At 38.3% G+C, this 72,089-nt stretch overlaps 3 protein-coding genes across 3 annotated transcripts; 1 reads left to right on the forward strand and 2 right to left on the reverse strand.

The window, feature by feature from the left end:
* Window positions 1-10,349: 10,349 nt before the first annotated feature.
* On the reverse strand, window positions 10,350-11,360 carry LOC107764112 (uncharacterized). The gene is made up of 2 exons (XM_016582638.2): window positions 11,070-11,360; window positions 10,350-10,859 (listed from the first exon to the last, which is right to left on the reverse strand). Exons 1-2 carry the CDS (start codon window positions 11,358-11,360, stop codon window positions 10,350-10,352), a joined length of 801 nt encoding a protein of 266 aa, XP_016438124.2.
* Window positions 11,361-23,061: 11,701 nt separating this feature from the next.
* Window positions 23,062-26,690, forward strand: LOC107764108 (multiple C2 domain and transmembrane region protein 6-like). Its single transcript, XM_016582635.2, has one exon. It carries the CDS (start codon window positions 23,396-23,398, stop codon window positions 26,471-26,473), a length of 3,078 nt encoding a protein of 1,025 aa, XP_016438121.2. The 5' UTR covers window positions 23,062-23,395; the 3' UTR covers window positions 26,474-26,690.
* Window positions 26,691-26,763: 73 nt separating this feature from the next.
* On the reverse strand, window positions 26,764-33,656 carry LOC107764109 (uncharacterized). The gene is made up of 11 exons (XM_016582636.2): window positions 33,365-33,656; window positions 33,210-33,248; window positions 31,954-32,045; window positions 29,956-30,205; window positions 29,678-29,797; window positions 29,527-29,602; window positions 29,089-29,297; window positions 28,839-28,947; window positions 28,508-28,600; window positions 28,029-28,189; window positions 26,764-27,499 (listed from the first exon to the last, which is right to left on the reverse strand). Exons 1-11 carry the CDS (start codon window positions 33,536-33,538, stop codon window positions 26,945-26,947), a joined length of 1,878 nt encoding a protein of 625 aa, XP_016438122.1. The 5' UTR covers window positions 33,539-33,656; the 3' UTR covers window positions 26,764-26,944.
* Window positions 33,657-72,089: the final 38,433 nt, after the last annotated feature.

Here is a 72,089-nt window from a genome sequence, read left to right on the forward strand (position 1 = left end):
ATTTTTAACGAGTATTACTTTACCCTAGACAAATGAAGAGAGACAAACAAATTTAAATAGAAAAACTAATTGAGTTTGCTAATTTCTCAATCACTAGCAAATATTGCCGATTGATTTAATCATCACTTCCCTATGACAAGGGACAAATTTATGATGTCTTCTGTTGCACCCCACATAATAAAGTCATTATTATTTCTCTTTTGTGTGTCCAATGCAAAATCTCACATTTTACCACACCCTTTCCAACTCTCACCCCCATCCCACCCTCAAAGAAAATGAGAGGGGAAACTTTGCATGTCCACAAAATATTTCGTATTTGTGTGGCGTTCGGACAAAAACTACATCCTAATCGGTATGATGTAAATAATCTATCTCAATACAAGTATTAATGATTACTTTCACGTATCGAACTCGCAAAGAAAAAAAAAAGAAAAAAAAAAAGAAGAAAGTAAGAAGAAAAAATGGGGGAAAAAAAATTACTCAAGAAAGTTTCTTGTATTTCACCGAAAATTTTAAGTGTGTCAGCAATAAATGATTGTACTAGTTTTGCAACTGCCGGTTGTTGAATGAAATTCAGTATACTTAGGACAGGTACCTAATGCTATGGTCTAAGATTTTGTACCATTTAATTTTCTTTCACCCAATATGTCAGATTTCATATGACAGTGTTCGAAATTTGAATGGTGTAGGGTTTAAACATTCATACTTTGAGGATGTTTAACTTTGACCACAAACTCATCAAAACATTATTAGGTGTTTAAACCAATTCAAAAACTCCTGTTATATATATATATATATATATATATATATATATATGTGGATCTGAGCGGAGGCGGAACTATGATTTGAAGTTTGTAGGTTCTGAACGCGACGCCAAACTCATAGTATATTTTAGTTACTTGGTTCGCAAGTTGTATATTAATAAAAATTTAATAGATTTTCTAGTTCAAATATAACGTCTGCGCAAAAATTATTAAGTTCGGTCGAATCCGTAAATAATACCCTACTTTCGCCGTCGGATTTGAGCCCTCTTTTGGCTAACGTATCAACAATATAAATATACCTTATAAGTTATAAATAATCTCAAAAAATTGTGTACATAATCGTTAGAAACGTTACATAAATCCTTACTAGTAGTATCATTTTTTTCCAGAATACGTTACATAAATATGTATTTTGTGAATATATAGTAACGGATCCAGTTTCATAGCAGTCTAATAAATTAGCATAAAGTGTCGGCTAATCTTAAGGACTGTCAACTGTACGGATTTTGCTAGTTGATTACACTCTTCATGGCATTTAGTCATCTTAATTACACGAATGGCTTTCACTTTCATTATATTGTCTAAACTATTTTTTTATAATAGAAAGTTCAATTAACTTTACCCAATATTAAGCTCCGGTTTGGATATAGATTTTGACTACTTTTTTTCAAAAAAGTTTGGAAACATTGTTTATTCATGCAATTTGATCAGTTTAAAAAGAAAATAAAGAAAGATTTTTCAAGTTCCAAAAATTAATTTGGGTTGGTTTTTGCGTGAAATTATTTTTTTTCACTCATAAAATTTTAATATTTTCTCAAGTAAAATGTATAGATAAATTATAAGTTGATATCATTAAGAGCATGAAATTTTTGATGTAAATATTTTTGCCCTTTAGGTTGGTACGATGTGATCTTATGATTGTAACCTTTCACCTTCATTTTTGTGCGCATATTTATTGTGATATTTTCACCAATTGTTGCCACAATAGTATTATTATTTATTAGCCCACTAGGTTAGTGCCTCTCGGCTGTCACAAGAAAAAAATTACATAAAAAAAACAAATAAGCGCCACTCTGTCTAATGTCTTGAATATTATCATCTTATTCTGCATTATGATCAGTCTGGCCATTAGTTTTCTCGGAAATTAATTGCAAACATAATTTGAGCTTTTCATCAATAGAAGATGAAATAAATGCATTGTGTACTAATAGTACTAATTGTGTACTTATATGAGTTGAGCACTTGAGCTAAATGAAAAGAATTCAAATATCGCCTACCCGGCTTATTTGGAATTGGCGAATATTTATTATTGTTGTTGTACTGAGGCGTCGTTTGGTATGATTAATAATAGTATTGAATAGAATGTATTAGTAATATTGGATTAATAATGTAGGGATTAGTTATGCTGAAATTATTTTTTATAGACTGTATTTGGTTTAGTGTATCGAATATAACATTTATTGCATAATTTTTTTTAAATTATTTATTTACAAAAATATCATCCACATTCTTTGTAAAGGATTTGAAAAAGGTTTTGAAAGGGCAGTTCTATTTTTATACATGCTTATCCATGTATTAAAAACCATGATATTATTAATACCATGGTTTGTTATGTATAAAAATAATACGGTATATAGTGTATAACTAATACAGATACATATATTAGTTATACATAAGTTAAGAAATGTTACCAATCAAGGGATTAATTATCTCAAAATTAATACATATATTATTTTTCTTAATACATCATACCAAACGACCCCTAATAGGACATTACTATCTAAAAATAATACGTTGAGGTGTACATTGAGCTTTTGGTTCTGTAAATTTTCATGAGTTATTGAGGTCAACATCTAAAGAGAAGATCCTAATAAAAGATGCCAAAAACCAGCATGTGCTGTGCCATGTGAATGTAATGCTACAAAACAAAACATAAATGGAAGATTCCCTCCCCCAATAAATCTCATTTAATTTTACATAACAATTTATTCACCCAAAATAGTAACATATTCATTTTTATATTATCAACTTTTTCATAGTCATTGTCGTTATCATTACTATTCTTATTTGCTTATTGCATTCCACTTGCCACAATCATTCATAGCAAGACCAAAAAACAATACAAATATATGTGCGATCAAAGCAATATTAACATAAATGTGACCAAAATCAATTCTAGTATTTGTGTAAAGCAATTAAGTATTATTTCATAATATTTAATCATTATAAAGTTTTGGCACTAAAATATAACAACATTAATTCTTTTCTTGATTTTCTATCCGGTGTTCGATATAGTGAAACTCTATTAAAATCCATATTCGCGCTGGCAAGTCTTACACTAAGGGTATAACACTTCCTAACAAAGCGACTTCATAATCAAGGTTCAAACCCGAGACCTTTCACTACTAGAAATTCGGAAAAACCGAGGCATACCGACCAACGTTGGTCGGTCAACAAAAGCGACCAAAAAATCGTCCAAAGCGGACGGAAACTACCAAAAATACATTTTATTTTTTTTTTAAATTACATACCGACTGAAATCGATCGGTATATTGGTCAAACATTTGACCGCAATAGTAAGACTTGCTTAGTCAAAGCACTTCTTTGATTACCGACCAACATCGATCGGTAATGTGGACCCATATTTTTAAATTTTAATAATTATATTATTATTTAAAATATTTTATAAAATTTATAGTTGAATTTACCGACCAAAGTCGGTCGGTTATTACAGGAGAAGATTTTACCGACCAACTTTAGCCGGTAGCTGTAATTTCTGAAAAATAACTGACCAACTTCGGTCGGTCCATAGGTCAAACATGGTCAAACTTTTGAATCACATTAAAATTTACTATCTAAATAATATAAATATAATCCATTAATAATTTATTTTATAATACAAATAATGAATACACTAACATATACTATAACAAGCTATATATAATTAAAGTAGTACAACGAAGTGTGTGTGTCTATATACACACACATACACACACACACACACACACACACATACATATATATATATATATATATATATATATATATATATATATATATATATATATATATATATATAAGAGAGAGAGAGAGAGAGAGAGAGAGAGAGGTATAGCCGCATCTAAGAACGCGAAGCGCTAGGGCCACAGGGTCGGGTTCTTTTGGGGATAAACTTGTGAAGAAGCAATAATCTAATAAGTATATATAATTGATCATCATCAAATATATCTATTTGTACATTGATTTATCGACTTATAACTTATTTAGATGCATCGATGAATATTAAGAACAAAATATCTCGACCTATATAGATGAATATTAAAAACAAAATATCTCGACCTATATCGATTAATCTATGTCATGCAATATTAGTGATGAATGAATGAAATATAGAAGAATACTAAACTTCTTTGACGTGTATATATGTATCACAAATTAAATAAACGAAAGAAGTTATTAGCATTAAGTAAACGAGTTAATATGACAATCGATTAAACATATTTAAAATAGAATAATATTGGCTTACCAATTCATCAATTGATCGAATTTTCGTACGTAGTAATGTATGTGATTGATCATCAATTATAATATAGTGTGTGTGTGTGTGTGAAATGACTCGTATACTTAATTATAACTTAGAAAATTAACTTAGATAGATGAATACAAAGGGTAAAACGGCTTGGCCGATATTTATTAATCTATGTGATTTGTAATTAATTATAAAACGAATGAATATATAAGACGAAATGTAGAATTCGAATAAAATAAACGTCTCAAATATATACTTTTATTTTTTTTATTATGATTGATTAATTATATATACGTGTGTGAATAAAATATATGCTTATAATTTATTAAAAGTAATAAGTTAATATAATTATTTTTAAAAATTATGCTTATAGTTTATAATTATTTATTAGTAAATATATATGTGAATAAAATATATGCTTATAGTTTAAATTTTTTTTTAAAGTTTATAATATTTTTAAAAAATAACATAAAATAATTAATTTAGGTTTTTTTTTATTAAAAAAAATAACCAACCGACTCTGTGGTCAAACACAGTCAATGGCCACTTAAGTGTACCGACCGACTTTACCGACTGACGTGGGTCGGTACCTTTAATTCTAGATCTGCAATACGGGGTCTCCCCCTCATTTCTTTTATTCTCTTCTCAAAATTTTCTAACTCCCCACTTTCTTCTTCCTCTCACACACAACACCCTCCCCCCACTCCTTCTCTATTTCCCTCACACAAATCTCATTCCCCACCCCACGTCGCCACTGCCCCGCGTCGCCACCGCTGCCGTTGCTACTGCCGCCGCTGCCCCTCCTCCTCCACCTCCTAAAAATTTTAGGTTTCAATTTGAACTTAAATTGTTTGTATAATTTTAATATTTTATTAATTACTTATGAATTAGTTAATTATTGTTTAAATTGATTGTTTTAACTTTGAAATTTATTGAAATCTAGGATTTAGGTCATGTTAAAATTGAATTGAATTGAATTGAACTGATTACCTAGGGTATAAATTGAATGTTTACGTTTGTATATTGACTTGAGTAGTTTAGTTAGGAATTCAATGTTTAACTTTGAATTGAATTGAGTTTTTTGGATTTGTTCTTGTGAATTGAACTTTTAGGGTATGAATTGAATTTCTAGGGGTAAGTGTTGAACTTTTTGGATATAGCTTATGTTTTGTGGGGTTAATTGAATTATTTAGGGTATTAATTGAATTGTTTAGGATATGAGTTGAACTTTTAGGATATGAATTGAACTTTTAGGGTTAATGGTTGAAATATTTTGATATGAATTGAACTTTTAGGGATAAGTGTTGAACCTTTTGGGTATGAATTGAACTTATAGTTTATGTTTAAATTGAATGAATCATAATTAATTATATTTACTATAATTTAATTTTGGTGTAATTAGTAAAAAATAATTTAATTAACTAAAAATAATTTAATTAATTTATAATTGTAGAATAAATTAAGTAGTTCTAATACTTATGGAAATATCTTAATTTATTTTTATTTTATTTGTATAGATAGAACATCGTACTTGGATGTATAATAGGAATTATCCTAATCGACGGAGATTTAGGGAGGATTTTGTAGAAGGGGTTGGTGACTTTGTTAGACATGCAATGTCACTTTCATCATACCAAATTGAAGGAATAATTAGGTGCCCTTGTGTCAAGTGCAATTGTGTGAAAGTTTAAAAAATCGGAGGAAGTTAAGCTTCATCTTTATAGGAAGGGGTTTATAGAGAATTACTTTGTGTGGACTAATCATGGAGAGATCGATGGTAGCCGTGGAATATTTCATAACATGGTTGTTGGTGAAAGTAGTAGGTCGGTGTATCACAGCCACATGGATCGCATCCAGCTATGTCGCAGTCATAGGGATCGCAACCATCTTCATCATCGACTCTATCCATTTCAGGACTTCGCCTGCGAGACCATAGCTCTGAGCCCCCATCTACACCGTCTACACATGCCTCTGATACACATGTTAAGGATGATGATCCATAGGTATTGCATTATGATCGCTATGGCAGGATCATCATAGTCCCTGAGGGTAACGGGTAAGAGTTATTTGTTATTTTTGCATTTATTATTTTATAATATTTTTTTAAGCAACTATAACACTCGGCAGCACTTGCGTAGTGGCTAATATATAAATAAAATCCCAAAATGGGTCCAAAGCTTACAAGATGTCCAAACCAAAATAGAAGTTGAATGAAGCTACTAGCTATTAAAAGATAGAAACGCTAAAATCTAATGAACTAGCTATTACAACATGATAAGTTGAATGCTTCCTTCTTCTATTAGTGTATGTGAATCCAATTATCATTGGCAAATACCAAGCAGCACCTATCAAGCTCTCACCAGGCACCAGGGTATACTGTCCATAGGCTAAAATAAATTCCAAACATCTCCACCACAGAGTTGAAGCCAGCATAGTCTTCCAAGTGTAGCTACTATATGATCTCCATATGCAGTGGACTGATTTTGTCCAAGTATTAATCATGTGCTCACTCATCAAAATTAATGTATAGAAGAGGAGTCTGGCTTTAGGCAGGCTTTGCAAGGCAAAAGCCAGGGTTGAGCTGGCTTTAGGCAGGCTTTACAAGGCAAAAGCCAGGCGTGAGCTGGCTTTAGGCAGGCTTTTCAGGGCAAAAGCCAGGCTTGAGCTGGCTTTAGGCAGGCTTTTCAGGGCAAAAGCCAGGCTTGAGCTGACTTTAGGCAGGCTTTGCAAGGCAACCTGGCTTTAGGCTGGCTTTGCAAGGCAAAAGCCAGGAATGAGCTGGCTTTAAGCAGGCTTTGCAAGGCAAAGGCCAGGCTTTGAAATTGTGCCTTTTTGTGATCTTGTAAGCTCAGATCCTTCCCTACTAGAACCTTTAATGTAGACATCATTCTAAACATTGCTAAACCATCCTCAGATTGAGCATGAAAGCATGCTAATACCACTGAGAAATGATTCAACAATCTCCAAAAATACCATATGATGGGTTTAGCATTTTCCTTAGCATTTGGACATATCAGAAGTAGGAAAAATTGTACCATCCCACACCTACTTATCGCATTTACATGCAGGTTTGTGCAGAGTCCAATCCTGTGAAGCCATCAATCTGGGGTTCTTCTCTTTGCTATCCTAACCCTAAGGTTAGGTGATTGAGATTTGTCTAGATTGATCAACCTCCTCCCTGCACTAGGCAGTTCAGAGAATGAATGAAACTCAGATGCACCTGCAAAAGAGAACACAATGTTAGCTATAAAATCCGCCACTGAGTTGCCTTCTCTGAACACATGTTGAAAGATCACATTGAAGTTGTCCTTCATCTCTATAATTTTCTTCACATCCTGTGCAATTACCCAAGGAGGATCCCATTCCCCTTCTATCGCCTTCTTTATCACTAATGAATCAGTCTCCAGTATGAGAGGGTGAAGATCATGCTCCACACAATATTCCAACCCTTGAAGAATAGCCTTAGCTTCAGCTACCACATTATTTGTCACTCCCAGGTCTACTGCCCTAGCGTACACCACATCACCTTCATCATTCCTCACACAAAAGCCTATGGAGCTAGGTTCAGGTTTGCCCTTTGAAGCTCCATCAGTATTACATTTGAACCAACCATGAAAAGGAAGCTGTCATGTTACTCTTGTAGTGATTAATATAGGTTTATATTCTTCAAAGTATTGAATCATGTCTGGCCATAACAATAGAATATTAGGGATCCAAGCATACCTCACCCTTGCCAGTTGATGCAATGTCCTATTTATCTCATGAATCACCCTATTTGTGGACATTGAACCACCATGTTTACCTGCATTTCTTCTCTTCCAAAGCTCCCAAGTGATGATAGCTGGTACTGCTTGAAATAGTTGCTTTAATTTTGGACAACACTGAGCATACCACCAATGCCTTATAATCTGCTTCAATTGAATCAATTGCACAGAAATTCCAGCAGCCCCCATGAACAAGTTCTATACCTTAGAGGCAGTAGGACTTGTGACAAATATATGCTCAATGGATTCCTCTTGGGGCTGCTAAAAACACCAACACCTAGACATCACCATTTGCCCTTGCCTCCTCCACATGTCATCGGTGGCTATTTTCTGCCTCCACAATCTCCACAAGAAGAAGGATATCTTGAATGGCAAACCTTTAATCCATATTAACTTGAATTCCTAATTAGGATCAGCCCTATGCCTTAATATTTTCCAAGCACTGCTAACACTGAAATTGCCTGAAGGAGTTGGCATCCAGTATGGCCTATCCCAATATCCCTCACTACCTTCATAATGCATATTTAGCCTTATATGTTCTGCAATTTCCTCATTGAAAGTTTGATCTAGCAGTTGATCATCCCATGCTTCCCCTTGCCGCAGTTCTACCACCTCCTGAAGATCTTCATTGATTGGAAAATCTTCAGGTAATACGTGATAAAGTAAACCCAATCCAGTCTAATTTTCATGCCAAATATTAGTTGTTCCACTCTTTAATTCCCATACGATCTCATGTTCTACTTCTTCCCTAGCATTCAGCATTTGTCTCCAAACATGAGATCCTCCCCTAAAATGCACCACTGTTGGTAGCTCCTTCTTGCAATACTTATTCCACATGAAATTAGACCATAAAGATTTTGTGGTCCTAAACCTCCACCATAGTTTAGCAAACAGTGCCCTTGAGATATCATTTAAGGACCTAAAACCTAGGGCCCCTTCCTCTTTAGGAAGGCAAAGATTTTTCCATGAAGCCTAGTGTCTGCTTCTCCCTTCTTCCTTTGTGCTCCAAAAGAACCTAGCAAAAGTCTTATGTAGATGCCCCAGGATGTTGTTTGGTAGATCAAGGACTGATAACATGTGAACTGGCATACTTTGCAACACACTAGAGATGAGTGTTGCCTTTCCTCCAAATAACAGCAGCTTTCCTTTCCATGAATGCAATTTAGCCTTCACCTTCTTGATAAGATCCTCATAATAGTCCTTCCTCCTTCTAGTGTAAGAAATAGGACACCCTAGATATGTGAAGGGGAATTTACCTCTTGCAAATTCTGTAGTAGCTCCAACTGCCTGAAACAATCCATTAGCAACCTTTGAATGCATGTAGTATGAACTCGTATCTTTGTTGATCATCTGACCTGATATCTTCTCATAGTTCCCCAACATTGCCATAATCTTGCTCAAAGAGGGAGGATGAGAAGATGCAAAGATTATCGTATCATCAGCATATGCCAAGTGGTTTAAAGGATCAGACCACTTAGGCATTCCAAATCCCACAAATGACTTGTCTTCAAAGAGCTTATTCAAAGTCCTGGAAAGAACCTCAGCTGACAAAATGAACAATGCTGGAGATAGGGGATCCCCTTGTTTCACACCCCTTGTCGACTTAAAGAACCCTGAGGACTGCCCATTCACCAATACTGAATACCAGTTATTTGACATCAAGTTCCACACCATGTTGATGAAGTGTTCAGAAAATCCTATCTTCCTTAGCACATGCAATAAGTACTTCCATGAAACCTTATCATAGGCCTTAGTCATATCAAGCTTGATCACCACATTAGCTGGCTTTCCCCTTAACCTTATGTCGGTGATAATTTCTTGAGTCAATAAGATGTTCTCAAATATACTCCTACACTTTACAAATCCGGATTGATTATGAGTTATTAGAGATGGCAAAAAACTCTCCAATCTGTCATGTAACACCCTAGACAAGACCTTATTAATGAAGTTGCTCAGACTAATAGGTCTTAAGTCAGAGAAGGTCTCAACTCTAAGTTTATTGGGTAGCAACACTAGATTGGTGTGAGTGATGGATTTAGGCAATGCAGCTCCTCCATAGAAGTGTAGCACCATATTGTGTATATCATCACCAATAACATCCCAGCATGTTTGATAAAACAGGCCAGTGAATCTATCAGGACCACTAGCACCCTCCCCACTAAGCTCAAAAACTGCTGCCCTTACTTCTTCAATTGTTGGCAATCTGCTAAGTTCCAAATTCTGATCCATAATGACCATTGCAGGTACATTATTGAGTAAGAAAAATTCAGAAGCATCACCTTCATTTGTGAACTATTTTTGATAGAAGTCCACTGCAGCTGTAGCCAATTGCTCCTGGTCTTCAATCCATACCCTACTGCCACTTTTGATCCTCTTCAGTTGCAATTTCTTTCTTTTGCCATTGATATGATTGTGAAAGAAACTTGTATTCCTATCTCCTTCAGCAAACCAAGTCATCCCAGCTTTTTGTTTCCAATATTGATCCTCAATACTCAAGTATTTCTTCAATTCGGATTGAGCCTTTTGAAGCACAATCCTATTCTCAGTTATAGGCTCTTCTTCAAACAACATCTCCTTCACCCTAACAATGTCCACCAAAATAGCCAATTGCTTGAAGATATCACCAAATGTTTCCCTACTCCATTTTGAGCGTGCTGCCTTCACCCTCTTGATATTCTGCTTGAACATCAAAAACGGATCCCCTGTGAAATCAACTTTCCAATTCTGCCTCACCACATCCATAAATATAGCATCCTTTGTCCAAAAGTTCAAGAATCTGAAAGGCTTGACAAAATTGGTTATCTGCACCCCACATGTCATTAGCAATTATGCATGATCTAATCCAGTTCTGATTAGATGCTCAACTTCAATAGTTGGCAACATGTTCTGAAATGGAAAATTCACAAAAATCCTATCCAATCTCTTGAATATACACTCAGCATTGGATCTCCCATTCCACCATGTGAATGGACTTCCTTTATACCCTTGCTCAAACAAACCACAATAGTTTACACAAAATGCAAAATCCTCATATTCAGGAGGGTGTACTGGAAGTCCCCCTATTTTCTCATCTTCATGCAATATCACATTGAAATCCCCTCCTACCAACCATGGTAATTCCATATCACTTGCTAAGTAATACAAGTGATCCCACAAATCCAACCTCTTCATTGCTGAATATTTTGCATAAATAAATGTCATCATCATGTGCTGCCCCAGGTCATGGTGAAACACTCTCACAGTCACCTGTTGCTCAGTATCCTCCACTAATTCCCATTCCACACTGCATCGAAGAACAACCATATTTGCACATTAATATATGCATAATCAGTCTCCATATTCAACCTCCTTTTATATCTATCAATGAGTCCCTTCTTTTAAAAATGCTCCATCAATGCAACTACGCAAAAATTATGCTCCCTATTCATGTTGATCACCCTAGGAAAGGTCTGTTGTGTATTCACAGACCTTATGTTCCATATTAATATTTTGATCATCATCATTTAGATAGAGAAGCTGCCCTCCTAGGCATTATTCTTGAAGGTTGTGGTGGATCTTTACTCTGATTATTCTTAGTTTTTTTTACCTCCTTTAGCACTAGTTGTGGGTGATAAATCCCCTTCCCTAGCCACTTGTTTGAAGTTTTTTGTAGTTGATTCATCATCTCCTTCATCCTCCATTGGATTTTGTCTCAATAAGTCTTCATCAATTGGTGTCACATTGTGTGTAACTAAATCATGTAAATGTTGTAGAGGAGTCTTAAGTAGAACATTAAGATGTAGCTGCATAATTTGATCAGTGCCAGATTCTATAGGCACTTCCTCTATTTCCCCCGATACTCTTGGAACAATTGCCCGCTCATCAGCCTGTTCATACTCCTTGAATTGTAGCTCATAGATACTGCCTAGCCCAAGAGTTACTGTAGCAGTCTACTCTGAAAGCACTGTTCTACTGAGATCATCACCCTTCCCATTGCTTGAAATTTGGTCTGAACCCACTATATCATCCCTAATATTCACATCAACATCTCCATCAAGTTTGTTCTCTGATGCATACACCGAAACACCATCTACATAGGCCAAATTCTCTCCAGTTGCACTAAGGTTGGGGTTTACTGTAGCTGCCTCATCAGGTGAACCCGGCTTTTAGGCCTGGCATCGCCAGCCTAACGCCTGGGGAGCCTGGCTTTAGGCCTGGCGTCGCCAGCCTAACGCCTGGGGATCCTAGCTTTAGGCCTGGCGTCGCCAGCCTAACGCCTGGGGAACCTGGCTTTAGCCCTGGTGTCGCCAGCCTAACGCCTGGTGAGCCTAACGTCACCTAATATTTTCATGTATTTTTATTGTTAAATTGCAGGTTCAGGCCGGGTAAGCAGACTACAAAGATAATCACCAATACGATCAAAAAAGCTTTATGATGACCCCTATGCGACTTGGAGTGATTTTCCATACTCGCTGAAGGAGCAAATTTTCAATCAGTTTAAGGTATAAATGTTCTTTTAAGCAGTTTAATAATTTATATTTATGATGTTTCTATCTAATATTTAAATTTTGAAATGCAGAGCAAGTGTGTATGGGAAGATCGCTATAGCAAGGGAGTTGCTGCAAATTTTCATCATAAAGCCCGCAAGAGATTGGCAGATCATTTCTCGGATATTAGAAAGAAGAACAAGAGGCCTGACTGGTCTCTGCATCATTTACGGGATGATTTGTTAAGGCAATGACAGACCGGGGAGTTCTTAAATAAGGAGCGAACAAGGAAAGAAAGCTCGTTCATCCGAGAAGGGAGGCTCCTTACACACTAGGGGTGCTATCAGCATCGGGACAATAAGAAGAAGATTGGTAATTGCTTAAATTATTACGTCTTTACTTTCTAAGTATATCAATTCTATTTATTAACTAAATTAATTTATTTTCAGGAAAAGAAGTATGGGCGTCCAATGAGCCATGATGAGCTATTCAAGGAGACACATATTTTAAATAAGAAGAAAGAGGGGGATGCATATAGGTGGGTCGAGGACCGGGCAGAGACTACATATGTAAGCTTTAAATTTTCCTTAAGTGTTATAATTTATTTTTATAAGATTTTTTATATACTAATTTAATTTAAAATAACGTTGGGTCGCTACTAAAGTAACGTGGAGGACTTCATTCATAGTCAGCCAGCTGGTGAATCGGGCGAGTCAACCCAACTTTCGGACGAGGATACTGAAAGAATATGGTTGGAGGTTGTTGGCGGTCAAAAAAAGGGGAAGGTATACGGGCTTCCTAAGAAAAAATTCTATCGCTACAGGTGTGGAATGCAAGGAATAGGAACTTCCTCAAAGGGCAAGGCACTTAATAGGGAGAGCCTCTCGGCTATTCAGGAGACAGTGACAAGGCTTACATCCGAGCTAGAAGCGGCCAAGGAAAGAGAAAGGCTTAGAGATGCTTAATTCCTTAGTATGCAAGCTCATATCAGAACTCTCATTTCTATTGGAGTTTTTCCATTGCCCCGGTCTCGTGAGTCATCGCCAGAGGTTCGACCTTCACGTGATCGTTCCTCCCGTCTTTCCCGTGATCGTTCTTCCCGTCCTCCACAAGACCGTTCTCGATACCATCTTGTAGATAAAATTTTATCAGATGGTGATGATGTTGTAGAAAATACCCATTGACCAATACTTTGATATATTTTAAAATAGACTAATAGAACTAGTTTTGAATTAGATTGAACAATTTTAAACTTGTTGTAATTACTTAGTTTTTGCTTGATTTTGAATTGTGATGTTTAATTGAACTTTGTTAGTTTTAAAGTAATAATTGGATATTTGGTTGGATTTGTGGTGAATTAGGGGCTGTATGTGGTGAATTAGGGATTTTTGATGTGAATTGGGGGTATTGGTATGTTATTTTTATTTGGCAGGTGGTGTAGCTACCAAAACATGCATTTTCTGTCAAAATTAATCCTAGAAAACCGACCGACCTTGGTCGGTAACTAATAAAAAAAATTTAAATTATAAATTACCGATCAATGTTGGTCGGTTAATACACATTGAATTCCCAAAAATTCAACATTACCGACCAACTTTGGCCAGTAAGTTGGCTGCCATGTCCAGATTACCGACCAACGTCGGTCGATATTATTAAATTTTAATTATTTATAAAAAATAAAAAATTCTAATATCGACCAACGTTGGTCGATATATAAAATATTATAGTTTAATTTTTTTCATTACCGACCAAAGTTGGTCGGTAAACAAAAGTAATAAATTTAGAATACCGACCAACGTTGGTCGATAAAATTAAATTATTAAAATAACATTCCGACCAATATTGGTCGGTAATTCAATTAAATTGTCAGATGGTCGTGCAGAGCATACCGACCGAGGTTGGTCGGTAATTTCCGACCGACTTTAGTCGGTATGCTCTTCCGACCTTCAAAATACCGACCACACGTAAATGGTCGCGTTTTGGACGGTTATTGGCATTATCAATCGATTTTGATCGGTTTTTCCGACAGTTTTACGCGAATTTTTAGTGATGTTTAAGAATGAATGAGTACTTACCATTCCATCACAACTGTCGTTGGTGTGATTACGACATTTAGATAAGCCGTGGAAGAACACATATTTGACAGTTGCAAAACAGAAAGTATTGGGAATAAAGTGGGAGAATTAATTTCTGCAATATGTTGCCAATATATTCCCTCCCCCCTACAATAAAATATAATATGCGAAATCGATATTCTATATATAGCCGCCTTTTAAAATAATAACAAAAAAAATATATTTTTTGTATATTAATATATAATATGCATATTTTATACATAATAAGTATATATTTTTTATAATTATTTTCGGTCTACTGGCCAAATGTACTAAAAGCCCAATAAATATAAAGAATTCGCATAACAACTGGGTTCAGGTCATTAAGAACAAGCCACAAAGAACTTATTTTAAAATATTTTTTGAAATTTTCTCCCATTTTTAAGAAGAAAAAAAGGGAAAAAAGAAAATAAAAAGAAGGAAAACAGGCAATGAGACAATGCACATGAATGGTGAATATTTTAATGTCTCATAAAGTTCAGAGTTCAGACAGGGATCAGAACAGACATATCATTGTTGTAGAATAAAGAATAAGAGACTTGTATAAGCCAGCTGTGTATTTCCCTAATCTTTGCTGTTGTGTTGATTATTTAATCAAATGTCCATATTGTTTTCTTCCAATATAAATAAATATGTATGAATGTCATTTTCAAATAGTCCTCCTTGAACCATGTCTTAAGCACATGGGATTACGAAATTAACCCTACCAATTAATGACTTTTCATCTTCTAAAACAAATTTATGTAATTGAAGGGGGAGAAAATTCTCACCTAATTTTCATTCACAGGCAGAATCAGAATTTGAAGTTTATGGGTTACACCGAACTTATAGCTGATCATAGTTACTGGATTCGTAATTAAATATTTATATATATATTTAATAAATTTTCTAATATAAATACAAAGTCTAAACAAAAGTTACTAAATTTATCCGAATTCGTAACTGATACTCTCCCTTCAACAACAACAACAACATACCTGATGTGGCCCCCACAAATGAGGTTCGAGGAAGATAATGTGTACGCATACCTTACCTCTACCTTGTGAAGGTAAATAGACTGTTTTCGATAGACTCTCGGCTCAGGAAAGTCTGATACTCTCCCTTCCTAGTTCCTATGTGTAATCTATACTATATTAAAAGCACGAAGGCACTTAGCGTAATGTCGTTTGCCTTTTTAACCCTTTAAAAATAGAGTTCACACTAGACAAAATAGTCATTTAATTATATTTTTAGGTATTTTAAATCTACTATGTGTTGTTTACCAAACCCTTCCTTGTTTGAACTATGCACAAAATCATGATATTTAAACTTTAAAATCTATTCGGATTTTATCACTTCAATTAAATATAAACGTAGAATAAACACATAAAATCTATCACTAACATAAATATCTCAACTTTTATGCAAGTTACTTTACATATATAATCAATTGACGATGGAATAATCATTAAAAGGTAACGAATACTTACGTAGGCCTACTTATATGATTAAATAAGAAAGCATATATAAATATTCTAGCTATATATATATATAGGAGTCCAAAAATAAAAATACACTCGTGTACAAATTGAAAATAGGAACATATAGCATATGTATAGAAAAATATCATACTTCTTTAGATAGAGTTTCTTATTTTATTGAGTAATTAAATTAATAAGATCGGTAATTATTATTTCTAAAAACTTATATCTTTTTCTTTTTTTTTTCTTTTACGATAACTCGAACATAATTTTTAATATAAAATTTATGTAATTCTTTTATAATTTTCTACTCATTAACACGAAGTATACGCGTACCCTAAAGACTAATTAAAAATGATGTTCTCTCTTATTTCTTTTAAACGAAAATATTATATTTAGTGGGTCCCTTCCTTTGTGTAGGGCTGAAGTAGTTCTGTTTACTTGATCAGGCTTTGAATACAAGAGTAGAAGTGTAGAATAGGTAGGAAAGTTCTATTTCTTGTCATTTTTGCATAGAAGTTGTGCTCTACTTCAGATACTGTGACAATATTGTGTTCTTTATCAAAAAAAATTTGGGATTTTTAATAATTTAGACCACACCTGTGACCAATCTAAAGTTAAAGAAAAATGGGTATCCACTTCTCTTTAGAAAGACAGATAGCACCAATTTTAGATTCTGATTTTATTCGAATAAATTTATAGCCTTCTTGTCTTTTCTACTTTACTAATGGGAAAAAGAGAAGTGAACAAAGGGCAGCTTACGAAACATTTCACATTCAAGCAGAGTTTGGGGTAGGGTTGCATTTTAAGGGTGTTATATAACTTATACTAATACTAGTATTTGTGACTGTTTTCACGACTCGAACCCGTGACCACAAAGATAACTTTATTGTTGCTTCAATCTTCCCTTCAATGAATGAACAACCGTACTAAATGAATTACTGTTCAATTATCACTTCACTCTTGTAGAAAACAATCTAAAAATTATCAATTTAATTTTTTAGATTATGTTGATGTTTTATAGTAAAGTACTTGTCTTCATTTTTTAGTTTTTCTAAATGTTGTGCTTTCCATAGATGAAAAGTTATGATACAATTTGTATTTATTTTTTTAAATTGAACTGCCACAAGCGAGTTTTTCTTCGTTGTTTCAAGTAGAATATTCGTAATTTTTACATTTACTTATGTAATTTCAAATATGCTTTCAGCGCAAATTATTCTTTATCATTTATCCCAATCATCCTTTTACAACATGATGTGTCCATAAACTGCAAATGCCCCAATAAAGCAGTTAAATTAAACATGTTTCACATTTTAAAATAAATAAATAACAAAAAAGAAAGCAATAAAGTCACCATTCTTTCTCTTAATGATGAAATGAAAGGGAGAAATAAATCAATTAAGAGGTGTGGTGGAATAGTCGTAATCCTTTCACCTTTAATCAAAAGTCTTAGTTTCAAGTTTTGAAAATAAATAACTTCTTAATAGGGAGCGGTTTGCCTTCCCATCATGAATCTGGATTAGTCTGATCAATGAATTCTGAATAATCAATTTCGAATACCGAATGATTAAAAAAAAAAAAGAACGGAAAAGATAGAAATACAACTTAAGTGAATAAGGGGATTAATTGGGTACAAGTTAAGGTGAACATTCCGGCAGTTCGAATTTGATTACAAATTTCGATTGAATTTTCGATTTTCAAATTGAAAAAATGACAATCCAAATTCAATCCAAAAAAGTTTCTGGATCAATTTTTTGAAGTTCGATTTCAGATTAATCGGTCTGGATATTTCAGATTTATGATTTTGAGTCTCTAAGTTGAGCTTCTTCTTCTTCTTACAAAATAAATATCCAAATGATGTATGCATGTTAAATTGCTTTAATAATTTCTCATTCTTACTGCAGTCATCCAAACAAAGTATTCATCCAAATAATAAAATAATTATCAAGGAAATACAACAGAGACATCAATAAGGCAGATATGAACGAACAATAGTAAAATTAAGTTCAGATAGAAAGTATTTTAATAGTTACTTACCATCAATATTGAATATATGAGCTAATGTCTAATGGATAGTGTATTAGACTTATAGTATTGAGCATACGGATAATGGATTAATGTCTATCCAAAAATTCAAAGTACCAAATCCAACATTCAATCCAAAATCCAAAACTTTTAGAAATTAAATCAGAATTCCACTCCATAATCCGAAAATCCAAACAAAAATTTTAAAAAATTAAATATCGATTTAAATTTCGGATTTGTCGGAACTATGCCCAACCCCTAATTACAAGTACATTGAACAATAAGTGCACGCGTGATTGGGTAATTCATGTCACTACTTCATTGTCCTTTTGAATGAGAAGGACTTTAAAGAGAAGATACTCTTTTATCCACATATATTGTTCCATTAGGAGATGGAACCTTTAAAAAAGTTAGTGTGGGGGTGGGGATATATATGGATCTTTGATTATTTATTTTTTGGGTAAAAGGTTATGGATCTGCTTATAATAATGCAATCGAATATAAAGTGAATGATAAAAGGCAAGAGGTAAGAGGATCTATGATTTAATGTACAATGTACAACCCTACAACTTAAATGCAATCCGCTACACAAAATATATTCTGTATTCATGCGGGGTTAGCAAAAATAATATGCACGTAGAAGTATGATATAGACAACCTACCTTAATACAAATATAAATGATTGTTTCATTGATTTGAACCCGTAACTTATAGGCACATAACTACAGTGTACCATTATTTTATTTATTCATTCTTCTTTTTTGCAGACTCCAACTCAAAACTTCACATCAAAGGTATCTATCTCTGAAAAAGGGAAATTTTAGTTATTTTTTAGAAACGAATATGCTTCATACGTTTTATTTTTTGGCTTCAAGAATATGCTTTATACGTAATAAAGAATTTCTGATTCTTTTTGAAAATTAAGAAGTTTCAATGAGGATTCCAGTTCGTTCCCTATATATTTAACAGCTTAAAGAATCCTTGATTGATTCGACCGACTTACTTAATGGTAAGCTTTACACTCAGTTAGATACGAAGATTTAATTAGAATCCAAGCTAAGAGAAGCTCTTAAGTTTTATTGTCATTACTATTCCCTCCCTTCCACTTTAAGTGATTTTTTGACCTTTTTTTTTATGGTCTACAATATTTGATTTTTTCAAACACCAAGAAATAATTAACTTCTTCTTTCCAAAGTTGCTCTCGGAGTAAAGAGCTTAAGAATAGTAATCGTTTACCTGTAACTATTAAATATCCCTACGAAAAATTGATCACATCGGGACGTTTCCGAGGCCAAATCCACTTTGAATTTGATAAATGCATTGCTTGTGAAGTATGTGTGCGTGTATGTCCTATAGATTTACCCGGTGTTGATTGGAAGTTGGAAACTAATATTCGGAAGAAATGATTGCTTAATTACAATATTGATTTTGGAATATGTATATTTTGTGGTAATTGCATTGAGTATTGTCCGACAAATTATTTATCAATGACCAAAGGAATGGGCCAGACCGGGTCATTTCTCAAGAACAATAGTTAAGGGGTCTGATACTACCACTTGGATCTGGAACCTATATGTTGATGCTCACGATTTCGATGTTATATTTTTCAATGAGCAAATTAAGTTTAATATGGTCAATTTCATTGTTAATTAATGTTAAAAGGTGAATTTCTTAATATGTGTAAAAAGAGCCAAAAAATCACTAAAAGTGGACCAAAGGGAGTATTTATTAGTTGGAATTTCGTTTGATGGGCTATATAGTTACAACAACAACAACACACCTAGTACAATCCCATATAGCGGCATCTGGGGAGGGTAGTGTATAGGGCTATTCAAAATCGAACCAGAACCGTTAACTGAACCGAACCGATAACTTATTGGTATCGGATTATCGGGATAATGGATGGTAAACAGATTGATATTTTATAATTAACGGCTTAACGGTTTGGGGACGGATTACTCAATTTTCTTATCGGGTAAACCGTTAACCCATTAAGAATTTTTATATTTTCACTTTTACCCCTATGTATATAAAGTACTATTGAAACCCTAAATGGCTAAATCCCTAATTTCTATTTTCTAATTCTCAATTGTGTGCAGCCACTAGAGGCAGAGAAGTCGTCAGTCTCGTCTCTCTCTTGAAATAAAAACTGAGAAGTCGAAAAATCGAAATCTCAATGATTAATACATATATGTCTGTATGAGTAGTCTTGATGGTATTAAAAATTTGGTTAATACGTGTATGACAGTATGAGTAGTCTTGAAGACTCTTCAATTTAAAAAAATAACGTTTGGTTAGATCTTAGATGATATTAAAATTTTGGTATTGATTGAATGATTGTTCAAAAAATTTCTATTTGGTTTAGCCGATAAGCCGCCCGATAATTATTAATCTGATACCAATCCGCACGTTATCTTATTGGATGGCTAGCGGATTACTACATTTATAATCCGATAACCGTTAAGCCGAACCGTTAAACGTATTATCCGTCCGATCCGTCCGATAAGCACCCCTAATAGTGTATACGCAGACCTTACCCCTACCTTGTACGTCCTATATAATTATTATGTAAAAAAAATTAAAATAAAAGTGTATGTGATATATTATCCCCCATAAACTTTTATTTATTCTACCACACTCAGGGGTGGATGCACTATATAAGCAACTGATTCACGTGAATATAATAGTTTTTGGCACAGATTTTATATAGAATGTATTAAGAAACATAGTAAATATTTATAAATATTTGATTGTAAATTTAGTTATTATTGTATACGTACTAAATTAAGGTTATTAGAAACCCATAATAATGGATCTGTCGCTGATCACACTATTGTTAATATTCCACCTCTTAATCTAAATGATCTCATAATATAAAGTAGTTTAATAAGGTAACTTGAAAATTCTACATGATCACATTAAACAAACATACAAGCACTTATCCTGTTATCCACAATAGGAGAAGTAAAAAAGTCTAAGGGCTATTGAGAAAATAACACTGCTAAAGTTCATGTTTCTTAATAAAGTCTTTTTTCTTCTTTTTCTATTTTCAACCAAAGGTAGACGGTGAGTTAAAAAATCTTTATTGTATACTTGGAGAAAATATTATTTAATGGTAAATAAATTCAATATTACTGCTTTTAATAATACTTTTTATACTGAGGTGGATATTAATGATAATGCTAATAATGGTATCACTAATTGGAATTATTCGAAATTTGTCAAACGTACAAAAGTAACCATGCAATCGTCTTCTTTTACGTCACAAGTCATTAATACGGGCGGAGCTAAATGGGCGAAAGTGGTATATATAAAATTAAAGTGTACCATTTAGATGAGCGGCGAGAGTGAAAACACCAACAAATAGGGGCGGAGTTAGGTGGGCGGAAGCGTTCAGCCGAAATCCTTTTATCAAGAATTATATTGTATATATAAAATTAATTTTTTAATATCGAGAGAATTCTTTTATATATTAGTCTGTTGACTTTTGACTCCTCGTGAATTATTTTAATTCCAAAAAAGCAAAGAATAAACAGAAACCTAAAATTTTTGGTTAATCAACAACCTATGTACTGATAGCTACATTAATTATAGGAAAATGGACGCTCCTAAATAACACCTTTTGAAAGGGAAAGATAATGCTTTTTTCAGCTATAATTACAATGAATTAACCAATTGAGGTGTTCTGTCCCTTTCGCGCTTACTCGCTTGGTGATTTGAGACGTCTAAAAAACTTATTTCTCGGTATTTACGTCAAATTAATAAATAGAGTATATCATAAATATTTTATTCAGTTTACTTTAATTATTATTATTTTTAATTATTTTTATACAAATTAAGAAATTTAACTTTTAACATTCATTAATAATAAACTTGACTCTTTAATTTTTTTATTATTGAAAATATAACTGGTAATCCAAAACTCTTTGGGCAACTTTGAAAAAAAAGAAGTTAAATTACTTTTTGATATCTAAAATAATTAAATATTATGTATCACAAAAAAGGTAAAAAAATTAATTAAAATGGACCAAAGGATATATATTTTATACATAATTTGTAATTAATTATAGTAAAATAATGCATCATTTCGATTTTATTTAATCATGATAAATATTATATCTTCGAGAAAAAATAATATTAAAAACACAAAAGTAATACTTAGAAAACTTCATATAAAATAAGAGACATATAAAACTAGAAGGGTCTCAAAATTTGAGTGTCCCGTAAATCTTATCCTCCGTGGTAGTGCGTTGAGATATAGATGTCACTTTTTGGTACTAGAACATTTCAAGTTCCTTAAATCAATGAATAATCAAATACAGTGAAAAATTATGATCGAAAAAGGTTCTTCTATTTTTTCCTTTTCTTTTTTACTTGAAGTTAGAATAATTAATTTTAGCATAAAATTACTCATAAAATAATATCGTTTTTGCCTGATCTTATAAGAAAATAACAATTGTCGCATAATTAATACAGTATACGGTATTAAATAATACATATATTAAGTTATACAAGAGGTCCAATATATTTCCAATAGGTGGGACATACATTAAGTTATATGAGGATATATTTATTATTTTATATGAGATAGGATATAAAATAAGAAAATATGTATTAATAATGTGTACATTGAACTATTTATAGATAAAAATAATTTTTTCTTTTTGTTAATAAGCAAACGATATCAATAATTTATGTATTACAACCTCCTCTTCTTTAATTACTGCATAACAATTCCTTCCGTATAAATTCCAACCCTACAAAGAGAATTCAGCCTTTCAAATTCCAAATGCGTCTCAACTTCCATTGTAACCCAAAAATGACTACCAAACCAACTAATCCCCCCCCCCCTCCCTCCCCCGCACCCCAAAACCAGGAAAAAGAAATTAACCTTTGGGTGGTATTTTAGGAAACTTTTGCTTTTGTTTCTGTCACTATTTTGAATCTGAAGAGATATACCAGACTTTGACAGGCCCCTACCACTTTCAAGTTTCAACCAAAAAATACTCATCCCCTCCACCAAAATTTCACACTCCCCCCCCCCCTCCCCCAACCAACCCCTCCTCCTCTTCCCTTCTTTTCCAATATCTCTCCCACCGCCTACCATTCTTCTCCATCCCTGTTCTCCTTTTCCTTCAATTCTACTCTTTACACCCCCCTCCCCACCAACTAGGGGACTAAAAAGAACACTTTTTTTTTCCTCTACCGACCAAAATTTGTTGATTATTTTCTACTCTTTAACAAAACCAAAGAAGCAAACTTTATTGGTTTTGATGGCTAAGTTAATAGTAGAAGTTCTTGATGCAAGTGATCTGATGCCTAAAGATGGGCAAGGCTCAGCAAGTCCTTTTGTCGAAGTAGATTTTGATGAGCAACGCCAAAGAACTCAAACTAAAACTAAAGATCTCAACCCACAATGGAACGAAAATCTTGTGTTCAATATCAAGAATCCGAGAGACTTTGAAAACCAGACAATCTCTGTCTATGTTTATAATGACCAAAAACATGGTCACCACAAGAATTTCCTTGGTCGTGTCAGGATTTCTGGTTCTTCTGTTCCTTTTAATGAGTCTGAAGCTTTAGTTCAAAGATACCCTCTTGATAAAAGAGGTATCTTTTCACATATTAAAGGTGATATTGCCTTAAAAATCTTTGCTTTTCTTGGTTCTGCTGATGCTAGTGTTGGTGGTGATAATGGGATTCTGCCGCCGGAGAATTTTCAAACTGAGGAGCAGAATGTGAATACTGGTGAAAATAGAACAACCCCATTTGCTCCATTTCAAGAAATTAACACGACCACCAACAACAACTTTGAAGAACAACAGTATATGAAGGAGACTGAAATCAAGAAGATGAAGAAGAAAAAGGAACCAGAGGTAAGGACTTTTCATTCTATTCCGGCACCGGCACCGGTGTCGGCGGGTCCTCCGCCTCCTCCGGCGGAGAGACCTGTGGTGGTTGAGTCAAGGGCTGATTTTGCAAAGGGTGGTGGACCTATGGCTAGTAATGTAATGCACATGCAAATGCCTGGTGGTCCAAGGCCTGAATTTGGGTTGGTTGAAACTAGGCCACCTTTGGCTGCTAGAATGGGGTATTGGGGTAGAGATAAGACTGCTAGTACTTATGATTTGGTTGAACAAATGCATTTTTTGTATATTAATGTTGTAAAAGCTAGGGATCTTCCTGTTATGGATATATCAGGGAGTCTTGATCCTTATGTTGAGGTGAAAGTTGGGAATTATAAAGGTGTTACAAGGCATTATGAGAAGAATCAATACCCTGTTTGGAACAGTGTTTTTGCCTTCTCAAAAGAAAGATTGCAGTCTAATTTGATTGAAGTTACTGTGAAGGATAAGGATTTTGGGAAGGATGACATTGTTGGAAAAGTTGTGTTTGATATTGTTGAAGTCCCTCTGCGTGTTCCCCCCGATAGTCCTTTAGCGCCGCAGTGGTATAGGTTGGTGAATAAGAAAGGGGAGAAGGTTTCACAAGGTGAAATCATGCTTGCTGTTTGGATGGGAACTCAAGCTGATGAGGCTTTCCCCGAGGCTTGGCATTCTGATGCTCATCTGGCTAGTCAACAAAGTTTGACTAACACACGGTCCAAAGTGTATTTTTCGCCCAAATTGTATTATCTAAGGGTTCATATTATTGAAGCTCAGGATCTTCTGCCATCAGATAGAAGCCGAATGCCTGAGGCTTATGTGAAGTTACAGCTTGGGCATCAGGGTAGGACTACGAAGCCTTCACCGATGAGACACATTAATCCGGTGTGGAATGAGGAGCTTATGTTTGTTGCATCTGAGCCTTTTGAGGAGTATCTGATCATGGATGTTGTGGATAGAGTTGGACCGGGAAAAGATGAAGTGATTGGCAGGGCTATGATATCGGTTAGAAATATTCCTACCAGAGTGGATAACGCTAAGCTACCAGATGCTATATGGTTCAATCTTCTTAAGCCTTCTCATGCAGCAGATGATGATGAGAAGAAGAAAGAAGTGAAGTTCTCTAGCAAGATTCACCTCCGGATTTGGATAGATGCTGGTTACCATGTTCTTGATGAGTCCACACATTTTAGCAGTGATCTTCAACCATCATCGAAGCACTTGAGAAAGGCGAGTATTGGAATTCTTGAATTAGGTATTCTCAGCGCCAAGAATCTGCTGCCGATGAAGGGTAAAGATGGTCGAATGACAGATGCATATTGTGTAGCTAAGTATGGGAACAAATGGGTTCGAACAAGAACACTTATCGACACTCTGGCTCCTCGATGGAACGAGCAGTTCTCTTGGGAAGTGTTTGATCCGTGTACCGTGGTCACCATTGGGGTTTTCGACAATTGCCACATCAATGGTAATCATGAAGCTAGAGATCAGAGAATTGGTAAGGTGAGAGTTAGGTTATCGACTCTGGAAACTGATCGGATCTATACACATTTTTACCCATTGCTGGTTCTTACACCCTCTGGTTTAAGGAAACATGGGGAGCTTCATTTGGCAATAAGGTTCACTTGTACAGCTTGGGTGAACATGGTAGCACAATACGGGAGGCCGTTGCTGCCGAAGATGCATTATGTACAGCCCATTTCTGTTAGGCACATTGATTGGTTGCGGCACCAGGCAATGCAGATAGTGGCTGCAAGATTGGCCAGGGCAGAGCCACCTCTCAGAAGGGAGGTTGTTGAGTATATGCTGGATGTGGATTACCATATGTTCAGCCTCAGAAGAAGCAAAGCTAATTTCTTTCGTATAATGTCACTTCTTTCTGGGATATCAGCAGTTTGTCGATGGTTTGAGGGCATTTGCAATTGGAGAAACCCTTTGACAACTATCCTTGTCCATGTGCTCTTCTTGATATTGGTTTGCTACCCAGAACTCATTTTGCCAACAATTTTCCTCTACCTGTTTGTAATTGGCTTGTGGAACTACAGGTTTAGGCCTAGAGCTCCACCCCACATGGATGCTCGCCTTTCACAAGCTGAAAATGCACACCCGGATGAACTGGATGAAGAATTCGATACATTCCCAACTTCCCGACCTACGGACACGGTGAGAATGAGGTATGATCGGCTGAGGAGCGTGGCCGGGAGGGTGCAAACTGTGGTTGGAGATTTGGCAACACAAGGTGAAAGGGCTCTTGCCATACTAAGCTGGCGGGATCCAAGGGGTACTGCTATATTTATAATCCTTGCATTGATCTGGGCTGTGTTTCTGTATGTTACTCCATTCCAAGTAGTGGCGGTGCTCGCAGGCCTTTACTGGTTGCGCCATCCACGATTCAGGAGCAAGCTGCCATCTGTACCTGTCAACTTCTTCAAGAGATTACCATCCAAGTCTGATATGCTTTTGTGAGATGCTGGTAATGTTTCACCTTATCTATTTATTCAAGTGTAAAATAGAGACATGAGTTCAGTGAATAAGTAGAATAAAGCAGTTTCCTTGCATCCTGTATTATTAGATAACAAGTCATTTTCTTGCTTTTTGGCTGATATTGGAAATCATTCTATGAGGTTGTAGAATATAATTGTTTGTCTCGTTTGGATGTAAAAAAGAAATGCATATTCATAGCTGATAACAAGTGTTCCTCGTTTCCAATTCTCAAATTACTTTCATTGCTAGTCTCAATTAAACTGGTTACAGAAAAAAAAAAAAGCACAGAGAAATTACTATTATTATAGCAAAGTGTATATAGCACATAGTTTACACAAAAGCCATCACACATTAGTCGTCCCTACAACATACCACAATGTCAAACTCTTGCACGATTAAGCGCATTTTACCCTGGTCTCTCTGTATGGCAAAAATCAAGGATACAAAACTGATTTACTTAGATGACAAACTCCTAGATCCAAGATTCAAAAATAGAGCTACTATTGTGAACAAGCTCAATAATACTCCACTAAGAAGAGCTATATCAACAGAACCCCACGCGCTCTGGCGACCTAAATCCTGTATTTGCTTCTTCTCTTTGGACGCTAACCCGGCCAAGTCCATCTTTTTGGAAGAATGATTCTTACGATTCCTTAGAAACCATCCAATTAAGTTTCTGCTACCTTGATCATCTAGCTTCGGTTCATTCTTCAGCAGTGTTGTTTCCTGCATTGGACTTTGACTGCAGCAACTAGTTGTTGCATAAGAAGAACCAGGTTCTTGCTCTTTTGAACAGGCACAAGCTTCTTCTGAATTGGCGCACGGGGAGCACTTTTCATCAACTCTCTCATGTGAACCAACTTCCTTATTGTTTTGGCTGATGATCTCGATCACTTCTCCGAAGACTGACCATCTACCTACGGATGTAATCTTCACCATAGCTGAGGCACCCAGCATGCTTTCTGGACCAATCACCAGCACCTGAATGTATCCCTTAGTGTGACCCACCTAGACAAACCATTGGGGAAAAGAAGAAAGTTACAATGAAGCTATTTGCACCTAACATTACAAAATCATACTATGATGAAAGTCATTCAAGAAATGAAATGCAGCATATTTTTGGCATGGAGTATGAAATGTATATTAGATATGAGCACCCTTCTTTAATTATTCGTGGGGCAACTTACGAATAATTTGGGAATACATTATTAAACTCTCACCAAGTAGGAGTATTAACAACAACAAAAAATCCATGTGAAAGGAAAAAGATAGAGAGGTTGTTTTTGATAGTGTAAAGTGTACACGAAAAATCCTCTGGGAAGGGTTAAGTGTACGCAAATCTTACCCCTACCATGTGAAGGTAGATAGGTTGTTTTTGATAGGAATATTATACTTCAAAATAAAGAAAAAGAAATGAATTCACCAAAAATACAGGAAATATTATCATGTCTCAGCAAACAACTGCATCTAGATTGTGAAGGATTTAGAAGAGTAAAAAATTGCAGTTATCCAGATCACTGGCTTCTATGATGCTTACCAAATGAATTCCATCTGAAGCTATGTCAGTAATCCATATCCTCTCTACTTTGCCTTCCATTCCAGTATATGGAGTAAAGGACTCGAATACAGCAGTTAATTCACGGCTTCGTTGCTTCACCACATTACTAGGAACCTTCTTCATTCTTGCAGCAGGAGTGCCTGACAGAGATTTGTGATACAGACATTAATCCATTAAGCAGGTTATGAAATATCAGTCTTAAGCAATAGCGTGACACTTTGGATACATCTATATAGTTCCAAATTATTGTATATGCTGAAGCACACTTTGCAAGTATAGTTATATCCAGAATGAACTGGCTGAAGAAAAAGCTTGAACATCTCTCGCTTGTGCAATAGCTAGAGCCTTTTTTGCTGTAATTTTCTTCAAACTGGATAAAGAGAAGTAAGAAATCTTTTTCCTTTATTATGCTATATCAAGACAAATACTAACTGCTGAAAAACTGAAAAGCAACATACCAGGCCTAGGGTAGAACTGTGATATATGAACTTGAGCTAACTTGTAGTCCTTAATAAGGTCAACGGTCTGAGCAAAATCTTCATCAGTTTCACCTGCAATGCCAGGGTAAAAGGCATCAAACTGTGTGCAAGATTTTCAGGCAGCAGAATTGATCAAACATCTCCAGGTTTTAACGCTGAACTCTTGATGAAGCTGAACCATTGAAAATATCAAAAAGTTCAGTTGGACAGTCTGAAGGATGTATCATTTCCTTATTCAGAAAGAATCCTCTCTTCTAAAAATCAAGTTATTTGATTTCAAAACTCACTACAGGGATGCGCAGACACATACCAGGAAATCCACAAATAATATCCGTCGCAATCTGCATCCCAGGGACCAATTCCATTAATGTATCCACCACCTTCCTGAACTCACCCACAGTGTATTCACGATTCATTGCCTAAATTTGGTGGACAGAGAAAAAAGATGATAGTTTTATTATGAACAACTAACTCCCTTAGCAATAACATTATAAGGGCTATTTCACATAGGTTGTTCAAAACCAAACAAAGTTAATAAATATTATGTAATTCAAACTTACACTCAAGACTGAATCACTACCCGACTGAACTGGCACATGAAGAAAAGTATACACACATGGATGTCGTAAGACATCAGCTATCTCCTTCAGGTGCTCAAGAATATAAGGAGGGTTGGTCATCCCAATTCGGAGCATTGTACTTCCATCCAAAGGAAGCTCTGCAACTATAGCATTCAATAGGATAGGAAGATTAACTCCAATGTCACGACCTGCAAAATTCAGAAAGACATACCAAGTCTGTTATGCTTGTGCCCTACACTCTAAATATGTCATAACACTATCGCCAACTGCAGCTTGTCTACCGTTCACAGCTTGAGTTTATTGCCAATACTACTCTACTAACCAAATCAAGATAATAAACACTAGAGACAGTAAGCATTAAGGACAAGTTTTAGTATATTTTGGGTTACATATTTTAAGGTAAAAGGGCAAATTTACCATAAGCTCCAGTGTCTTCACTACTCAGCCAGATTTCTCTCACTCCATCAGCAATGACATTTTTGACTCGGCCCACCTAAATTTTGATTCTGAATAAAAAAGCTGGAAAATTCAAAATATACAGTTTTCTGCTCATATAAATGGTACTTACAAGGCTGTCAACTGTGTAACTTCCTAAATGACCACGGGCATGCTTCGTCTTGCAATACGTACAAGCACCTAAACAACCAACATTTATTGGAAGAATCTCAACAAACTTGTTCTTTCGGACCTGTAAGATAACTTCCAAATGGTTTAGATAGAAAATTGAGTTGAATCAATATATCGGAACTGATTGTTATGGTAATAAATCAAGCAGGTCCTACGCGCAAATAAATACAGTTTTTTTTTGGTTTGGTAAATGAATAGAAAATTATTTAGAATCTGCACCTTTGGAAGATCAAGAGCTGGTAATGTCTTCCGGGTTAGAAGCCGAACTTCATGACCTTTCAAAGTCTCTTCCACAACTTCAACCACACGGTCAATCTGCTGAACTCCTACTATACTAACTCCTTCTAGCTCCTTCAGATTACGGCTTCCTTGAGGGACGCAACCTGCTACAACCAATGGCTTTTTCGCACTTCTGCCTTTACTTATAAGAGTATCCATGGCAGATTGACTAGGAGATTTGACTGTGCAGCTGGTATTATATGAGAAGTATTAGCTGAAATTAACTAGCTTTAATACAGAAAGTTCCTTTAGAGAAGCTTGAGCTACATAAGCCAGATGTTACTAGCAGCCCAGCAATAACCTGCTGAGCTTATGCACACAAGCAAAAAACCTACTTGAAAATAATTTGTTTAACTTTTGTGTATAATGCACTAGCATCTTGATTCAAAGTGTTGGAAGCAAGCCTAGGATTCATTAAAACCACAAAACATGAACTAAAATACGTGGATAAGACGCAGTGCATTCATTTGCTTTGACATGAAAAGAATATGACAAAAATCAAACCAAAGACATGGGTAGACCCTATATCCGAGGAAAAACATCAATAACATGATCTTCTTCTTCTTCCTTTTTTTTTATATCGTCACCCTCCAAATCTCTGTCTCAAGGAGTCAACAATTGCATTCTTCTCCCACTTTGCTCCATTTGTGACTCGAACCCCCAACCTCTTGGTTGGAAGTGAATTGCTCTAGCCACTAGAGCAACTTCACTTGTCAACACCAATAACATGACTCGGGTACCAAAAAACTGAGTCAACTCCATCGTTATTAAAAGCGATGGAGCAATGCAAAGAAAGGAGTCATATCTTCTCATGGGTAACGCAAAGCAATGTCAAAGAGGCGTGCACTTCATGCAGTAAAGCACAAAACAATTCGAGCAAGAATTAACGCTTCTTCGTTTTTCTTTTTTTGATAAGGTAAGATTTTATTAGAGAAAACAGTATCAAGCTGATACTGGGAAATTTCAAAAAAAAGGAAGCTACACTTGACTACATCAAATTCCTATATATTCTAGCAAGTCTAGCACATCATGCAGATTAAAGATAGTATTCTATCCTTCCAGGAATACAAGTGATATAGGCAGTTAAATTTCAAATATTCACATACGATAGTAGATTAGGGAAAAAAGAAGAAAAGGAGGATAACAATAGAACCTTTTGTCCTACGTATTGGGAATTCAACTCTCTAATTTTCTTGTCTATTATTAAGGTTTCTATTCTCCAACTCTTTATTTATAGTCTAATTCTTTATTTCTAAGCTGATATTAGGGAAATAAAAAATACACTTGCAAGTAAAACTAATTATAGGATTTTGGAAAAGTTCCTAAAACAATTAAATACGAAAGTTATTGATGTAAATTAATTCCTTTCTATGGATTATAAAAACTAGAAATAAGTTTTTTTAAGTACACATATCTTCCTATGGGTTGATATTTAATTTGAGTTGTTGGGATTATGTTATCATTGCTGTCTATTTTTTAAAATTAGTGAAGTAATATCAACTTTGATGTTATAGAACTAAATTCCCTTTTTTTTTATAAGGTAGAACTAAATTCCCTTTTTTTGGGTAATGGTTGTACCTTTTTTTGGGGAAATTATGTGCTTTATTTCAAGTGTGTGCTTTGTTTTCACTTCTCACTTAAAGCACCGGAAGGCTTGTTGCATTTTGCACTTTTTCTTCTTAAGAGTAAGACCCTAGCCAACTCCTAAAGAAAATTTCCTGACTCTATTGATCCACCAACTTCCAAAAAGGTCGCAACTTTTTACATTTAAATGCAATATCCACATCAAATCAATTCGTTATAATGAGAAAATGCCACCCCTAATTTTAAATTGATAAAAAGATGCAATCTCCAATTAGGTGGTGAGGATGAAATAGATGCAGGGTACCAGAGAAAACAAGAATGCATACTGAAAAAAGAAAAGGAAAAAAGTCTCACGTATTTATCATCCACAGGTCTGCCTCATCAGGGTTATCACTCAGAGCATAACCAAAAGCTGAAAGCTGACCGGCCATATACTCGGAATCACTCTGCCAGAAGAAGCAGGATATAAGATAATCAAAACAAATGCAAAAGGAACTTAAATTCATTTGACAATAGCTGAGCAAAATAGATGCAGGGGTCTTGAGATTGGTGGTTCACATAATGATTGTTTTAACAATGATAGGTAAGTTAATTTAAGTCTTGGACTACTAGAGACAACTTAAGCTAGATTGCTAGCGATTTCTTCTCCATCTTTGGTAGATCAACTTGGTGGGGAAGATATAATAACGCTGAGGAAACCCATTCATTCTATGCAATTTGACCAAGCTTTAGCGGCGAATTACTTGTTCTATGACGTCAAAGACTCAAAGATTTTCTGGTTTTTAATCCAGCCAAAAGTAGAAAGAGAAAACTGACAACTCTCACCCTACTCAAAAATTATATAGAACTTATACTCCTATTTTCTGGTTCCAGCTACCTGTGCTATCTAGCATAGCCAAGATCTGTGATTTAGTACATCAAACTTTCACCAATGCTTTCTAAAACACTCTTTGACTCAACCATCAGTAACGATTTTGAATCATAAGACTATTTTCTGCTAGTTCGTCTGACATTTATTTGCTTACTACAAATACAGTCAATAATTCAGTCAAAAAGAAAAAATACTCCTAGCAGAAAAAGAGAAAGTAAAAAGAAGATCCCACTAAGCTCCTTTCAAACTACCATACTCAAGTTCTACCCTGAGGTGATAAGGTTTTACATAAAACATAAAAAGCCTAACAACAGTGCTAAGGTTCTCTTTTTTTTTTCTTTTTTTTTTTTGTCTGTATATATATTTACATATATATATATATACAACCAGGGACCTCTGGGTTGTCTTTCCTCATCCAAAAAGCAGATCGAAAGTAAATCCCAAGCCTTTCTTGCTAAGAGAATCACAACCAGCAATTTACAACTAGTCTTGCTGAAATTTCAAAGCAAATGTGGAGCTTAATGGATGAAGAGAAGTATGAAAACCATTATAAATATATTGTTAGTCTTCCTGAGCATTTTATTTCCTCACAACAAAAGTGGCCACTTAAATTTTTTTCCTAACTAACAAATCCAAACTCCACAGTAAGTGAAATTTTTGATCAATAATACTCCTAGGAAATATCAGAAAATTCATATTTTTATCAACATGGGAATAATTAAGTGAACAAGCAAATTACCTGGTTATGAGAACATCCAAATGTCTTGATGTAAATAGTCTGTAAAACATTCATATTCAAACAAATAAATTATAATCAAACAAGAATACACAGTACTAGCAACAAAAGCAACTTATGAAAAAAAAGGGGTTCTTCGAAAGGACGAAAAATGTTACCTGAGTGCCAGGTAATTTGGGTGCAGGAGAGTCTTGCACTACTGTTAGCTTATTCTTTACACCGTTCTTTTTCCTTTGCTTTGGATTGACTCCAACGGCCGCCGGAACTGGTAACCGGAAACCTGGAGGCACTCCGGCGCCGGCACCCGCAAGCAAATCTTCAATGTCTTCCATTTGATCGCACAGCAGCGCGTGTGTGTGTGGGAGAGAGATTGGTGTACAAGACGAGAAGCTCAAAGGGTTCGGACGTCACCCTTTTTGGGTTGAACCAAATGTTTTGGGCCCAAGGAAAAACTACTCATACAAAAAAATAAAAATTACCCTACACATCAAACATTTATGATGTATTATCATCGGTAGCTATATTTTTAATAAATTTATTATTCGTACCTATATTTTTAGTAAATTTATCATTCGTAACTATATTTGATGTGTATAAAAAATCATGAAATAAGAGAATAATTATTTTGAATTGAAATAAGATAGCAACAAGCTCTCGTACCTCAGTTGCTTAAAGCGTCCACTTAGTTAGTGGAGGTCTTGAGTTTGACTCTCAACAATAATATTTTATTTTTTTGTATTTATGTATTTTGCTTTAGTTATATTCGTTGCTTGAACAAATACAATCGATACATGGTGTATCCTTTGTATACACCCTTGTATTTCATGTTAGTTACAATTGATACATATTGTGTTCGTTGCAAGAATGAATACAATTATGCGAACAAATACAATTGATACACGTTGTATGCTCAACGAATGGAGTTGACACATGCTGTATTTGTTGCGCATTTGAATACAAGTGATACAAGTTAGTAACAATTAAATAGTAGCTACGAATGGTAATAAAGTAAACTATAGTTACTAGGCTCTAAACAATAGTGGTTTATGAAAATTCCTCATGAAATCCTAAAAACATTACGGAGCGCCTTATTTGGTTACCCCGATTTAGCACGTACCACCTTTTAAAAAAAAAATGGTTTAACACGCTTTTTCTTCTTCTTCGTTGCTGCTTTAGGGTTTCTTCTTCCTCTTAGTTGCAAGATGGGGTTGTTAGATTTGTTATTTTTTTGACAAATTGATAATGGGTTTGAGCTCATTTGGAGTAGATTTGGGTGTTGAAACGCGTGTTGTATTTTTAAAATTCGAAAAATAAGTTTATGTTTTTGGGCAATTTGTACCTCAGTCTAAAAAAGCGTTAAGTGCATGCAAAAATTATTGCATTTTAGGCTAAACAATCTTAACTTCAGCCACAAATTTTTTCAAGTTCAAACGTGCTAAGTTTGAAGTTGAGCCTAAAATGAATAAACTTATAAATTTTATGCAATATGGGAATAACTTCAATAATAACCCAAAACTGGGTATATATGTAAATCTTCCGTTAGAAGTGTTGTATAACTAGCCGAAGAAACAAATATTTATTCAACTGAAAGATATTGGGCTTCAGTAGTTGGGCCTATTGAGTGACTTGTAAAGGTGTAAGCACACTTGCTCTAATAGCCCAGCTCAACTAATAATAAAATCTATACCTTCTACGGGTGTGTTTGGTATGAAGGAAAATGTTTTCCTAAAAAATATTTTTATGGAAAATGAGTGGTTTTATCACTTATTTTTTCTTATTTAGTTGGTGAGTGAAAACTTTATTACGGAAAATACTTTCTTGTGTTTGGTTAGAGAATAAAAAATATTTTTTAGGAAAATAATTTTTTATGCTACTCTCCTCAACCCCTTCCCCAAAGTTCCCTATGTTTCTTGTGCTCCCCCCTCCCCCCCCCCCCAAATACTCAATATTTTTATTACTCTATTTTCTTTAAAAATTTAATTATTCTTCTAAAAATTCGCACAAACCCAAAGAAACTAATGTGTTGCTTTACTTTTTTACGCAAAAATAACGTTGAAATTTGTGCTCCATTACTAAAAAAATGCTTTTTTTTTGTTGAAAAAGAAAGTACTATTTTCTACAACATGAAAATAAAGTACTCATTTTGTTGAAATGAAAGAAAATACTTTTTCTATATCATGAAAAGAAAATACTCATTTTGTTGAAATAAAAGAAAATACTTTTTCTATGTCACGAAAAGAAAATATTCTTTTTGTTGCAATAAAAGAAAATGCTTTTTATTACATCATTTTGTTGAAATGAAAGAAAATACTTTTTACTATATTATTTTGTTGAAATGAAAGAAAATATTTTTTCTACATCATGAAAAGAAATTACTTTTTTTATTAAAATAAAAACAAACCTTTTTTATATCGTGAAAAGAAAATACTTATTTATTAACATAAAAAAAATTACTTTATCTATAACATGAAAAGAAAGTACTATTAATAACATCTCTATTTAGGGTAGGGTGGGGCGAGGGTGAGTTGGGGTTGGGGTGGGGTGGTAGGGGTTGGTGGGGATGGAAAATGGGGGAAAGTTGAAAAAGAGTTTTAAAAAATATTTTCCGGCCAATTGAAGAAAAATAAATTCCCGAAAAAAATATTTTTCAAAACATTTAAGTCAACCAAGAAAATTTGGAAATATGTGATCCTTCGTACCAAACACACTCTACGTCTATCCCGTATTTTTTCCAAATCCATTTGGTATTTTTTCCTAAATCCCTAACATAGATAGAAGAAAGAAAAGAAAACTTAGCAGCGGCGAGCAGGTATGTTCAAGATCTCGCTTTTCTTCCTGGAAAAATTCTAACCTTTTATTAACACATTGCCATCTTTATGGACTGGGATTTTTATACTCGGCCATCTTTATTTTTGGGTTTATGTTCTGGTTGTTGATTTTTATCTTCTATTGCTAATTAAACTTGTTGGTATGCAGCAAAGAGTTATTAATCATGATAAATCAACATCAAATGAGGGCTTAACTATTTACGATCTAATTCAAAAATCTCTATCTCCTATCTATCAGTTGACATATCCGGAACTAAATTAGGTGAAAGGACATTGACGGCATAAAGTGGCTTGACGTATTTTGTGGTTTATGAATTGTAACAATACTGAAACTCCTCACTATATTAATAATGACTGGAACACTTATTACAACTTTGAGATAACAATTGCAACTTTCAAACTACTGAATTATAATGGAAACCACTGAAGTAACAAGTAACTAAGGATAGAAATAAGAAGGGAGATGAGAAGCTAGACCTGGACCCCAAATTAACCTGATCATATTGCTTGTATTCGGCCCAATAGTTCTTTTCAGCCCAATAACTACTTGTGTGAGATTTGGCTAGTGCCGGTTCATAACAATACTCCCGTCCTCAATAAAAACTTTGTCCTCAAGGTTCGAGTCAAGAATAGTAATGCTCGCAAGCTCCCAACCAATTATCTCAAAACCACGGCATGCTTTATGACTTGAGGAAAATATATGATATGATACACCTGTTATGAACCGATTAAAACTTTGGTAATTGTAGCTCTTAATAGATAGTACCAGATGTATTAACTGAAGTGCCATCATAACCTGCCATGTAAATTTACATGTCTTTGCTTGCTCTCTTAGCCGTAAGCTAAATGAGAGAACCAAGGCAAACATTCCAGTAGCGAACCTCCACAAAAGCATGAACTCGATGAAATGGAAACTGACTTTTTGCGGCACTTGAAACTCTTCCACCAAGTTGTTGTAAACTTCACAATCAGTCTAAGCATTTAACAGTAATGAATTATAAGAAGAGGATAAGCATGGATTACCACCTAATGTAATGCATACATATGCAAACATCCTCAGATAGCTTATCAAAATGGTGATAATATCTGCAATGTCCCTTGTTATCCATTCTTCTTCATCATCATTTCCTGATGAAAAGGAAAGAGCAACTGTGTTAGCTTGCACTAGTGGAAAGGAGTCCGCAGTGAAATCCGTCGTGGTCGCAGTAGAGTCATTTCCTTCTTTGCCAAGAGAAATATTCACACGATACGCCACAATGTAAGGAATAGCCTCGGATAACTGGATGCCGAAAACTCCATCAAGAGTACTGCTAGGATCAAAAGGAATTTGGAAAGCTCTACAATACAGACAACACCCCTTAAAATGTTCAGACCCGACGACGCTAGAGTTATCCACCTTGAAGTTCTGATAAATAGTATTAGAAGCTCGTTCTCCACCAAATCTCTCGATTGCACCTGCTACGGGATGCGTCTTCATGTGATATTGGGTGGCGTCATAATATTCTATAGTGAAGTCTTTCACTAATCTAACCAGCACAATAGTGAAAACAACCAGTCCCACTTGAAAGTTGTAAAACTTCATTCATGACACCACATGGAACCTTCAAATCGATGTTTATGATAGTACATTCCACCTCCTTCCATGTGTCATAAAAGATTAGGATAGAAGAAACAAAAGCCAACCTGATAATAGTCCTAAAAGAGATGCTACACACATGCATATGTCCAATTTTCCTAAGAGTTCCATCACCAATAGCAACTTCTATTAGAATATTTTTGCCTACACTCTTTGCTGCTGCCCCTTCATATGCATCAACAGTATAACTCCACTGAATTGTCAAGAGTGTAATGCAGGAGGTCCCCAAGGTTGATCGCTTGAACCTATTAGGCTTTAAATTTCCCAAAGCATCACAAAATACTCAATTTCTTGAGAGTATAAGAGATGTGGTAAGCAAACTAGTTCTAGGGTCAAATGGAAAATCTATTCCAAATTGATCAAGGAAAAATTGATGCGAAGTTATAAGAAGTGCAGCATGACCAAGTGCGTTGTAGGAGTCGAATGTACTTCTGTTTATAAACTGGTCACAATTGCTAGCGGAAAGAGTACAAGGCAACTCCAAGCGTTGAGCAAGCTCGTGTCCATGTTGAGGGTATATCTTTTTGGAGTGTCCAACCAATAATTGATTCCGACAATCATCTAAAACTTTGTGAATATCAAACATGACTAGGTCACAGGGAATAGAGAATATAGAATTAATCCCTAATGAAGGCTTCTTTATAACTGCAACAACACACTATAGAGGTTCATCTCTAGTGACAACAATTTCATTAAACCATAACACCAACGTAAAAGTTAAAGCATGATATAACTCACTTAGCTCAAGAGCCCTTCCACTCAGAAAATACCTCAGCTGATCAATAAGGTATTGCTCCTCAATTTGAGTAGTATCATCATCAACAGAACATACAAATGAATTTGCTATAGGCTCTCCCCATAGCTTGTATATTGCACAAGACTTAATATCACCACCATTGTGTTCAATACCCAATTCAACTCTACCTGAAGCAACCTTAAATTCCTGCCCCGTGTCAAACCACTTGTCCACATAACCACAAATTGGTAAGCCAATATCTCTTGCATTAGTGCTATGCTCTGAATATATATATGACAACCCTTTTGTCGTTTTGCAATCAATAACAGTGAATCATGTTGTCCAGTAGCAACCCAATTGCATTTGTGTAAGTCAAAATCATAATGAAGCCACAATATCTTTTGAGTCGCCTCACCAATTGGATATGTTATTCCAGCAAATCTTCCAATAGCATTTGACATGGCAGATCCTTGACTAGCAAAAGGAATCTGATAACCTATTTTATCCCCTAGAGGAGAATTTTCAAACTCCCGAGATACATTGTTTAGTGCATTTCCCTCTTCCTTATGTTTAGATACCAATGGTGGAGTTACATGCTGATTTGTAACCAATTGAAACCACTAAGGAAGTAATGGGAACAAAGTACAAAGAAATACCGGTAACATTGTCGAATGCTGCAGCAGTCACCTCGATTTGCAAGGTCTTACAGCTAGAGTGGAGTAAGCTATCATTCTCGCAAAAATTGTCATTGATCACCTTGTCAATGGTCGTGGTTGAATTTTCTTCATCAGCGACACAAATCGGAGGATCAGGAATTCCTGGGCTAGCTGTTGTAATGAAAGAGTTGTCATCCACCGATTGACCAGTTTCAAAAGTGGACACCGACTCAGATTTGTTTATGTGAGAGCTTTTATCAGCCACTTGGACTTCCTCCGATTTTGCAATGTTTAAAGCTGATGTTGTTGTATCAGTAAGGACTTTAACATCTGATTGCTCAGTGTCAAACACCTTGGAGCAACAGCCATGTGACATTTTGTCGAATACCTGGGCTTCGGTCTCTGTGGAATATTCCTTGATTGCAGCCAAATGACCTTTCGGCGGCTCGAGACGCCGTTTACGAAAGCGAATCAACACTTTCTCAGTAAAATATTCCCAATCCGCCAATTGTTTGTTCCGGAAAAGCCATTAGTACCACTTCAAAGCTTCTCTATCGAGATAGGACGAGACGAGAAGTAACTTGTTGTTTTCTGAAATTCCATAGAATTTATAGTATCGTTCAGCCTGAGAAATCCATAATTCCGGATTCTTGCCAGAAAATCATCGGAATTCCAGCCGAGTAGGCTTACTCGTTTCAACGTTTCCCACCAACTCATGTAACAGTGAACGGATTTCAGCCATCATGACCTTAATTGGATCGTTAGTTCGACATATTTGGTCCTCCATTGAAGACCTCTCGATGAAAGCACCAATGTAACAATACCGAAACTCCTCACTATATTAATAACGACTGGAACACTGATTACAACTTTGAGATAACAATTGCAACTCTCAAACTACTGAATTATAATAGAAATTACTAATATAACAAGTAACTAAGGACAAAGATAAGAAGGGAGATGAGAAGCTAGACACAGAATTGGGGATGCGAGGACTCTGACATTTTTCTGGACAATATTCACATAACCCCAAATCACGGACCATTGTCATTTATAATTACGCCTCTTACTCAACCTGGATCTCAAATTAACCTGGCCCTATTGCTTGTACCCAATAGCTACTTGTGTGAGATTAGGCTGGTGCCGGTTCATAACATGAATGGAATTTTGAATTTTAAGCCTATTTGACTAAAAATTCCCTTTATTTTTATTGTGCAGTTGATGAAAGTTGTAACTGCTTGCTGAGGGTGACAGTTTGAAGAAATTTTTGTGATTTTGAGTTATAGACCCTGTTTTCCTTTTATTTGCACATATACTGCTTGTGCTCCTCTTGATAGTGGCGCTTCCTATCATCTCTGGACTGCCAAAACTGATGATGGTTGAGAAGAGTTCATCAGGAGAAAATTCAGTTACATCGCCTCCACCACCAGTAAACAGGGTAAAAAAGTTTATCTTTTACATTTATGTTATTTAGGTTAATTACTTTATGATGGAGCTTAATATTGTAATTGCAGTAAGATTATCGAAATCATTTTTCTAACCACAAAATCTCTCAACCTTCACTAAATATAATAGTAGGATTTTATCAATTTCCTAAAAAAATACCAATTTAGCCCTGAGCTTCAAAGTAGCTGGTATCAGTTATATGTTCAAGAGCAAAGGTTTAAGCTTTAAATACCAACAGGCAACAGGGCATACAAAAAGTTGGCAAGAATGCAAATGTTACGCAGGGTATGAGATCTTCACTTCATACATTATAACATTAGCTCCCGCGCAACTTGAGAAACTTCAACATTCACCCTATAACATTATGACTTTTTTGACTTTTGAATATGGTGTAAAACTTTTTTACTCTATGTAATAATTTAAGGAGCAATTGCAGGTAAATTGGAAAAAGCATACAAATTGTTTTCCCTGCAACTGAATTATTAATTTATCGTATTGGTCGAAGTAATAAAGAATTTTAAGTCTTTTCTTTTCTGATTGGTGTGCTTTTTCGAAGCAATGGACATAGCTTTTCCCTGATTTATGCACATATAGTGTTAGCTCAGTACGTGTATAATTAGTTCTTGGTAAGTTAATATTGTCCCGTCACCCTGAAATTTTAACCTCTCAACTTCTTAAAATTGCCGAAGATAAAGTTTACAGCTCGTTAGGGATTCATTTATAGTCAAGTTTGAGGTTTTCAACTAAGCTCTAATTGAAATTTGAAAGTCTTTCCATTAGTCTCATTATTAGGCGTGTATATAGTGTATGTATGTATTTTAGGAAATGACAGCTTGTAGTGAAGCAGTAGCGGTCAACCATGGTTAATTAGATGAAGCACTGGTGGTCCACAACTTATTTCCCTTGGCATGTGAAACCACTGGTGAACACCGTCGGGACCATCCAGGAAGCTAAGTTTTATGTGATCGAAGGAGACATGAGGTACATCGCTTTGTTCGGGAGGCTATGGATCCACAATATGAGGGCAGTACCCCCGACTCTGCACCAAGTGTTAAAATTACAAATACCAAGTGGGATTAAAGCAATCTACGGTGAACATCCAACAACAAAGGAGATGTTTGCGGTCGAAAAGGCGATTCCGATATCCGCACTTGCAATGACAAAGGGGCCGGGTTCGGTCTCAAAGCAAGAAGCTAAATAGCAATTACCGACACCAGCCCCGACTCAACCGGAGAAACAGGGGACTGATGAAGACGATGATTACGGGGTCCCCAGATCTTTCATAGCCCCCGATGACTCCGACTTGAGTGAACGCTTGCCCGAACGAAAGGTATACCCGGGCACGGGGTTAAGCCCCGAGCTTAGGAAAAAACTCATTCAATTTCTTATGGCTAATGAAGATTGTTTCGCTTGGTCCCACCTTGATATGACAAGGATCCCGCCAAAGATAACCACTCACAAAATGAGCCTGGACCCGAAGTTTCATCCGGTCAAGCAGAAGAGGAGACCCCAGTCCTAGGTCATACATTCGTTCATCAAGGACGAGGTATCTAAACTCCTTAAAATAGGGTCCATTCGGGAGGTCAAATACCCGGATTGGTTAGCAAATGTAGTGGTAGTTCCTAAAAAAGGGAATAAATTAAGAATGTGTGTAGACTATAAGGATTTGAATAAGGAATGTCCTAAGGACTCCTTCCCTTTGCCCAACATCGATCGCATGATCGATGCCATGACCGACCATGAGATCCTTAGTTTTCTCGATGCCTACTCCGGGTACAACCAAATACGGATGAACCCGGATGATCAGGAAAAAACCTCCTTCATCACTAAGTATGACACATACTGCTATAACGTGATTCCATTCGGATTAAAAAACGCCGGTGCCACTTACCAACGCCTAGTAAACCAGATGTTCGAGGAACAAATAGGAAAATCAATGGAGGTTTATATTGACGATATGTTGGTTAAGTCTCTACGAGCAGAGGACCATTTAAAATATTTGCAGGAAACCTTCAACATATTGAAGAAATACAATATGAAGCTGAACCCGGAGAAATGTGCGTTTGGAGTTGGATCAGGTAAATTTCTAGGGTTCATGGTATCCAACTGAGGAATCGAGATCAACCCCGACAAGATCAAATCCATCGAAGATATCACAGTTGTGGACAACGTGAAGGCCGTGCAAAGATTAACCAGGGCGCATAGCCGCCCTGGGGCGATTCACCTTGAGGTCCTCCGACAAGAGCCACCGGTTCTTCACACTATTGAAGAAAAAGAATAACTTCTCATGGACCCCGAAGTGCCAACGGGCCTTGGAGGAACTCAAGCGGTATCTATCGAGCTCACCGTTAATTCATACGCCGAAGACAGACGAACAACTATACTTGTACTTGGAAGTATCGGAGATAGCGGTAAGTGGAGTCCTGGTCCGGGAAGAGCAAGGTACGCAATTTCCAATTTACTATGTTAGTAGGACCCTAGGTGAGGCCGAAACTAGGTACCCTCACCTAGAAAAGCTGGCGCTCGCTTTGCTAAGCGCCTCTAGAAAGCTAAAACTATACTTCCAGTGTCACCCCATATGTGTCGTGAATACTTACCCGTTGAGGAATGTTATGCATAAGCCTGAGCTCTCGGGCCAATTGGCCAAATGGGCCGTAGAAATCAATGGGTACAATATTGAATATCGACCCCGGACTGCCGTTAAATCTCAAATTTCGGCAGACTTTGTGGCCGACTTTACACCGGCCCTAATACTTGAGGTCGAAAGAGAGTTATTAATCAACTCAGGGACCTCATCGGGGATCTGGACCTCCTTTACGGATGGCGCCTCAAATGCAAAAGGGTCCGGACTTGGCATTGTATTGAAGCCACCAACAAGCAATGTAGTTAGACAATTTATTAGGACTGTGAAATTGACTAACAATGAGGCCGAATATGAGGCCATGATTGCAGGTCTCGAACTAGCCAAAAGCTTGGGGGCAGAGGTGATTGAAGCCAAGTGCGACTCCTTCCTCGTGGTGAACCAAGTTAATGGGATGTTCGAGGTTAGAGAAGAACAAATGCAAAGGTACCTGGATAAGTTGCAGGTAACATTACATCGGTTCAAAGAATGGACTTTGCAACATGTACCTCAGGATCAAAACAGTGAGGCCGATGCCCTTGCTAACTTAGGATCATCGGTCGAGGACGACGAGTTTAACTCGGGGGCAGTCATACAACCAATGAGATCGATAGTGGAAGAAGGACATGCCGAGATTAACTCAAAGAGCCTAACTTGGGACTAGAGAAATAAATATATAGAATATCTGAAGACCGAAAAATTACCCTCGGATACAAAAGAATCGAGGGCCCAACGTACGAAGGCAGCCCGGTTTAGCTTGTCCGAAGACGGAACCCTGTTCAAAAGAACATTCGATGGCCCACTCGCGATATGTCTAGGACCATGGGATACCGAGTACGTTTTGAGGGAAATCCACGAAGGCACATGTGAAAATCATTCAGGTGCCGAATCATTGGTTCGAATAATAATCAGAGCCGACTACTACTGGATCGATATGGAAAAGGACGCGAAGGAGTTCGTACGAAAATGTGATGAATGTCAAAGACATGCTCCGATGATTCATCAGCCCGGGGAGCTGCTGCATTCGGTTTTGTCACCATGGGCGTTCATGAACTGGGGAATGGATATCGTTGGCCCCCTTCCATGGTCACCCGGTAAGGCTCAATTTATATTGTTTATGACTGGCTATTTTTCTAAGTGGGTGGAATCCCAGGCATACGAAAAGGTCAAGGAGAAAGAAGTCATCGATTTCATTTGGGACCACATTATATGCCGATTTGGAATGCCGGCCGAGATCGTATGCGACAACGGGGACCAATTCATTGGCAACAAAGTAAGCAAGTTTCTCGAAGATCATAATATCAAAAGGATCTTATCGAAATCTTACCACCCTAGCGGGAACGGGCAAGCAGAATCGACCAACAAAACCATACTTTAAAACCTCAAAAAGAAGTTGACCGACGCCAAAGAAAAATGGAAGGAAATCCTGCCCGAAGTCTTATGGGCATACCATGTGATATCGAAGTCCATTACCGGGGCCACCCTGTTCTCACTGGTTTATGACGTCGAAGCTCTGATACCGGAAGAAGTCGGAGAACCAAGTCTCAGGTTCCGATATGCAACTAAGGAATCAAATGACGAGGCTATGAGTACGAGCCTAGATCTATTAGACGAAAGGCGCGAATCAGCCCTTGTCCGGTTGGCCGCCCAAAATTAGTAGATCGAGAGATATTACAATCGAAGGGCCAACCTTCGATATTTCAATATCAGGGACTTGGTGTTAAGGAAGGTCACGCTAAATATCCCGAACCAGAACGAAGGGAAGTTGGGACCAAACAAGGAAGGCCCTTATCAAATTATCGAGATCACCGGTAAAATATCGTACAAACTCGGAACAATGAACGGTGAGCAACTACCGAACAATTGGAACATAGCTCACCTGAAGCGATACTACTATTAAGGTACGACCTCGTTCATTTCCTTTTATTTATTTGCATTACGAACTAACACTTGCAGGCAATCATCAAAGTACGATACAATCATTAGGCCTGAAAGCACGCGTTGCACTCTTCTTCTCTGGAACCGATTTTGTCCCAAATGGGTTTTCCGACAAGGTTTTTAACGAGGCAACAATAAATCATGCTAACTTAGAATTGAAGGCCGGTTACGAACCAGTATCGAAGATCACGACAATAGTATTCGAGGCCTTTCTATGATCGGCCCCGAACACTGGGGGCATTACACTCGGATAACGACTTTACCAAGGAAAGAAATTTTATGATTGTATGGTCTCAGCTCGATAGATAGGATTTACTGTAAGGGCCAAACGGTCAAATGAACCGTGCCCGCATAGACTGCTCGAGCCCTGGCACAAAATTTGTACACATGTGTAACTGTTACACACAAGAATAAAAAAAAGTTTCTACCTTGCGGATAAATATCTTGTCCCTTAAGAATTTATCTTTTTTCTTTCCTCTTAAGGAATTTCCTACATTTGATCCCCTAAAGGTATCAAGCCTAAGGGCCACCTTTATTTGGTTTCATACGATCACTCCCAATCGGGTACTGCCGTCCAGAAACAAACTCGGATGGCTCGGGCTATCGAAGCTCGGGGGCACAAGACCTATTAGGCATTGCCCGAACCTTAAAGGCTACGGCCATTCCCATTCGGGGATTGTTATCTTAGGCAAGCCCAGATTAGTCGATGTGACAAGCCCACTGGGCAACACCCAAACTAAAAAGGCTACGTCCATATTAAAATGGTTCGGAGACGTCTGTGACCCGTAATAAAAAAACAAGGCCTTGAAAAATTTCTAAACCAGTTCTAAAGGCTACCCTCGGCAAACTATAATCTAAAAAATTATAAGTACCTACGGGAAAAGTTCTGGTCATATCGAACTCCCACGTTGCCTTAGACAAAATAATGTTAAAGGCAAGGCCTGTTCGAACCTCCGAACATGACCTAACTAGTTCATGGTAAGACATTTCGATCTTTGCAAATATAAATAATAAAACAAAGTACACAACAAAACTCAGAGATTGTCGAAGGGAAAAACAAGCCTTATATTATATATACAATCTTTACAAAGGCCAAATGGCCTTAACAAAAAGTACAAAAGTACACAAGTACAAAAATACAAAAAATGTACAAGGCACTTAAACGACCTGGTCTTCACTGGAGCCCGCCTCATCGCCAGGGTCTTCAGAGTCTCCTCCACCCTCTTATCCACTCGAACCCTCAGAGTCCTCCTTGGGATAATCCAACCTCGTGGCCTCGACTTCGATCCCTTTAGCACTCTCGATTTCGGTCGACAAATCGAAACCCCGAGAATGAACCTCATCGAGGGCCTCCCTTAGGGATTGCCTTCATATACTCGACGATATCTTTCGTTCGGACCTGGGCCGCCTCAGTATTGGCCTTATATTGGGACACCATTTGTCGGCATCGGCTTTAACAACAACGCCCATCGACTTGGCCGTTTCTAGCTCCTTGGCAAGATTTCCTCGATTAGAGACGAATACACTTAGCTGAGACTGGAGCTCCTCAACCCTTTTGGCCTGCACCTCGGCCTTTTCTTTTGCCGCTCAAAGCTGGGCCTCAGCCGAAGCCAGCTGCGCCCTAGCAGTCTCCTTTTCTGAGGCCAGGCAATCCATCCTGCCCCTCCATTCGTCGGTCTCGGCCTTGACAATGTCCATCTCAGCTCGCAGTTGATCGATCCGATCAATTTTTTGTTGGACCTATGGATTTCGACTGTTAGTCACCAAGCCTAGCTCATCGTCATTAACTTCAAATATTTTTACCTGCTCGACCAAATTGGCATGCTCCTTCTGAGCCACCTCCAGCTCAGCTCGGGAGCTCTTAACCTCCCCCTCACGCTGCTCGCTGAGAAGTTGGTAAGAATATCTCTTCTCAGTGAGCCCTCAGACCTAGACCTCAAGCTGGTTTAGCTTGTCTCGATATCGGAGAAAATTCTCATGATGAAGCACCGAGGCCTGCAGACACAAAGAAAAATGTTAAGATTATCTAGAAATTAGTCTAAGTATGAATTGAAATCATCAAGAGATATTTGAAGTTACCCGGTTTAGCGCCTGTTGTACTTCATTGAACAGGCAGGGCGCGTCTACCTCATTCATCTTAGCTTGGTCCTCCTCGGTCACCAAGCGTCAAAGATAGCTGGCCACCCCTACGAGGGTGGAAATAATCCGGGCATCCTCCGGAATGTATATGACGATTGACTGCTTCCAGTGGGGATCCACACTCGGAGCTGGAAACCGGTTGACTAGCTTCGGGATTGAAGAAGGCCCGCTTGTTCCCGAAGATGGACTTTTCTTTGGCACCTCCAAGTTACCCAACCTGGTGATGTCCTCCGTGGTGGTAGAATCCACGCCATCAAAATATCGCAGAAGGGGTCGTCCGCTCCGAGGACCCCCTCGTTGGGACGTTCCTTCACCGTCTAAGCCTCGTTGTACATGGACTCGGTGAACGAAGGAGACTCGGTGATGTCAATTACACCGCGTGCTTCATTTAGGGCGTTGACCACATCCCGAGAAGCTTCGGCCACGGCCTCCTCGTCGGCCTCCCTAATTTGAGGCAGATCGGCCTCATCTCTCTCCGGTTCGGATGCCCCTTGCCTTTCAAGTCGTGACAACACTCGGGCCACCAGATTGAAGATTTCTTCTTCCTGTTCTTCTTCGGATTCATCCCTCAGCCGATAAAGAGAATCCGAAGATGGTGCTCGAGCGCTGGTGCTTTCTTTGGATTTACGCACCAGCCTTCTCCTTGGCTTCTTCTTCTTCGAGCTCGGAGAACTCGAAGCCCTTTTTCTTTTCTTCTCTTCACCCTGTCTCGAAGAAGGGGACTCGGTGGGGAAATCATCGCTACTGGATGGGGGCCTCATTTTGACATCCTTGGATAAACCTGCAAAATGAAATAAAACAAGTGAGGAATCTGTCGAGTTCTTACTCGCCTATTCAAGCTAACCTAACGCCTATATGTCTATGGAGTTAGAATCAACAAGAACGCATTTATAATTCCTGTAAATCAACCAAGCAAGGCAATTAGGTATATGTCTATCCTAACCACGAATCCGTTCCCCGATGCCCGAGTTCAAGAACTTGCCCTACTCAATCCTATATGCAATATAGAATTCCCACTTTCGAGTTCAATTCTAGATTCGTAGATAATATTCAATTGGTGATCAAGCAATTAAATAATTAAGCGCAAGATTGAATAAATAAACTAATATGATAAATCAAGAAGTCAAAATCAATATCCGAATAACAATAGTCATGAAAGAACCATAACCCTAGAACGTGAAGTTTAGCTCCACATAGACATGGTAGCCAAACAACAAATCATATAAAGAAACATAAAAATTACTAAGTTTGGTGGGAGACAGATGAAACTTGATGAATTCCGGCCTCCACAGCTTTTTCCTGGCTTTTTCCCTCTTCCCAATATGTTCGATCCCCTAAAAGAGGCGTTTTTAGCTTATATATTGCGTACAAAAGTCGTGGGCCAAAGCTCTCCCGTTCCTAGTCCAATTCGGCTTCAGGGATTGATGCTAAGGTGGATGCGACGCATCCACCTTGTCCTCCATTTCAATTTTTTTTGCCTGCGAAGGTGGATGCGACGCATCCACCTTGTCCTCTATTTCTCAGCTTCGCATGCGATGGTGGACGCGACGGCACAACTTCACTGCTAAGGTTGCATGCAGGATGATGTTTTCCTAGGTTGGATGCGACGCATCCAACCCTTCTTCCTCTAGCTAAACCACCTTTTCTTCATATTTTGCACTCCGAACACCTTAAATCGTCACACATAACTTAATTAGTCATCAAACCAATAATTACACCATGTTGGGTGTTTTAAAGATTAAATAACATCAAAAAGTGGTTAAAGCATGGCCAAAGTAACATCAACACATATCGAAATATGCCAAACATCACTACCCCACACTTAAACCTTTGTTCGTCCTCGAACAAACCATCATATAGTAGACGAAACAAAATTAAACTCTTATCATTCAAAGCACACTGCACCTATGACCGTGGTTATTTGCTACAATTAGGCTCTAGACTATGCATCAACACACTTCCCTTTTCTTATGCCCTTCTTTAACATATTCGAGCAAAGACAACATGCTCACAACAATCCTAACCTCAATAACCGACTCAATGTCACAATGCACTCATGGCTTGAACAACCAACATCATAGAGAAGTCTAATAACGTTACATATCCCTCGTGAAACCATGTGCCCTCACAACAAAAGCAAAGAGAGTAGAATCAATCCACACATTCGAATCTCATGCTCACAAAGAAAATCGCTCACTCTCACAAAAACAAGTCGCATGCATGCAGTTGGTACCATAGGCTTGCCCTTAATGTAAATCTCTACTAATGTAAGCTCACTCGATCTAAAATCAATTAGGACTTTTTTCATGGTTGTAATGTGGGCTAAGGGACGGGTAGGATATATTTTAGGAATAGTGACTCAACTTCCTAAGCACTTTAACACATCATCAAATAACTTAAGCGCAAATTCTTCAACACCACTTCAATTTCACAAATAATATCACCCCAACAATATTTCCTCTTTCTTTAAGCACTACTTTAATTCATACCCACTAGCAAGAATAAGACAACAATTTATTCATTTATATTTTTCTTTCTTTCAATTTCCGCTAGTGGTGTATTATTTTACAAAATAAGTGCACCCTTCTTTCTTTCATTGGTTCCACTCAAAAGTCACCCCACACTTAGTCCCTTCTTACTTCTTTCAGCGCTCATCTAACAATTAAAGTGCTTTAAGAGGTAAAAGGATCAAAACAATGTCAATTAAGAATAAAAAGGGTATAGTCTTGTAATGTGGGTACCAAATAAAAGGTCTACAGGCTCAAAAGGGTTAACTAGGGATAGATTTTATTTGTGATAAGCAATAAGCTCAAAAAGATCAAAGAAAGCCTAAAATCATTTTTCAAACCGAGCATCACCTAAAATTTCGCTTCAACTCACATACCGGGCAAGTTCTAGACACAAGTACATTACATGGACTACCCAAAAAACCTCACCACACATGGCACATGACTCGCTAAGGACGGTCACATTCCGACTCTCAAACAATGCAAGTATTCACGGAGCAACGAGATATTAAGCATTAAACGCAAAGTGAACACAAGTCAAGAAAAATGAGAAATAGGCTGCAACAAAACATGCTATCCGTTTTAACAAGGCATCATCAATAATTTCAGAGTGAGAAGGGAAGATATTACATATGTAAAAGCTTAAATATGCCAGTATCAACCAAGTCAAGGTCACCTAGGTTCATCATTCTTCCTCCTTTTATTCCCTATATTCCTACTCTACTCTAAAAAGAAAACAAAATTACCCTGTTCAAACTACATCCCATGGAAAAGAACCGAGGCACGAAGAAAAACCACAGGGGATTATTACTATCTACAAAGATACTTTTTTTTTTTTTTTTTTTTGATAAACTAATAGATAAACTGATAGTTACTCCATATAGATGAATTTACTGTTATTTTATGCCATTAATCCAGTGAATATATTAGTACATTCATCCATACATCAAACATAAATCACCCCCACCCCACACTTAGGGTTGTGCGTTGTCCCCAACGCATACAAACAAGGTAAAGTAGGGTGAGAAGGACTCCCTGAAGTCAAGGTGGAGGAGCATCTGCATCCATAGCATTCCTATCATCAACAATTGGTGCTGATTCTGTATCAGGTGTTACAGCAACCTCAATAGGCCTGTTGAGTGGAGCCTCGGTGACTATGGGAGGAACAGGAGTGGATGGTCCGGCAGTGGATGATGCAATCAGCTGGGAGATGTCTGTACCTGCACATTGAACCAGAGCTCTGAGGAGTAATGATATCTCCTTCATCATCGTGGCCTGCTCGGTCTGAACTCGGCTTAGATCCGCACGAGTCTATCTCAACTCATCCCTGGTGGCACTCAACTCGACACGAGTCGCTATCAGCTCAGCCCTGTTCTCTTGCATATCTGCTTGCATATGCTCAAATAATTGTTGGACGGTGAGCTTAGAAGACCTTCCCTTGTTCGGCTCTAGAACATGAGTGACATCATATGGTCCTGGAGCTTTAGCCTCAATGTCATCATTCTCCTTGTCCCATAGTACTCCCCTCTCTGTTAAAAAAACCGTTAGGGTATTAGCAAAGAACAGCCTCCACTTGTAATTCATCCTGGTTCGCTGCATTTGATCATGCATGATGGCTCCGAAGTTGAGTGGTATCCCCTCTAATAAAGCATATAATACGAGTGCGCGGTAACGAGGGACATCAGTTTTATGTTGGCATGGCAGCAGTCGGTTACAAATGAAATTTAGAGCCACACGTGCTAACGCACTCATGAATTCCTTTGCTATAGAGTGGTACTCCATACTCCCATGCTTCCATTCTGCATCCTTCCTGGTAGGGCATAGGACAGACTTAATGTGTGCATAATCTGGTGTTTTGCATATGGCGTCAAACCTGTCAGTGAGTGTGCGTGGCACCCTTAAGAAGTTATTCAGAGCTTCAGCTGACACATTAATATCTATCCCTCTCACTCGCACAATGTTTCCCCGTGCGTGACGCCAATTGGCGTAGAGCTCTCTAACAATGGTGAGGTTGGCTTTGCCATGACCTTTCAGAATGGGTCCCCATTTTTGCACCTCTCGAATTGACTGGAGAAACTCTGAGTACTTTGTCTTAAGTGGTCCGATGTTTATCGGCTTTTCCGGAATGTACTTCTTTGAAACCAATATCTTCTTATAGGCTCGGAATGCCTTCTCATTAACAAAGTATTTCTCCCAATCAACTCGGTCTATGGGTTCACCTTCGTCTTCATCACTCATGTTGATCTGTAGGTGGTCATTGTCCGAATCGGAATCGGATTCAGATTCTGTAGTAATCTTCTCCTTCCCTTTATCAGTTGGAGCACTCATTCTCGAAGCTTTTCTTTGGTATGTCACAGGCTCTCGTATCTCTATTCCTTTGCTCGGTGTAATACCCTTCTTCACTATCCTCCGGACCAATGTTTCCTCCTCCTCTTGCTCTGAATCATCACTTAACTGCCTAGGCAGCAGTTCCATTTCCTTCTCCGTCCGCTTCCTCTTTTTCTGTGGATTTGGACCGCCCGCTGCCCTTCCGGTAGGCTTTTTGGGCGGTTGTTTGTTACCATCTTTGTCTTGTTTCTTGGATGGTTTACTCGCTGCTGTCATTTTACGAATCTAAGTACCTGCAATGCAAAGAATTCAACAATTAGCAGATGAAACAGCGAAGTTCAGCCTGAAAGCAATTGCGACAGCTTGCAGACTTCAATTTATTTGTAAAGTCATGCCATTCACTCTTCATGGAATTGTAGCTCATGACTGTCAGCAAGTATGTGATAACTTTCTTCAAAAACTCAATTTCACATAGCCCCTCACTCGACCCCACACTTATTCTCAAGCATACACCAATGTTGCTCGGTTACTCAGACTTCACCGACGCCTAAATTTTTCTCAGGGACAATTCGTCGAACATGTGGTATGCAACAAGTGTGCCTAGTTCATTCTATCAGTTGAGCAGTGCCACTACCCTCCCAAAGTTGGACGAGATGAAGGGAATTATAGTTTATCATCTCTCAACCATTACAACTACCAAGAACGACAGCCCTAAAAATCTTGAAATTGCAAAACCTACTTGTTGCTACCACTGAAGGAGGGAGGAGAGACGAATTTGGAGAGAAGCCAACGGAAGAACGAAGAGGATGATGCGTACCTGTCGCGTTTGATCTTATTGCGATACAATTTCGATGAGAGAATTCTGTTCTGCGTTCGTAGGCGTCGCCAAAACGAGACGAGTGGATGCGTCGCAAGAAACGTTTTTGTTCGAATAGGTTATCTTAAGATGTGTTAAAATATATATTATTTACCTGTGCGTGCGAGCTTTGACGCGACGCATCCCCTTGTCTTCCTTCAAAAATTTTGGGACGCGATACGGGCGCGATAGGCAGACTTCACTGCCTTGTCTGCCTTAAAAAATATTTTTTTTTTTTTTTTGCTGAGGGGGACGCGACGCATCCGCCTCGTTTTCTTGAATAAAATCTATGTCCTACGAAAAAAAACTAACTAACTTGGGTGGCCTCCCAAGAAGCGCCTGATTTAACGTCGCGGCACGACGCAACATGTTCTTCATGCCTCCACTAAGTCCATTGTGGTCTTGTGACGTGCAATGTCACCACCCCAATAGTGTTTTACTCGTTGGCCATTTACCAAGAATGTCGTATTGGACCCCTTTTCACACAATTCTATCGCACCATGAGGTTTCACACTAACCACTTCAAACGGACCCGACCATCGAGATTTAAGCTTTCCTGGAAAAAGCTTTAGCCTTGAATTAAACAGTAGAATTTGTTGACCTGGTTCAAACTCACGATGTTGGATATGCTTATCATGCCATCTTTTTGTCTTCTCTTTATACAATTTGACATTTTCATACGCATGCAATCGAAACTCATCAAGCTCGTCGAGTTGTAGCAATCTCTTTTCACCGGCCAAGTCCATCTCCATATTTAGCTTTTTAATCGCCCAATAAGCTTTGTGTTCAAGCTCGACGGGCAGATGGCAGGCCTTCCCATAAACCAACCTGTACGGAGAAGTGCCTATTGGGGTCTTGTACGCAGTGCGATATGCCCATAATGCGTCATCCAGCTTCCCGGCCCAGTCCTTTCTATTCATACTTACTGTCTTTTCCAAAATCTGCTTGACCTCTCTGTTGGAAACTTCTACTTGACCACTCGTTTGGGGATGATAGGCAGTAGAAACTTTGTGCTTGACTCCGTATTTTGCAAGAATATTATTCAGCAGTTTGTTACAAAAGTGAGTTCCCCCGTCGCTTATCAACACTCTTGGGGTCCCAAAACGTGTGAAGATGTGCTTCTTTACAAAGCCTACCACAACTTTTGCGTCGTTAGTAGGAAGAGCTATGGCCTCTACCCACTTAGAAACATAGTCGACCGCCACCAAGATGTATCTGTGTCCGTTAGAATATGGGAATGGTCCCATAAAATCAATCCCCCAAACATCAAAAAGTTCTACCGCCAGTATATTTTGCAAGGGCATCTCGTGCTTCCTCGTGATAGTTCCAGTTCTTTGGCATCTATCACAATTTTTAACGAAGGCATGTGCATCCTTAAACAATTTTGGCCAATAAAAACCTGATTGTAGCACTTTTTGGGCGGTTCTATCCCCGCCGTGATGACCTCCATATGGTGACGCATGGCAGTCATGTAGTATAGCCTTCATCTCTTCCTCAGGAACACACCTTCTCACCAACTGATCTGCACACTGCCTATATAGGAATGGCTCATCCCACACGTAGAACCTTACATCATGTAGGAATCTTCTTCTATTGTCAGCTGTCCACTCTAGTGGCGTTACCCCACTTGCGATAAAATTCACATAATCTGCATACCATGGGGCTTCACCTGAGGTGATTGCCAATATTTGCTCATCCGGAAATGTTTCTTTAATTGACCCTCCTTCAGCTACATGGTTCCGGCTCTCTAATCTGGATAAATGATCGGCCACTTGATTTTCTGTCCCTTTTCGATCTCGGATCTCTAAGTCAAATTCTTGCAAGAGGAGGACCCAACGAATCAGCCTCGGCTTGGCGTCTTTCTTTTCAAATAGGTATCTGATAGCTGAATGATCTGTGTAGACGATGACTTTGGTTCCCACTAGATAGGATCTGAACTTGTCAAACGCCCACACCACTGCAAGCAACTCCTTTTCAGTCACTGTATAATTCATCTGAGCTGGATTCATAGTTTTGCTTGCATAATAAATGGAGTGAAAGATTTTATCCCTCCTTTGCCCCAACACCGCTCCAATTGCTATGTCACTTGCATCGCACATCAACTCAAATGGTTGTGCCCAATCGGGGCCAATGATAATTGGTGCAGTCACCAATCTTCCCTTCAGCTCCTCAAATGCTTTCAGACATGCATTATCAAACTTGAAGGTAACGTCTTTCTCTAGAAGCCTGCACAAAGGGGAAGAAATTTTCGAAAAATCTTTAATGAAACGACGATAAAAACCTGCATGACCCAAGAAACTGCGAATGCCTTTTATGGATGTCGGCGGGGGCAATTTTTCGATCGTCTCCACCTTTGCTTTATCCACCTGTAGACCATCTTTTGAAACCTTGTGCCCCAAAACTATACCTTCACGTACCATGAAATGGCACTTTTCCCAGTTTAGCACCAAGTTCGTCTCTTCACACCTAGCTAGCACTTTATCAAGGTTCATCAAACAACTATCAAAAGAACATCCAAACACAGAAAAATCGTCCATGAATACTTCTACATATCTTTCAACCATGTCAGTGAAAATAGCCATCATACACCTTTGAAAAGTCGCAGGTGCATTACAAAGACCGAAGGGCATTCTCTTGAACGCATACGTGCCATAAGGACATGTAAATGTAGTTTTCTCTTGGTCTTCTGGGGCTATAGCAATCTGATTATACCCTGAATAACCGTCCAGGAAACAGTAGTATTCCTGGCCAGCTAATCTATCAAGCATTTGGTCAATAAAAGGCAGGGGAAAGTGGTCTTTCCGGGTGGCATTGTTTAGTTTTCTGTAATCTATGCAAATTCTCCATCCAGTTACAGTTCTTGTCGGAATTAAGTCATTATTTTCATTAACTACTACGGTTATCCCCCCTTTCTTCGGCACACATTGAACGGGGCTTACCCATTTACTATCAGAGATTGGAAATACAATACCTGCATCAAGCCACTTAATCACTTCTTTCCTTACCACTTCTTTCATGATTGGATTTAGTCGGCGTTGGTGTTCTACACTCGGTTTGTGTCCGTCCTCCATGAGGATTTTGTGCATGCAGAAAGCTGGACTAACGCCTTTAATGTCAGACATTGTCCACCCAATTGCTCGCTTGTGCTCACGTAGCACCCTTAATAGCTTTTCTTCCTGTAATTTAGACAAGTGAGCAGAAATAATAACAGGTAAAGTGTCAGAACTTCCCAAATAAGCATATTGAAGGTGAGGGGTAGGGGTTTAAGTTCCAAATTTGGAGCTTTTTCAATTGACGGCTTTGGTGGGGGGCCACTTGGCCTATTCAGGGGCTCAAACGGGATTATTCCTTGCATGTAACCACATGATGTATCTAGGATTCCCTTTATCTCCTCAACCTCATCATCCATCTCCAAGCTATCAAATAGCATGATTGCTTTTTCTAAACAGTCGCCTAGATATATGCTCGTGTTAAGAAGTTTCTCATCCACCTCTACCACAGATATCATAGAGAGCTCCTCATAGTGGCGGGGGAGTTGGATTGCTTTGTAGACATTGAAGACTGCCTCCTCGTTGTCCACTCTCATAATCATTTTCCCTTCTCTCACTTTAATTATTGCATCGCCAGTAGCCAAGAGAGGTCGTCCCAATATGATTGGAACTTGTTCATCAGCCTCGAAGTCTAGAATAATGAAGTCAGCTGGGAAGATGAATTTTCCAATTTGCAGCAGCACATCTTCAATCACTCCTTCAGGGTAGGCTATGGACCTATCAGCTAATTGCAACATCACGGTGGTTGGTCTCGGAGCTCCCAGACCTAATTGCTTAAACAAGGATAACGGCATCAGATTTATGCTTGCACCCAAATCACACAGAGCACGTCCCACGTTAATATTACCGATTTGTACTGGAATAGTGAAGCTGCCCGGGTCCTTAAGCTTTTGGGGAAGCTTGTTTTGGACCCTTGATGTGCACTCCTCAGTAAGTGCAACCGTCTCGAACTCAGTCAATTTCCTCTTATGAGCCACTATGTCTTTTATGTACTTAGCGTACTTTGGAATTTCACGAAGTACATCCACTAATGGAATATTTAATTGAACCTGACTCAACATGGAGAGAAATTTGTTGAACATGCGATCGTCATTCCTTTTCTGCAATCTTTGGGGGAAAGGTGGTGGTGGCCTTGTAACCTCCATTCGCTCTGAACTTGCATCATCTTCCTTTGACTCTTGTGTTGCCTTAGGTGTCAACTCCCCCCCAGGTGTAGGTTTTTCTTTTATCTTCCTTGGCGCTTCCTCTAGTTCCCTCCCGTTTCTAAGTGTAACTGCATTAATTTGAGGGTTCTTCTCTGTATCACTGGGAAGTGAGCCTGTAGGTCTAGTATTTTGGTTTGCTGCTAACTGCCCCATTTGCCTCTCAAGATTTCTGAAATCGGTCCTGAGCTGTTGATTGTCTAGTAACAACTTTTTCAGCAAGTCATTCGTACTTTCTTCCATTTGTTGGGGTGGCTTCTGAGGTTGAGTAAAATTCCCTTGAGGCCTATACTGATTCTGTTGACTCCCGCCCCATGAGAAGTTAGGATGATTCCTCCAGTTTGGGTTGTAAGTGTTCCCATATTGCGCATGTTGATTCATAGGACCTCTGTTTTGTTGTCCCACATAGTATATAGATTCAGGATTCGTGGGGCACATGTCAATCATATGACTGTCTCCGCATAGTTCGCAACAAATAGACATCTGCTGTACATGTTGCATTTGTTGTGTTGTCATTCTATTCATCTGATTTGCCAATTTTGCTATATCGGCTCTCATGGCGGAAAAGTCATCAAGCTCAATCAAACCGGCGGCCTTCTGTTTAATTACCCTTCGTGAATCCCCCTCTCCTTGCCAATTATGGTCATTAGCAGTGAAATTATTTAGCAGGAGTTGTATTTCACTATACGGTCTTGCCATGCAACTACCCCCACAAGCTGAGTCAAGATTCATCTTTGATGCTTCATCTAACCCATCAACAAAAGTGTGACCCAATACCTCATCAGTTTGACAATGATGCGGGCAGTCTCTGAGTAGTTTCTTGTATCTTTCCCAAGCTTGACGAAGTGTCTCGCCATCCCGTTGTTGGAACCCAAGAATTTGGCTCCTCAACGACTTTGTCTTCTTAGTTGGGAAAAACTTGATCAGGAATTTCCTTGCTAGATCATCCCAAGTGTGGATAGAGTTCGCGGGCTCCTTTTGCAACCATTCTTTAGCTTCCCCCAACAGTGAAAAAGGGAATAGTGTCAGCCTGACATAGTCCTTGGAGACGTTCGGATAATTGTAAGTGTCCGTGATTTCCAAGAAGTTCTGAATATGCCTCTGCGGGTCCTCATGAGATAGACCCACATATTGTCCTGTGGACTGAATCAGCTGTACCATGTACTGTTTGAGTTCAAAATGCCCAGTGATATCAGGCTTCACAATAGCCTGAGTCATATTCGCAAGATTGGGCCTTGCGGCTTCGATTACCGGACGCTCTTCATTGCCTGCCATATCTATTAGCTGTGGTTGGATTGCGATGTCCAAATCTCTTTCTATTCTCGTTCTAGCTTCGTGTTCTCTTCTCACTCTATGTAATGTTCGTTCGATTTCTGGATCAAGAGGAATGAGGTTGTTTGCACTTCTACTCCTCTGCATTCGAGAGTAAACCCTGCGTTGACACAAACCAGGCAAACTGAAAATTAAAACTTGAAAACAAATATCTAATAAAAGCTTAACTTAGTCACGTAGCTAATTTCTAAGTCCCCGGCAACGGCGCCAAAAACTTGTTGCGACCAAACACACTCACGCAAGTATACGCGGTCGTCAAGTAATAAAGTGACTAAAAGTCGGATGTCGAACCCACGAGGACTTATGATTAACTATTAACTAAATTAGACTATCCCAATTATCTAAATAAGAATTAAATCTAAAAATATTTTATTCTAACTAATTAAATAAGAAAAATATAAATAATAAACTTTGAACAGAGGAAGAGCAGATTTTAATGATATCAATGTAATGAAAACGATCTAGGGTTATGGGCTATCTAACAATCCTATTGTATTCTTCAATTGAATTGACCGACTAATTTATCTAGCTTATTGGTTGACAGGGTTAATATTGCTCATAAGAATCTGTCGAGTTCTTACTCGCCTATTCAAGCTAACCTAACGCCTATATGTCTATGGAGTTAGAATCAACAAGAACGCATTTATAATTCCTGTAAATCAACCAAGCAAGGCAATTAGGTATATGTCTATCCTAACCACGAATCCGTTCCCCGATGCCCGAGTTCAAGAACTTGCCCTACTCAATCCTATATGCAATATAGAATTCCCACTTTCGAGTTCAATTCTAGATTCGTAGATAATATTCAATTGGTGATCAAGCAATTAAATAATTAAGCGCAAGATTGAATAAATAAACTAATATGATAAATCAAGAAGTCAAAATCAATATCCGAATAACAATAGTCATGAAAGAACCATAACCCTAGAACGTGAAGTTTAGCTCCACATAGACATGGTAGCCAAACAACAAATCATATAAAGAAACATAAAAATTACTAAGTTTGGTGGGAGACAGATGAAACTTGATGAATTCCGGCCTCCACAGCTTTTTCCTGGCTTTTTCCCTCTTCCCAATATGTTCGATCCCCTAAAAGAGGCGTTTTTAGCTTATATATTGCGTACAAAAGTCGTGGGCCAAAGCTCTCCCGTTCCTAGTCCAATTCGGCTTCAGGGATTGATGCTAAGGTGGATGCGACGCATCCACCTTGTCCTCCATTTCAATTTTTTTGCCTGCGAAGGTGGATGCGACGCATCCACCTTGTCCTCTATTTCTCAGCTTCGCACGCGATGGCAGACGCGATGGCCCAACTTCACTGCTAAGGTTGCATGCATGATGATGTTTTCCTAGGTTGGATGCGACGCATCCAACCCTTCTTCCTCTAGCTAAACCACCTTTTCTTCATATTTTGCACTCCGAACACCTTAAATCGTCACACATAACTTAATTAGTCATCAAACCAATAATTACACCATGTTGGGTGTTTTAAAGATTAAATAACATCAAAAAGTGGTTAAAGCATGGCCAAAGTAACATCAACACATATCGAAATATGCCAAACATCAATGCAAAAGGAAAACCAAATATGACTCATGAAAGAGATCTCACCATGTGAACGGGCCTCCCATCGGCCCTTTGAAAGCTCGCACCACGAACGCTCGGAATAAGGACTTTGTAATACGATGCCCTCGACCCACTCCTTGAGTCGAGGAACTGCATTCGGGACCCGAGCAACAACTGCACCACTACAGAACACCGATAAGAAGGAAGGAAAAAAATGATAAATTAAATTTTGGAAGCAAAATTATACTTACGTGACATGTTCCACTTCTCAGGGAACAATATGTGCTCGACCGGGATAAAGTCCGAGGTCCTCACTCGAACGAAATAGCCTAGCCAACCTTGATCCCTATCTTCATCGATACTTGAGAACGGGGCTTTACTGGCCCGACGGGCGAGCTTGTTCAGTCTCCCCGATAGAGTCGGAGACTGTATCAACGCATGAGGTAGTCGATAGTGAAAGGGCACCCTTCGATCTTGCTTACAAAGAAACGGAGGAGGATTACGATCCTCGGAAAGAAGGGTGAATTTGACCGAGGGTTACCTCGTATCTTTTGCAAAAGTCGATGATAACCAGGTCCAAGGGGCCCAACGTGAAGGGATAAGTGTAAACACTTAAAAATCCCTCGACGTGGGTGGTGATGGCTTCGTTAGGTTTGGGAACCGCCACATGTTTGTCAACCCAGTTACAATCCTTTTTGACTTCGAAGAGAATATTCTCGGTGATCGAGCAAATGTACCTCGAGACCTCCTCGCACCGGCCTGATACGGAGGAGGGCTTTTCGACCTTAAAATCAGCATTGACCGCGCACCCCCTCGGGATGAACATTTTTAGAGGAGGTTCCGGTACTGGTTTCTCGACAGTAGTACGCGAAACGGTCTCTTCGGTAGCCGGCCGTGAGGTAGAAGGAATTTCTTTTTGAGGAACGATTTTTGAAGTCTTCGCCATTTCTTTGAAAATGAAGGAAAAAGGAGGAAAAAGAGGAAGTTAAAAGAGTACACTTGATAGTTTGGGATGAAGACGGAACAAAAGTTCTTATAAAAAGATCTCAAATAACCGAAATATAAGTGCCTGAAAATATTAAGATTGCTAAGGTACGAGGGCAGAAGGTTTGAATGTAAAGTTTGAATGAGCAAATGAGAGGTATTTATAGTTTTTCAACGACGGTTCGCATCCAGGAGTGGCCGACCAGCAAGTGACAAACATTTAATGCCATTAAGACTTGACTGACGAAATGTTTCGACTGTTTTGTCGTTTCTATCGTGTGGTGTCGAAGAAAGAATCGGAAGCTTATGTCGTTTATCATCGTCTACTCTTTGAAAAACGAGGGGACTATGTGTATACGGTCGAGATTGATTTCGCCTACGACATGAAAGGACATGCTCGGAACATGAAAATGCAAGACTGAAGATCGGCCCCGAGTCACACCGGGCTAGAACCCGGGGTCAGAACACCTACCTTCGAGAACAATGAGTCCGAGACCCCGGAGTCGACCCTAGCCTTGAACTAGGGGTGGGCGTTCGGTCGGTTCGGTTCGGTTCGATTTGAAGAAATTCGGTTCGGTTTTGTAAAGGTAGTAACCGAAACCGAACTGAAATAAGTTCGGTTCGGTTCGATTTTCTAATTTCGGTTCGGTTTTTTTCAGATCGGTTTTCGGTTTCAACATTATCATATTGTGCTCCTTCTATGTAATAATAGGACTGGCGAATTTGTTATTTTTTTCCAAAACTTCGGACTTTTTGAAAATACTATTTTTATAAAATAAAAAAGACTAAACTTTGCACACTATTATGGATCATAAAATTCAAACATAGTGTAAATTACAACTTTGTGTGAAATTCTCCCGATATACTAGCATATATGCTGTGGAAGTTTTAATAGAGTGAAAATCTTTAAGATTGGGAAGCTGATAGACTTACTTAATTGGGTTGGGTCTTTGATGGATTGGACCTAATAGTATTAATTTATTACCTATGGGCTTAGCCTATATATAACTTAAAAAATTTATATGCTAATAACACGCATTCCAAAGCAATACATTATTATTATTTCTCTTTAAGCTTTTGTTCTTCTATATCCTGACACCGATCGAAGCGTACCTAGCTCGAGGGTGATTAACCTTCCAAGGCTAAAAATGTTCAACTCGTGTGGTTTGCATTCACATTACCATTGTTTATTTCGATTGCAATTTAATTTATCGTTTTGTGTCAAGTTAGTCCACGTATCCTTAAAACCACTTACAAATTCAATTGTTATCCGATTTTGAGAGTAAACAATTTTCTCCCACCAAAAAATTGTAGATAGTTTATCCAAATACCAAAATACAACCCCATGGTTTATTATTATGCCATCAATAAAAGATAAAATCACTCTAAAAGCAATGCAAGTATCACGACCCGAAATTTCTACCTTCGGGACCGTGATGGCACCTAACATTTCACTTGTTAGGCAAGCCAACGTTAAAATAATTTTAACAATTTTTAACAATTCATCTTAATTAAATAGTAAAGAAACCAACAACCGAAATAATATCTGAATTTAAATGTGCAAACAAAAAATAATATGATGTCTAAATACCATCCCAGAACTGGAGTCACAAGTGCACGAGTTTCTAGAATAATACAAACAAGGGTCTGAATAAAATAAAGTTGTCTGAAAGAAAGCACACAGCTAAGATAAAGTAGAAGGGGATTTCAGAGCTACGAACGCCGTGCAGCTATACCTCAAGTCTCCTCTGATAGCTGAATCCGAGCAAATCTACAGTACGTCACTGGGACCAACTCCGGTATCTGCACAAGAAGTGCGGAGTGTAATATGAGTACAACCGACCCCATGTACTCTGTAAGTGCCGAGCCTAACTTCAATGAAGTAGTGACGAGGCTAAGGCAGGTCGCTTACATTAACCTGTACGCAATAATAATAATAATAACAGGAATAAAGGTAAGACAAGTAAATCGTATCAATAATTGAAGTCAATTCAACAGTCATAACCAATTATTTCTTTTATCGTTCTGTTGCGGTGTGCAACGCGTTTTCTCAATATAATCCTTCAATTAGTGTCCGTTACGGCATGCAACCCGCTCCAACAATATAAACATAAATATAATCCGTTGTGGTGTGCAACCCGATCTAACAATATATTCTTTCAAATAATTTTCGTTGCGGCATGCAACCCGCTCTAACAATATAATTTAACAGCACTCATGTAAAACTACTTCAATAAATTCAGCAATTAATACGTAAATATGTGGCAACAAAGCATACAATAATTATGATTTATTTAGGAGACAAGTAATGACAGGTAGCAATTAATTGTGGAGATCGGGGAGAAATAGGCAATTTAATATGCTAAATGTCAAGTAGCAATTAAGACACATAAGTCAAATAAACATGTAGCAATTAGAGCATGAATTCAAGACATAATATTGGACAAAGAATATGAGAGAAATAATTATTATAATAATTAACTCACGACTTAAAATAATTAATGATGTTCAGATAAATATGCAAACAATCAATTTGACGACATATAGGCACTCGTCACCTCGCCTATACGTCGTTACACATGAAATTCACGTAAAAAATAATTCAAGGGTTCTATTCCCTCAAGTCAAGGTTAACCACGACACTTACCTTACTTTGCAATTCAAGTGATCACTCGACCACGGCTTTTCCTTTCGAATTATTCTCCAAACCAAATAAACCTAGCAAATTATTTACCAACAATTCAATTTAAGCTTTAGAAATTATTCACATTTCAAAAGAGACTTAATTTAAGTCATTTTCGGAAAAGTCAACCAAAAGTCAACATGGGGGCCACTTTTCGGAACCCGAAGAAAAATCATGGAATCCAAAAATCCATTCCGATACGAGTTCAACCATACAAAAATTATCGAATTTCGTCATCAGATTGCCTTTCAAATCTTCATTTTACATTTTTAGAAGATTTTATAAAAATCTATTTTTCTTCAATTAAATTCTCGGATTTATGATGTAAATGAGTATGGAATCATGAAATTTAATCAATATAGGATAAGGAACACTTACCTAGTTCGAATTTGCGAAATCCCCTCTGAAAATCGCCCAAACCGAGCTATAAATTCCGGAAAATAAAAAATGGGATGAAATCCCATTTCTAGAACTTAAGTTCTGCGACAGGTTCCTCGCGTTCGCGAAGCACAAAAATTGTGCTGCCCAAAATTACTCTTCAAGAACGCGAAGGCAGCCTCGCAAACGCGGTGCCTTACCAAGCTTGGCCTTCGCGAACACGATCTCTCCTTCGCGAACGCGAATCTTTAATGCCCATTACCTAGCCTGACCTCGCCTTTCTACGCGAACGCGAATGCCTTCACGCGTTCGCGATGAACACTGCCATCAACCCTTCGCGAACGCGGTCCCTTCATCGCGAACGTGAAGAACAAAACTCGCCTGCTTCCAGTTCCCCTTCACGAACGTGAGGCCTTTCTCGCGAACGCGAAGAAGGAAACCAAGCAGTGCATCAGAAAAATTCCAGCAAAGTTCAAATCCAAAATTCATTCCGCTAACCATCCGAAACTCACCCGAGTCCCCCGGGACCTCGACCAAATACACCAACAAATCCTAAAACATCATACGAATTTAGTCAAAACCTCAAATCATATCAAATAACGCTAAAACCACGAATCATACCTCAATTCAAGCTTAATGAAACTTAAGAATTTTTAACTTTTACATTCGATGCCGAATCCAATCAAATCAAGTCCGATTGACCTCAAATTTTGCACGCAATTCATAAATGACATAGCGGGCCTATTCAAATTTTCAGAATTGGATTTCGACCCCGATATCAAAAAGTCAACTCCCCGGTCAAACCTCGAAACTTAAATTTCTATTTTAGCTATTTCAAGCCTAATTGAACTACGGACTACCAAATAATTTTACGGACACACTTCTAAGTCCAAAATCACCATACAGAGCTATTGGAATAATTAGAACACTGATCCGAGTCCGTTTGCTCAAAATATTGACCGAAGTCAACTTAAGTGAGTTTCAAAGCATTATTTCACATTTTTATCAATTTTTCACATAAAACTTTCCAAAAAATTGTATGGACTGCGCACGCAAGTCGAGGAATGCTGAAAGGTGCTATTCGAGATCTCAGAATACAGAAATGGATGTTTAAAAGTAAAGATGACATATTGGGTCATCACATTCTCCACCTCAAAAACAAACGTTCATCCTCGAATGGAATTAGAAAAATACCTGAGCTGGTAAAAAGGTGTGGATATCTACTCCGCATATACGACTCGGACTCCCAAGTAGCTGCCTCAATCGACTGACCTCTCCATTGCACCCGAATTGAAGGATAATTCTTAGACCTTAACTGTCGGACCTGCCGGGCTAGAATAGCTACCGGCTCCTGTTCATAAGTCAAATATTTTTCCAATTGGATTGAGCTGAAATCTAATACATGGGATGGATCACCATGGTATTTCCGGAGCATGGATACATGGAACAACGGATGAACTACTGATAAACTAGGTGGTAGTGCAAGCCTGTAGGATACTTTACCCACCCTTTCAAGAATTTCAAAGGGTCCGATATACCTAGGGCTCAACTTGACCTTCTTTCCGAATCTCATTACACCTTTCATAGGTGAAACCCGGAGCAATACTCTTTCTCCTGCCATGAATGCAACGTCACAAAATTTACGGTCGACATAACTCCTTTGCCTAGACTGAGCTGTGCGAAGTCGATCCTGAATAACCTTGACCTTATCCAAGGCATCCTGTATCAAATCGGTACCCAACAACCGAGCCTCTCCCGGTTCAAACTAGCCAACTGGCGAAGGACATTGCCTCCCATATAGTGCTTTATACGGAGCCATCTGAATGCTCGACTAGTAGCTGTTATTATAGGCAAACTCCGCAAGTGGCAAGAACTGATCCCAAGAACCTCCAAAGTCTATAACACAAACGCGAAGCATATCTTCCAACATCTGAATAGTGTGCTCTGACTGTCAATCTGTCTGTGGATGAAATGTTGTACTCAAATCAACCCGCGTGCCTAACTCACACTGTACAGCCCTCCAGAAATGTGAGGTGAACTGCGTACCTCGATCTGAAATAATAGACACGGGTACACCGTGAAGGCGGACAATCTCGCGAATGTAAATCTCAGCTTACCGCTCTGAAGAATAGGTAACTGCCACTGGAATGAAATGTGCTGACATGGTCAACCTGTCCACAATGACCCATACTGCATCGAACTTTCTCTGAGTCCGTAGGAGCCCAAAAAAAAATCCATAGTGATACGCTCCCACTTCCACTCAGGAATTTCCAATTTCTGAAGCAAACCACAAGGTCTCTGATGCTCGTACTTAACTTGCTAAAAATTCAGACATCGAGCTACATATGCAACTATATCCTTTTTCATTCTCCTCCACCAATAATGTTACCGCAAATCTTGATACATTTTGGCGGTTCCCGGATGAATAGAATACCGGGAATTGTGGGCCTCCTCAAGAATTAATTCACGAAGCCCATTCACATTAGGCACACAAATACGACCCTGCAATCGCATAACTCCATTTTCCCCTAAAACAACCTGTTTGGCACCACCGTGCCGTACCGTGCCCTTAAGGACAAGCAAATAAGGATCATCATACTATCGCTCTCTGATACGCTCATACAAGGAAGACCGAGCAACTGTGCAAGCTAGAATCCAACTAGACTCTGAAACATCTAATCTTACGAACTGATTGGCCAAAGTTTGAACATCTGCAGCTAACGGCCTCTCACTAACCGGAATATACGCAAGGCTGACCATACTCACAACCTTTCTACTCAAAGCATCGGCCACCACATTGGCCTTTCCGGGGTGATATAAAATGGTGATATCATAGTCTTTCAACAGCTCCAACCATCTTCTCTGCTTCAAATTGAGATCTTTTTGTTTGAACATATATTGAAGACTACGATGATCAGTGAATACCTCACACGAGACACTATAAAGGTAGTGCCTCCAAATCTTCAGCGCATGAACAATGGCTGCCAACTCTAAGTCATGAACAAGGTAATTCTTCTCATGAACTTTCAACGGCCGCGATGCATATGCAATCACTCTGCCATCTTGCATTAATACTGCACCAAGCCCAATGCGAGATGCATCACAATACACCATATAAGATCCTGAACCTGTGGGTAATACCAACACTTGCGCCGTAGTCAAAGCAGTCTTGAGCTTCTGAAAGCTCGACTCACACTCGTTTGACCATCTGAATAAGGTACCCTTCTGGGTCAATTTGGTCAGTGGGGATGCTAAGTATGAAAACCCCTCCACAAACCGGCGATAATAACCTGTCAAACCCAGAAAACTCCGGATCTCTATAGCTGAAGTAGGTCTAGGTCAATTTTGAACGGCCTCAATCTTCTTAGGATCCACTTTTATGCCTTCTGCCGATACAACATGCCCCAAAAAAGCAACTGAGTCTAACCAAAATTCACATTTCGAAAATTTGGCATATAACTGATTATTTTTCAAAGTCTGAAGTACAACCCGAAGATGGTGCTCATGCTCCTCTCGACTACTGGAGTAAAACAAGATATCATCAATGAATACCACCACAAACGAATCCAAATAGGGCTTGAATACCCGGTTCATCAAATCCATAAATGCTGCTGGGGCGTTTGTCAGCCCAAATAACATCACTAGGAATTCATTATGCCCATACCGAGTTCGAAAAGCTGTCTTAGGGACATCAAATGCCCTAATATTCAACTGATGGTAACTAGACCTCAAGTCAATCTTTGAAAACACCTTGGAACCCTGAAGCTGGTCGAATAAGTCATCAATTCTTGGTAACAGATACTTGTTCTTGGTAGTAGCCTTGTTCAACTGTCGATAATCTATACACATCCGTATTGAACCATCTTTCTTCTTTAAAAATAACACTGGTGCACCTCAGGGCGAGACGCTAGGTCTAATGAATCCTGGTCAAGCAAGTCTTGTAGCTATTTCTTCAATTCCTTTAGTTCCGGCGGAGCCATACGGTTTGGTGGAATAGAAATGGGCTGGGTTCCCGGAGCCAAACCAATACAAAAATCAATATCTCTGTCGTGTGGCATCCCCGACAAATATGCAGGAAATACATCTGGAAACTCATGGACAACTGGGGCTGAATCCATAGAAGGAACATCTGCACTGGGATCGCGAATATAAGCCAAATAAGCTAGACACCCCTTCTCGACCATACGCCGAGCTTTCACGTAAGAGATAACCTTGCTGGTAGAATGGCCAAGAGTCCCTTTCCACTCTATTTGAGGTAATCCCGGCATGGCTAAGGTCACCATTTTGGCGTGACAGTCCAATACAGCATGATAGGGTGACATTCAATCCATACCCAAGATAACATCAAAATCTACCATATCAAGAAGTAGAAGATCCATGCTAGTCTCAAGACTCCCGATAGTAACCACACATGAATGATAGACATGATCTACAATAATAAAATCCCCCACCGGCGTGGATACGTGCACATAAGTAATCAAAGAATCATGAGGCACAACCAAATATGAAGCAAAGTAGGAGGACACATAGGAATAAGTAGATCCTGGATCAAATAGAACTGAAGCATCTCTATGGCAAACTGGAACAATACCTGTGATCACGACATCGGATGACTCGGCCTCATGCATAGCTAGAAAAGCATAAAATCGGGGATGGCCCCCACCACTCGGAGCTACATCTCTGGGACGGCCCCTAACTGGATGGCCTCCACCTCTAACAACCTGACCTCCACCTCTAGCTGTCTGAGCCCTGCCTCTAGTTGGCTGGGCGGGCGGTGGAGCAACCGGTGTTGGTATGATGGCACGAGAATCCTGCTGAGATTTGTTGCTCGACAACCTAGGGTAATACCTCCTGATGTGACCAATGTTCCTACACTCATAACACCCATCCTGCTGCCATGGATGCTGAAGCTGAAGCTGACCCGAATGGGCCGGATAACCGCTGTAGTGACTCTGGAGTGTTGGTGCACTGATAGGAGCTGAATGTGCACCAAATGCTGGCTGCCCAGAGTAAGTCATAATAGGATCATGACTCCCTGAAGCACCGTGAGATGCCTGAAGTGCTGAATAAAATGGCTCGGGAGGATGACCCATACCATAAGTACCCCTGCCTCCAGATGAGGCGCCTCTGAAATTACCGGAATGATGGGGCCTCTTATCTGACACTAGCTCTCTCTCTTGAGCATGAACTAACTCGATCCGCCTAGCAATATTCAGAGCTATCTGGAAGGAAATATCAATCCCTGTCTCCTTGGCCATCTGAAGCCTGATTGTATAAGTGAGTCCATCAATGAATCTCCTCACTCTCTCCTTTTCAGTAGGAATCAAGACGATGTCATGACATGCTAAGTCCACAAATCGGGTCTCACACTGGGTAACAGTCATACTACCCTGCTGGAGACGCTCAAACTGCCTGCGGTATTCCTTTCTCAGTGTAATAGGAACAAACTTCTCCTGAAATAGCGGTGAGAATTACTCCCAGGTAAGTGCAGGAGAATTCGCTGGTCTAGCAAATACATAATCTCTCCACCACCTCTTGGCGGAACCAGTCATCTGAAACACATCAAAATTGACCCCGTTGCTTTCAACTATTCCCATGTTCTGCAATACCTCATGGAAGCGGTCAAGATAATCCTGTGGGTCCTCAGAAGGTGTACCACTGAAGTGAAGTGGAAAGAGCTTAGTAAACTTGTCCAATCTCAATAAGGCCTCAGAAGACATGGCGGGCCTATCACCATCCTGTTCCGCAACAACTGGATGAACTACCCCAACTGGCGGGACTACTGGAGCCTGATGCTGGGGAGCTATCTACTTCGGAGTGGGAGTAGTGGGAGTTTGTGCTCCTCCACCAACCTGTGAGATGGCTGGTGCCACTGGAAATGTACCATTATGGGCCACAACCTCCATTAGGATCACCAAACAGACTAGAGCGTCCCGAAGTACTGGAGTAGCTATGAATCCTCCCGGGACCTGGACTGGTCCAATAGGTACTATCTGAGCTGGAACCTCTGCTTCCAAATCCACCTGAGGCTCTACAACAGGTGATGCTACTCGAGCTCTAGAGTGAGCTCTACCTCTGCCTCTACTTCAGCCTCTGGCACGACCTCGGCCTCGACCTCTACCCCTAGTCATAGGACCTACCAAGGGTTCTGGCTCCTGTCCGGCGGTAGATGTAATACGTGTTCTCGCCATTTGCAAGAGAACAAGAATAGAATGGTTCAATCATCGATGATAGAATAAAATCACACGACAGATTAAGAAAGAAGTGATATTGTTCCTAAACTTCATAGCCTCTGGAAGATAAGTACAGACGTCTCCGTACTGATCTTTTTGACTCTACTAAGCTTGCTCGTGACTCGTGTGATCTAAGTAACCTAGTGCTCTGATATCAACTTGTCACGACCAGAAATTCCCACCTTCAGGATCGTGATGGGCCTAACATTTCACTTGCTAGGCAAGCCAACGTTAGAATAGTTTTAACCATTTTTAACAATTCATCTTAATTAAATAGTAAAGAAACCAACAACCGGAATAATATCTGAATTTAAATGTGCAAACCAAAAATAATACGATATCTAAATACCATCCCAGAACTGGAGTCACAAGTGCACGAGCTTCTAGAATAATACAAACAAGGGTCTGAATAAAATAAAATTGTCTGAAAGAAAGCACATAACTAAGATAAAGTAGAAGGGGACTTCAGAGTTGCGAACGCCGTGCAGCTATACCTCAAGTCTCCTTTGATAGCTGAATCCGAGCAAATCTATAGTACGCCACTGGAACCAACTCGGGTATCTGCACAAAAAGTGTAGAGTATAGTATGAGTACAACTGACCCCATGTACTCTGTAAGTACCGAGTCTAACCTCGACGAAGCAGTGACGAGGCTAAGGCAGGTCGTTTACATTGACCTGCACGCAATAATAATAATAATAACAGGAATAAAGGTAAGACAGGTAAATCGTATCAATAATTGAAGTCAATTCAGCAGTCATAACCAATTATTTCTTTTATCGTTCTGTTGCAGCGTGCAGCCCGTTCCCTCAATATAATCCTTCAATTAATTTCCGTTGCGGCGTGCAACCCGCTCCAACAGTATAATCTTTCAATTAAATTCTGTTGCGGCATGTAACCCGCTCCAATAATATAAGCATAAATATAATCCGTTGCGGCGTGCAACCCGATCCAACAATATATTCTTTCAAATAATTTTCGTTGCGGCATGCAACCCGCTCCAACAATATAATTTAACAGCACTCATGTAAAACTACTTCAATAAATTCAGCAATTAATACGTAAATATGTATCAACAAAGCATACAACAATTATGATTTATTTAGGAGACAAGTAATGACAAGTAGCAATTAAGACACATAAGTCAAATAAACATGTAGCAATTAGAGCATGAATTCAAGACATAATATTGGACAAATAATATGAGAGCAATAATTATTATAATATTTAACTCATGACTTAAAACAATTAATTCAGATAAATATGCAAACAATCAATTTGACGACGTATAGGCACTTGTCACCTCGACTATACGTCATTACACATGAAGTTCACGTAAACAATAATTCAAGGGTTCTATTCCCTCAAGTCAAGGTTAACGACGACACTTACCTTGCTTTACAATTCAAATGATCACTCGACCACGGCTTTTCCTTTCGAATTATTCTCCAAACCAATCAAACATAGCAAATTATTTACCAACAATTCAATTTGAGCTTTAGAAATTATTCACATTTCAAAAGAGACTTAATTTAAGTCATTTTCAAAAAAGTTAATCAAAAGTCAATGTGGGGCCCATTTTTCGGAACCCCACTAAAATTAACAGAATCCAAAAACCCATTCCGATACGAGTTCAACCATATAAAAATTATCGAATTCCGACATTAGATTGCCTTTCAAATCTTCATTTTACATTTTTGGAAGATTTTATAAAATTCTGTTTTTCTTCAATTAAATTTAGGGATTCATGATGTAAATGAGTATGGAAT

Source organism: Nicotiana tabacum, chromosome 4 (genome assembly GCF_000715075.1).
Source record: "Nicotiana tabacum cultivar K326 chromosome 4, ASM71507v2, whole genome shotgun sequence".
NCBI lineage: Eukaryota > Viridiplantae > Streptophyta > Magnoliopsida > Solanales > Solanaceae > Nicotiana > Nicotiana tabacum.

Coding starts and splice junctions, on each gene's coding strand:
- LOC107764109 (XM_016582636.2), bottom strand. CDS start 33,538: ATGGAAGACATTGAAGATTTGCTTGCGGGTGCCGGCGCCGGAGTGCCT. Junction 30,206..31,953: donor GACCTGTGGATGATAAATAC/GTGAGACTTTTT, acceptor ATATAATACCAG/CTGCACAGTCAAATCTCCTA. Junction 29,798..29,955: donor CAGCTCTTGATCTTCCAAAG/GTGCAGATTCTA, acceptor GTTATCTTACAG/GTCCGAAAGAACAAGTTTGT.
- LOC107764112 (XM_016582638.2), bottom strand. CDS start 11,360: ATGGTTGTTCTTCGATGCAGTGTGGAATGGGAATTAGTGGAGGATACT. Junction 10,860..11,069: donor ATGAGGATTTTGCATTTTGT/GTAAACTATTGT, acceptor TGTGGGGTGCAG/ATAACCAATTTTGTCAAGCC.
- LOC107764108 (XM_016582635.2), top strand. CDS start 23,396: ATGGCTAAGTTAATAGTAGAAGTTCTTGATGCAAGTGATCTGATGCCT.